The sequence below is a fragment of the Poeciliopsis prolifica genome, unplaced genomic scaffold (genome assembly GCF_027474105.1).
Source record: "Poeciliopsis prolifica strain line A6 unplaced genomic scaffold, Auburn_PproV2 SCAFFOLD142, whole genome shotgun sequence".
Classification (NCBI taxonomy): domain Eukaryota; kingdom Metazoa; phylum Chordata; class Actinopteri; order Cyprinodontiformes; family Poeciliidae; genus Poeciliopsis; species Poeciliopsis prolifica.
Window position 1 is genome coordinate 167,268 of NW_026562517.1, and position 72,089 is coordinate 239,356.

At 39.2% G+C, this 72,089-nt stretch overlaps 2 protein-coding genes and 1 long non-coding RNA gene across 4 annotated transcripts; 2 read left to right on the forward strand and 1 right to left on the reverse strand.

The window, feature by feature from the left end:
* The first annotated feature begins 8,776 nt into the window (after positions 1–8,776).
* On the forward strand, positions 8,777–48,169 carry LOC129355707 (POU domain class 2-associating factor 1). Of its 2 annotated transcripts, none has more exons than XM_055025306.1 (5): positions 8,777–8,846; positions 27,832–27,959; positions 41,535–41,574; positions 41,695–41,987; positions 47,195–48,169. In XM_055025306.1, exons 1-5 carry the CDS (start codon positions 8,831–8,833, stop codon positions 47,627–47,629), a joined length of 912 nt encoding a protein of 303 aa, XP_054881281.1. In that variant the 5' UTR covers positions 8,777–8,830; the 3' UTR covers positions 47,630–48,169. The 2 variants fall into 2 exon arrangements, with proteins under 2 accessions (XP_054881281.1, XP_054881282.1); XM_055025307.1 differs by having other exon boundaries at positions 41,710–41,987.
* Positions 48,170–63,227: 15,058 nt separating this feature from the next.
* On the reverse strand, positions 63,228–68,768 carry linc.pou2af1 (lnc RNA pou2af1). The gene is made up of 5 exons (XM_055025316.1): positions 68,713–68,768; positions 68,561–68,675; positions 68,157–68,199; positions 67,402–67,700; positions 63,228–64,296 (listed from the first exon to the last, which is right to left on the reverse strand). The coding sequence occupies exons 1-5, from the start codon at positions 68,766–68,768 to the stop codon at positions 63,949–63,951; spliced, it is 861 nt and encodes a 286-aa protein (XP_054881291.1). The 3' UTR covers positions 63,228–63,948.
* Positions 68,769–68,880: 112 nt separating this feature from the next.
* LOC129355715 (uncharacterized) lies at positions 68,881–70,572 on the forward strand. The gene is made up of 2 exons (XR_008605306.1): positions 68,881–69,134; positions 70,300–70,572. It is a non-coding gene; the product is annotated as an uncharacterized LOC129355715 (long non-coding RNA).
* The last annotated feature ends 1,517 nt before the right edge of the window (positions 70,573–72,089 follow it).

Sequence of the window (72,089 nt, forward strand, 5' to 3'; positions counted from 1 at the left end):
GGGTCCTGAAAGTTGAGGAATATTTGCTGTAAAAGGAGAAGAGTCCTGTTCATGGGAGATATTGAGGATGTATGAATAAACACACCCAGAAAATTCTAACCTAACAATAGTTTCACATGCAATGGATGGGCAAACATTCATCAGACTAGACAGTGGTGGACGACATGAGGATGTCAACAAGATGAAGCTATTTTTGTCATCCAAAAATTCTGTATGAGCAACTAGAACTGTCGAAATCGGTACTCATTGTCACAGCTGCGAGCCCTTGTGTGATGAAAATTGTATAATTTTGTTAAATCTCTCTTCCCTCTTCTACTATATTGCCAGGGGGACAAAACTTTTGCCCACTCCTCACAGGCTTTATTGGCTCTGGTGTCATAATTTCATGTTTAACACACAAGTTAACGCTCATAGGAGACAGAAGCAATATTCAGAAATTTTTATTAAAATGATGAGATGAGTGAGGAGATGAGCTCAGGAGGTTCTTCAGATTCAGCGGTGGGGAAACAAAACAATTTGGAGAACAGAAGCAGACAGGTGAGATGTGGAGCTTGACGAAGAGAATGAATTAGTAAAAGGTTATTCTAATGTAGAGCAGCCTGGCCATTGCTTTTTGTTCAATTCAGCTTGGAAAAAAAATGTTTTGCTTCCAGCACAATCTGGGCTCCTCTTGACTTGGATTTTTTTGGATAATCTTTCTACCAAGCCAGTCAGCAAAAAGAAGTAGAAGTAGTGAACAATGATGTCAATTTTCTGCTCTGTTTCAGAATTGTAGTCTGAAACAGAGCAGTTTTAGCAATGGCAGTGGAGGAAGTGAAAAAAGTTAAGTCTGTGTTGGTCATAATTTCACACATCAAATTTAATATTAACAGTTACATCGTTTGGATCGGCACGTCTCTTCACAGTACAGGATGGTTGTTCACAGCAAAGGCAATCTCTGGTAACCATCTTGGTGTCGGCGTTACATATGTCACTGTCATGAAACGGTGTGGTGGTGGTGAGGTATCAATCAATCAAATTTTATTTGTATAGCACATTTCAGCAGCAAGGCATTTCAAAGTGCTTTACATCTGTTGAGAATATAAGTTTGGTTAGCATAACTTAAGAGACAGTTAACCTTTGTGCATATGAAATATTAGATGGAGCATGAACATTTTGAGTAGATTCTAAGTTAGGTAAACTTAGATAAAGATCCAAACTAAAAAAACTGCTGACTCTCTAACTTACATAAATCAGACGGGGGTTGTACTCCCTTTGGCACAGAGAGTCTGTCTCTTATCAGGATCAGTAAATTATTTGGTGTTTGTTTAGGAGTTCAGTTAATCACTAAAACCTTTAAAACAAGTCTTCTACAAGTATAATCAAATGTATTAAGATAGTTCCTTTAAGCATTAACAGTATGTTCTGAATTAGTTAGTCTCTAACCATACTATTTGCAGGCATTTTATATTATTAAAATACAATAGGATTAGGAAACTATTTTACTTCTAAAATATTTCAGGTATTCTAAAAGAGCTTTTCTAAAAGTAGACAACTCTGCATTTTTTAGATCCAAACTCATAGTTATTATTTGGCATTAGATTTTTGTGCCAGTTTGTTGAAAACCACCAGTTCTAGTCGCAGGTTATAAATTCTGGTCTGGGATGTTTAAGGGAGGAGACTGGTACGGGAAGACCCAGTTGAGAATGACCCTTGTTCTCTCTATATATTTGCCTTTGGATTTTAACAGGTCTCAAGCAAGGTAATAAAATTAACATTAAACAGCCCTACAAGGGGAGGACACACCTTCTAATGCATATATTTAAATTAAGGGAATACATATCCTTATAGAAAGGTCTGTTTTACAGCAGAAGATCGAATTGCTTTGTTTGCACCCGAGTGAGCAATTCCCAAAAATGCATTTTTGTCTTTTCCTTTCTCTTGATAATCTGGGTGTAATGCTAATGTAACATTTTGTATGCATTTAATTATCTACATAAAGCGCTAGATATAGCTGAAGTGTAGAATGATTGTTTCTTTATGATTTTCCCTGTGCATGCAGAGTCTATGGATCTGGGAAACTAGAGGAAAATTAACAAGCCAAGTGAAGTTTATTCCTCTAAGTCAATCAAATTTTATTTGTAGAGCACATTTCAGCAACAAGGCATTTCAAAGTGCTTTACATCAGAAACACAAAAACACAAAGTCATGCATCGTAGAATAAACAATACGTTGTTACATATTACATTTCAAATACAATTCTAAACAGGTGTGTTTTTAGTTGAGATTTAAAGGAAGTCAGGGTTTCTGCTGTTTTACAGTTTTCTGGAAGTTTGTTCCAAATTTTTGGTGCATAGTTGCTGAAAGGTGTTTCTCCTCTCTTGGTTCTGGTTCTGGGGATGCAGAGCAGAACCAGAACCAGAATCTGAGAGTCTGGAAGGTTGATACAACAACAGCAGATCTTTGATGTATTGTGATGCTAAACCGTTCAGTGATTTATAAACTAACAACAGTATTTTAAAATCTATTCTTTGAGCTACAGGGAGCCAGTGGAGGGACTTTAAAACTGCTGTTATGTCTCTATCTTCCTTTAGTCTTCTATAGGTTCTCACAGGAGCTTTCATCGCAGCTGGATCAGCTGGAGGATTGATTTGTTGGACAGGCCTGTGAAGACGCTGTTACAATAATCAATGCGACTAAAGATAAACGCATGGATGAGTTTCTCTAGATCTGGCTGAGACATTAGTCCTCTAATCCTGGAGACGTTCTTCAGGTGATAGAAGGCTGATTTTGTAAACTATCTTTATGTGGCTCGCAAGGTTCACGTCAGAGGTCATCACTACTCCCAGGTTTCGGGCTGATCTCTAGGTTTTAGTTGTAATAAATGAAGCTGTGCATTGACTCTAGATCTATAACTATAGATCTATAACTCTAGATCTATAGCTCTAGATCGTTCATCTTTAGGTCCAAAAATAATGACTTCAGTTTTGTTTCTGTTCAGCTGGAGAAAGTTTTGGCACATCCACACATTGATCTGTTCTAAACATTTATTCAGTGATTGGATGGGGTCAAAGGTCACCTGGTGACATCGTAGTGTAGAGCTGAGTATCATCTGCATAGTTGTGGTAGCTAATATTATTTCCTGTTACAACCTGAGCTAGTGGGAGAATATAAATATTGAATAAGAGGGGTCCTAGGATTGAACCTTGGGCTACCCCACATGTGACTTTTGACCTCTTTGATGAGAAGTTTCCAATTGAAAGAAAGAAATCCCTGTTCTTTATGTATGATTCAAACCAGTCGAGCACCGAACCGGAGAGTCCAACCCAACTCTCCAGTCGATTCAGTAAAATGTCAAAAGCTGCACTGAGGTCCAACAGAACCAGCACTGTGGTTCTCCCACAGTCCGTATTTATATGGATATCATTGAATACTTTGACTAGGCCAGTCTCTGTGCTGTGGTGAGCACGAAAACCAGATTAGAAAGAGTCAAAGCAGTTGGTCATCATGAGGAAACTATTTAATTGTTTACACAGTTTTTTCAATAACTTTGCTGATGAATAGGAGGTCAGAGGTCAGAGGTCGGCCTGTAATTCTGCAATAGTGATTTGTCCAGATTGTTCTTTTTTAGCAGTGGTTTGATAACTGCTGTTTTCAAAGCCTGGGGGAAAACACCTGATGTAAGCGTTGAGTTACTATTTGGATCAGATCAGTAACAATAACAGGCAGGACTTTCTTAAAGAAATGTGTGGATAGGACATCCAGACAGCAGGAGCTTGAACTTAACTGACTTATAATTTCTTCTAGGGTTTTATAATGAAGTAGTTGAAAATGGGTCATTTTTCCTGTATTTGTTCTGTTTGGGTACCGCAGTGGTTCTGGCTTTAGAGTTGATGTGCAGATTAATCCTCTGATTCTTTGAATTTTCTCTGAAAAGAAGCTGGAAAAACTTGTTCCATCAGCATTAGATTGAGTTCATGTGGTAACGTCATAGGAGGGTTTGTGAGCCTGTCAACTGTTGCAAATAAAACTCCAGCATTTTGTTTATAACATCTGCAAAGAAAGCCTCCCTTGCATGTTTTAGTGTTGAGTGATAGTTACGTAGTCTTTCTTTATAGATGTCATTATGAACGTGAAGTTGAGTTTTACTCCATTTTGGTTCTGCTCTGAGACAGAGTTCTCTTGCAGATCAAACTGTTTGTGCTTTTCTCCATGGAGATTTCTTCCTACCAGACACAACCTTTACTTTAATTGGGGCAATAGATTCAATGATATATGAAACTTTAGACGCTTGGAGACCCAGGATGAGGTGAAGAGGAGGTTTATTGGTGTCAATGATCCAATAACACAATACACAGTTGGTCCATGACCAGGTAGCACGGTTGAGCGGAAGCATGGGCTCAACACCGGTAGCACTGTCCACACGAGTGGACAAGACAACAGGCAAGAGCAGTGACGAAAATTAGACGAGAAACAAAGGACACAGGAGGGATTAAATGCACAGAGGGTAATCACGAAGACGAGACACACCTGGGAGTAATCAAGGGGAAGACAGGACAATGAGGAGACTCAGAGACACAGAAAATTCAAACTAAATACACAGAAAAACACGGAACAGCAAAACGTTAACAATTGGGTCAAATTTAAAACCTCAACAAAGTCCATCCCGAAAGGAAACAATTGTTTCTCAACAGCCGAGAGCCCAGAGCTTGTGGACGAAGCAAAGCATATCTAAAGAGAAGAATGACATAGATATCGGGGAGTTGGTGGGAATAACTGTCTTGATTGCTTCTGTGATTCATGCTCTCTTTGCCTGGCCTTTCAGTTTATCTTGATGCCTGTGTATTGGTAGGTTTACACTTATTTCACCATCTTTTCATCTTTAGAAGGCAGAATGAACAGAGCTCTGTGAGATTAAATGGGAATTTTTTTTACTGAAATTGATATTGGAGTGTATAACTGCATATAGCTGGATTCTACTGACTAAATGTGAGGAGTGTGGAAGCTAAATAATTACATGTGATTTGAAGGGGAATTGGTGTAGAGGGGGCTTGATACAAAACAAGAACAGCACATTTTTTAGAGGTCTATGTTTTCTGTTGTGTTTATTTGAGTTTTCTGTGTCCTGAGTCTCCTGGTTGTCCTGTCTTCCCCTTGATTGTTCCCAGGTGTGTCTTGTTCCCCTGATTACCCTCAGTGTATTTAGTCCCTCCTGTGTTCTTTGTTCCTCGTCGGGTCCTTGTCATGTTTTGGCGTCGCTCCATGTCGTAGTTTGCGTTTGACCAGTTTCTACCGGTGTGAGCCCTGGCTTCCGCTCAGCCGTGCTGCTTGGCCGCGGACTTGTTTTGTTGATTGTGTTTGCTGGACTATTTTCGTATTAAACCTACACTATTCACCTTACCTGGGCCTCCAGCATCTGCCTCACCGCCTCCACCACACCATTTCATGACAGCCTATTAATAAAAAAAAAAAATAAATCCATCTCTGTGCCCACAACTCCAGTCTGATGAAGCTGAAGTTGACAAAGACTCTCTATACTTTCTCTGCCCTACCTTGTGTTGGGCTGATGCATTAAATCTAAATAAAACACACTGTGAACAAGCCTTATGACTGGGAGTGACTGTGCAAGGCAGATATAATGAAAAATGTAGTGGAAGAAGAGAAAAAATAAATCTCACTCACCCACACCTACTCCAATTCTCCTTTGATGAATCATTACATTATAATCACAGAAAACATATAAGAAGTTAAGTTACATTTGTCTCTGACTCACAAAGCTTTTAGTCTGGTGTAAAGCTTTCATATTGGAATAATCAGTGAGACATTGGTGATGGCTCAATAAAGCGTCCTTTAAGTTTGTATCTTAAGGACAGAGACATCCTGAGACAGATCGGTCTTCTAATCATCTTATGCTCCATAAACACCACGTTCACGTTTACTCAGCACTGCATTTCTAGAAAAGGTCATTAAAGGTTATTATTTCTTATCAGGAACTTCTTACATACTACACAAACACTGCAAGCTGGGCCAATTTACTGCTGTCATGCCTAAACAGGATCAGATGCCTGAGTCTGATGATGAAGCCAGAAAGATCCGGCTCTTACAACTTACCATCACTTTTTTTGGTTTGCTCCTCCCTAAAAGTGAAAACAGGGATGAAGGATTCATTTCAAAATTATGCTGAAACTGATTCCTCGACAAGCCCTGACATATCTAAGCAGGTTGTTTCTCTTTGTTTAGTATCAGAAATGCCAGTTTCTTCTCTTGGGATGTGAAACTACATGGTTGTGAAACACAAGTACTGCAGAACATCTCCAAACATGATCCCTGATAAAGCCAAACATAAAACACCTCACCTCCTTAAGCAGAGATTATTATGTCATGCTTGCTGAAATGTTGGATAAAAGTAAAAAATGGAGCAAGGAGAGGAATGATCTCAATTTTTCTAAAGTATATTCCGATTCACCAAATATGTGAATCTGAAGCTCTTCTGAGTTTCCTTATGAGGTATTCAGCAGCATGTTTACTTAGCTTGTCAGTATGAGTGATGGGGCATCTCTGTTAGGGGTGTCCAAAGTGTGGTCCAGGGGCCATTTATGGCCCCTAACTGCAGCTCTAGAAAGATACAAATTGGTTTATTAAACCTTTTTTGTAAAAGTAGGGTCAAATTTTTATTGACATAATTTTCTTACAATAGATGATGTTTAATGCAACACTTTTTACAACAAAAGTTTTATAACAAGTGGAAACTCATACTGCATATCCAGACAACTACTGAAAAAATAACTCTGCTTCACCAAATTTTATTTAATTTATTAAACTTGAATAGATATATCAACTGTTTTGAAAGAAACTGACCCAGTCCTGCTTTTACAACGGAAATAAATTTGTTCAAACATCCTAAAAAAATCTGAAAAATAGATACCTTTCCTTTAATACAGCCAATGCACAAATGTTGATCTAAAATTAATAACATTCGTCTTCTATATTTTCTTTTTTTTCTTGGCATGTGAATACTTCTGAAGGTAACATTTTGGTGCACATGACAATAGGTTTTTTCTTATTTTACCCCTGGTTTGTATGTTGTGGAGTTGTACTGAATATTCATAAAGCTTCTCCAGGAAAGTATTGCATGTTTATTTTTGGAGTGGCAGCAGACTACACCCAATTCTTAGAAGAGTCCATGTTTTTGATATTCACTCCCGAGATGTTCACCAGTGTCTATGAGGTGGGTCTGCATTCACCACTAGCTCTTTGGATCCACCACTGTTGTTGGTGCCAGTCCAGAATGTCCTGAGCCCACTATCTGTCTCCTGAGTCATTAGTCACCTCATGAGGTGAAGAACTCCATCAATTCCCACCAGCTTTTATCTGAGCACTAATGACAGCATCCTGGCTCATACTTCACATCTTGGGACTGCAACAAAAGTTTTTCTGACAGAAATACTGCAAACTTTGGTAGGAAAGGCATAGAGAGTCCTCACACCTTTGGTGAACAAAATACTAATCATATATTAACATTTTAAGCAGATTTATTACACTTAGTCTTTTATATGTAGATTCACCACATACCTCTAAAACCACCCAATGTTGACTACACATCTTAGATAAAGTGTCTGACTCTGCTCATAGCTGTGTGTCCATTACAAATGTAAGCACAACTTGTCAAAAATATTAAATTTTGCAATTGTGGTGTTTTTATTAAATAAGAAACACAATTAAAATAACACATGAATATGTGTGGTCTAGCGATAATTAACTTAAAACATTCTGCACCATCATCCTCCCACCACTTCCTGTCTTCTTCTTCTTCTTTGTGTTTTCCACCAGTAGTAACATTCGGTTGTTGATCACAACTCATGTAATGCGAAAAACTGTTTCCATTGCAGTTTTGTGAAATGAAGTATTTTCGGTACAACCAGAAAACCCCCTCATCCCAGTAAAAACCTTTTTTTTTATTTTTTAATCAAATGTTGAAATTGGCATGTTTCCATTAAACAAATTTATTTTTGTAATTACAATTTCCGCATTTATTATGTCTGTCCATCTCTGTCCTTGGACAGGGCACAAGACAGCTGGTGGTAATCAGATGTCCTGGTGGTGCCAAGGAAAGGCAGTCTCTCCTTTGTTACACTGTTGCCGCTATCCAGTATATCAGCATATTAGTGTGTGTGTGTGTGTGTGTGTGTGCGTGTGTGTGAATGAATGGGCAAATAACTGAATCTTGTGTGAAGCTCTTTGGGATCCTATGGACTTGATAATGCACTATACAAGTACAATCCATTTTCCATTTTGCTATTGAGAATTTTATGGTCAATAGGCAATGATGACTCTTTTTTTTTCTCTGCTGACTAATACAGACATTACTCAGTCATAACAACTGGAACAGTGTTCTGTTTGCATTAATTAACACCTTTAATTTTTCATTTCTTTTTTTTTCTTTTGCTGTTTTCAAAAGCCCATCTTGGGGAAACTGAAATCCTGCCAACTTGCCAAGATTAGACAACTAGTGGAAGGATGTACATAAAAGAATATTTGTATAAAGTCTGTTTCATTAAATTATTCATTCACTGTCACATTATTTTTTTTTTACATTTTTAAGCCATGCATCTTCTTACCAGTGTTGATGGCTCTGTTTCTCCATTAACATTTTTGATCTGTAGTTTTTGTTTCACCAGCTTGAACTGCATGAAGACTGAAACTTGGTACAAGGGGGAGACCTGTGGTTAGAGAAGCTACAAAGTCCCTGGGGGTTGTTAGCCAGATATAGTCTGTTATAAAGCACGTCAGTCATCCCGCCACTTTGATTTTCTTCAGTTTAACTGTTTGATATTTTGGCCAGATAAACAGTATGCATTGGGAAAACTGTAAGTACACCTATCTGTTTCTTCTTCGCCTTTGTAATGTACACTAATTTGTCATAGCCACGTCTTCATTGACAGCTGAGCAGAGTAGAATCTTTTTGTTGTACTTCTTTAAAAATGTTGAACTTTGTGTACTCATACAATGAGAGAATAAGAGTGTCAAAGAAAGTGTAAATCTTCTAATATCATTCATTCAAAAGTTTGCAGATTTTAGTCATTTTTGAGATATTGTTTAAGTTACAAGGTACCTTGCTGAGCAACGCAGAAGCATTTTTTTTGTTTGTGGTTTCAATATTTCTAACCCATATTCTTCTGACTGGGTTCATCTGTTAGACATTGACGTTAGTGTCAAACCACAATTCAGAGTTTTGGTGTTTGGATCAGAGAAATGTTATGATTATGACCCATGTTTTCTTATCACTACAAATGGTTCATATTTGAAAGGCATCTCCAAGCCATCTTGCAGGTGGAAACCATCCGAAGTGTTGTACCACATTCACACACAAACATATATATGCACAATGCTTGTGATTGTGATGGGGGGAAAAAAGAAAGGCATCTTTTCCTGTTGTGGAACTGTGTTGGGACCGGTGCCTAAGCTGTTGCGTGCCACCCTTTTGGAAAGAGGAAGGGTATCTTTTTAAAGCTGGCTGTGTGTTGCCATTGAGTTGTAATCTTGATATGCAAAATGCAATGTGAGGCCCCCTACGCAGTAAAAGGCTGCACATCTGGAGAGCTTCCTCTTTTGTGTTGATTGACTCAGTGTGCATGTACAGCGATGATTGTTTGCCGGTGTGTGCTCAAGTGTAGTTGTCTGAAACAGACAACACTGTCTGCTCAAAGCACTTATAACCTCCTGGAAGCTTTCTTGCCTTGGAGCTTTTTGCATATTTCAGTCAATTTTTTAAATATGTGAATCAAAAGTGTCAGTGGAAGGAATTAGTTTTCTTGATTTTAATCATATCTTTGTAATAATACTAGTTTTACTGGTGTGAAACATTTAGCTCAGTAAGCACCATACCCTTTTTTAAGCCCACTCCTTTAGAGCTTTGCCAGGAATTCTTACAGTTTCTCTGTGCATATTGGCTGCTGGACAACCTCAGAGTTCTTCAGAAATGTATTTTGTGTTTGGGGATAATTACATGTCAACAGAAACCAGAGATGTGTTTTATTTAAAGAGACAAAAATAAACATTTAGTGATTAAGTTCAAAAACTGTTTTATTCATGTAGTCAAGATTTAGATCAGATGTAATAAAACTGAGCTCAATGCTTTTAACAAGATTTCCTAATAAGATCATTTTAAGCGTCCATAACTTTCAAAATAAAAATACCAAATCTCATTCTTGAGATTTGGTAAGGTTTGTGTATGGGGGAATTTTACTGCCATAAGTTGAGAGCACACATTTTCAGACATTTTCAGTCTGAAAGCAGAACTCCATGTCTTTGTTCTCAAAACCTGTAATGTTTGTAATCAAAACTTCTGCTCTCTTTCAAATATTCTCTGTGTTCTCTCAAACCTTTCACCTTGTGCTCAAAACTTCTCTCTGGTCCTAAACCTCTCTGCTCACTTGCAAATTCTTTTCTGCTCTTTCTCAAACAAAAAGTACCATCACCTGGAGCCTCTCAGTCAGCAGAACATACTGGGTGTGTTTCTTTCCTTCTAGTGGATGTGCCTTGCCTGTGTAGCCTGTGTTGCCTGTGTCAATTGTAGTTGAATCCATATGGTAGCATCTGCTTTCTGTGCCCCCCACTTGATGTAGGAAGAATCAATGTCAGCTTTCAGCTTTCTATCAGTGATTGGCAAAAGGCTATTACAAACTTTAAATATATCCAACTGCAGCGAGTTACCGCGTTCACCATGTTTAACACTTTCTGCTCTGATGTCATCCACATCATTCTGTGTAAACTGCAGGCTGGTTCCAAAGTAATACAATACATTTGCAGCAAAAAAGTGTTTGTGTACATACATAAATCTTTTTCCAATAGCATTTGATTAGAAAATGGAGGACTTCCTATGAAGGCCTTCTTCAATAATTAATGGAAAAATATGTAATGGTAATGCAGCAATCAAATGCCTTTTATAATGTTTCTACAGGTATTTTGATGATTAGTCTTTGGTGAAGAGCTCCACGTTTTTGAGATTGTAAACCTCCTTTGTTGTCATCCTAATCTTTAGCTCCCTCCACAGCTTCTCAGACAGGAATTTGGTTGAACCCCTCTAAAACATTAACAGTGCTTCTAGCCTGAATGAACATTAAGGTGATTTAAAAAACAAAAAAACCTTGAACTTAAATCTGTTTTGCGCATAAATAATTATTATTTTGTTTTGTTTTTTAGCTTAACTAAATAAAACACTGACAGAAATGGCAGTTTAAAAGTGATAAATTATGGGTGGAAGGACTTCACCAGGGAATGAAGTTGGTCAAGTTTCATTTGGTGAAATGATTTTAATACCAGCTCCCTCTTTTCTGGTCTGCAAACACAGAGCTGGGAGCCTCTGTCACACTATAGCAACACTGAAGCCCATCCAGCTTTACTACTGGATTACTTACAAATAAGACAATTTTGTGTCACAGCAGGTCTCCTGAATTTTTATCATGAGTGAATAGTTATGTATTAGATGACTTAAAACACTTTTATACATGTTTTCATTCAGGTGATTTCCCTGACATCACATTGCCAGGGAAAACAGAACTCTGAGGTTGTCCAGCAGCCAACAAGCACAGAGAAACTGTAAGAATTCCTGGCAAAGCAGTAAAGGAGTGGGCTTAAAAAAGGTTATGTAACAGTTGATCAATTAGGTAAACGTGAAGCTAAATCAGCTGTAACTATTTTCCCACCTATGCTGCAGTATTCAAAGCACACGTTAAGGGGTCTAGCCACAAGGAAATGCAGGGGTTTTTAAGGAACATCACATTCTGTCATGTTTTTGAAGCATCCTGCTTTTCATGTATGCATTTTGCTCTGAATAGCGCATGTATTCTGGGATAAATGGTGTCAAATTCACAGTGTTCTTTATCAGGACTGGATATGTTGATCTTCTGTTAAATATTAATGAATCAACATTCCATCTTGAATTGAAGCTTTAGTTGTTTAAGTAAATTAAAAAAGTCATTTGCAACTTCTGGTTATGGTGGCCATGTGAGAGAACGTGTCTTCACCGCTCTGCTGTTCCTGTCAAAGAATTGACCTAAAACCCTTCCTTTCAAAACAAACTAAATGACCAGTGAGCATGGGTGTTCGGAGTAATGCCTAAAGCAACAAAAGCATCCCAAGAATTAAGTGAAAAGGCAAAACAGCATAAGCTAATTGATTACCATCTTCGAGGTGAAATGCAGAAAGCTAATGCTAGCTTATGCTCAGCTCCAATAGCTGCTGCAGATAGAGAAGAGAACCCAAAGTCTCAAAGCTGCAAGATGGACGAAATACTATCTGTTGTTAACTCGATCCAGAAGGATTTCTCCTCTAGATCTGACGAAGTTCTGGGCTCCAGCACAGCATCAGAAAAGACATAAATGACTGTATCCAGCGAATCACAGAAACCGAAACACGCATTTCTGATGCAGAGAGATAAAAATTCTACGAGCTAAGGTGGATACACTGGAGTCCAAGAAGAAAGACTTGGAAGATAAAGTTATGGATCTGGAGACCAGGTCGAGACAAAACAGCCTGAGGCTTATCAGCCTGCCGGAGGGAGCTGAAGGGCAGAAGCCATGTGAGTTCCTAGGAAGTGGCTGCTGGAGACCCTCGGTGTTGGAGCAGTGGCCGTGGAAAGAGCGCATCAAATTGGACCCTGGAAGGACAGCAGCACCATAGCAGCTTGCACCTTAATAATGTGCTTTCTCAGCTACAAAGATAAACAGGTTATTGCTCTGGCATCAAGGGCGAATACTGACATTCATTACCAGAATCATCAAGTCCGGTTCTACCCAGATACCGCGGCGGGTCTTCTTCAGCTTCAGAAGCAGTTTGACCCGATACGCACGGAGCTGTGCAAACTGGGATTGCACCACATAGAGCGCACCCAGCCAAGCTGCTGGTGACCTATCAAGACTGGACTCATGCTTTCAAAACAGCGGAGGCTGCACGTGAGTTTCTAAAGAAGATCCAGAAGAGGTAGCAATAGGCTAAACACCCATACGGTTAACAATTTGTGGCTTCTTATCACCTTGCTGCTGTCTTTATCGGCCTGTTGTGTTGGTGATGGAACAGCAGTAGACTATTATGAATACATTTAGTTCTGCTTAGGTATGGCAAGACCACATACCGTTTGATGTGGTGTGCATATTAATAAGTTAAAACTCGTTTGCAAACATGTGGTAGGTTAAATTACTGTTATATATAGTGAACAGCATTGGTAGTAAAACTTTTGTTTTGGTTATTGAATGGTTAGACTAATCCTCAATGCGTTGTGGGTTGGTCACACGTGATAACGGGAAGTGTACAGAGGGGGGAGGGAGTCCCTCAAAAGTCGGACGTGGTGGGGGGGTTCAGGTTTAGGGGATAAGTTGAGAGTTTTGTTGTGTTGTTTAAGCTTCTCAAATGTTCATGTTTCTGTGGGGTAAACTTTGTTTTTTTCTCCATTTCTGGTAATTTGGTTGGTCTTACATGTCGCAAGCCTTAAATCTTAAAATTGTTACATGGAACTGCAGGGGCCTACAACGTCTAAAGAAGGTCAAATAAGTCATTAATAAACTGCATGATTTGGATTCCAGAATAGTATTTCTACAGGAGACGCATCTTATGGAAGAGGATGAGGGGTGGGTCAGGAGTAGGTGGCAGGGTGATATATTCACTTCAGCATTTTCTTCTCAAGCAAGAGGAGTTATGACTCTTGTCCATGAATCTGTCCCATTTGTAAACAATGTTATCAAGGATAAGAAGGGGAGATATTTGATAGTTCAAGTCTCTTTGCTATCGGAAAAAATTAACCTGATCAACGTCTATGATCCTAACACAAATGACTGGGTTTTTTCAGAACTTGTTCCTCTCACTTTCATCGTTGCAGGGGCGCTTTGTGATCACAGGAGATTTTAAATGTACTCTTAATACAAAAATGGATAGATCCACAGGGTCAGATCTGACACACAGCACCCGTAGAACAACTATACAGATGTTTATGAAAGCTCTTAGACTGGTAGACATATTTAGGGAACTTCAGCAACAAACCAGAGCCTACTCATGTTACTCAGCAACATTTCAGACTTATTCGCGAATAGATTATTTTTTAATTTCATCAGAACTAATATCCAAAATTCAAAATTGTGAGTATGATAGTGATCTCAGGTCACGCTCCATGTTGTCTGAGCTACTGTGATAAGACACTTACCAGGGATCCCCCAAGATGGTGCTTTCAGCATAAAGGGTTGCAGGATGAGGATTTTGTTAAATATATTGGACTACAAATTGATGAGTTCTTTCAGTTGAACACAAATCAAATGACAACATGCATCAGATGGGATGCCTTTAAAGCATTTATTAGAGGTCATATTATTAGCTTTACAGGCAATAAGTCCAAGGAAGCCAAGACTAAAAGACAACACCTAGAACATAAAATAAAGAACATTCAGGAGAAGATTCTTCAAACAAATGATACTGAGTAGAAAAACAGCTGCTGATCCTCAGAGCAGAATATGACAAGTCCAGTCCAGTCTTAGAGCTGCATTCAGTCTCTTAAGATTGAAACAAAATTTTTACAAACAGGGTGACAAAGCTGGAAAACTTCTAGCTTGGCAGATTAGACAGCTTTTAGCAACAATCTCGATCACATCTATTGAAACACAGGATAAAACTCTAATAGATCCAAGAGATATTAATAATGCTTTGAAAGATTATTATCAGAAATTACATGACACTCAAGGAAATTTAGACCAATTGGAATTAGATACCTTTTTGAGTGGACTACATATCCCCGACATTGCAGATGATTGTAGAGCAGACTTAAATCTAGAAATAAATAAAGCACACTTCACTTCAGCACACTGAAGTGAAGTGTGCTTCACTTCAGTGTGTTTAGGGGCAACTTATCCCCTAAACCTGAACCCCCCCACCACGTCCGACTTTTGAGGGACTCCCTCCCCCCTCTGTACACTTCCCGTTATCACGTGTGACCAACCCACACGCATTGAGGATTAGTCTAATGGAATGAAATCTGGTAAGCAGACAGGACCTGATTGTATCCCCATTGACCTTTATAAAAAATGTAAGGATAAATTGCTCTCTCTTCTTCTAGATATGTTAATGGAGACATTTAAAAATGGTACCCTGCCTCCCTCTTTGAATCAGCCTCTAATTATTCTGTTAGAAATATTGGGAGGTAAACCTCCCAATAAGTGTGAAAATCTGAGACCCATTAACGCTGATCTCAATCTCATCTGTAAACTTTTGGCAATATGGTTGCAAAGAATCTTACCAGACATTATAAATAAGGATCAAAATGGGTTTATAGTTGGGAGGCAAGGATATCACAATATTAGAAGGGTCATGAACATTGTTTGGTTCAAAAAGAATGCTTATAACACAGCTCTCCTATCATTGGACACGGAGAAGGCTTTTGATAGGGTCTAATGGGCCTATCTTTTTAACATATTGGAAAGGTTCAATTGTGGTAGTAACTTTATTAAATGGGTTAAAATATCACATAATAATCCAACTGCAGAAATAGTATCAAATAAAATATTTTCAAGGGCGATTCAAATCAGGAAAGGTTGTTGCCAGGGATGCCCTCTCTCTCCCTTACTATTCACACTAGCAATTGAGCCCTTGGCACCAGCAATTCACCTCCATCCATGAATCTCTGGGATCACAGCAGGTCCCACAGAACACAAAATTTCTTTATTTGCTGACAATGTTATTTTATTTCTAACAGATCTGAAAAACTCAATTCCGGCAGTGATGGAAGTGATCCAGAAATTTGGAAAAGTCTCAGGCTACAAACTAAATAATGCAAAATCTTCTATTCTGGTATTAAATGGAGGTGAAAGGATTTATCCCATCAGTGAGATTAAGAAATTTAAAGTAGTGGAACATTTTGAATATTTGGGTGTTCAGGTTTTCCCAGAACTACAACATATAGTCAAATCCAATTACGAACACATAATGAAAACAATAGCTGACTCAATTGACAACTGGACATTACTGCCTATATCCATACTGGGAAGAGTTAATGTGCTGAAAATGAATATACTTCCAAAGCTATTATACCTCTTTCAAAGCATTCTCCTGCCGCCTCCATCTGAATTATTCAATTGGCTGAAGAAAAACATTTTAGGCTTTGTGTGGAACAATGGAAGGTCTAGGCTACGCCTCTCGTTGCTTTATTTACCATTTGATAGAGGGGGGTTAAAGTGCCCCAACTTTAAATTTTACTATTGGCCCACTCAATTAAGGACTATTATGTTTTATTTTACAGATAAAGGTGATAATGGAGTCCCATAATTTAGGTGTAGCTCTGCCATTATTCATATACTCTGACACATCGAAGAAGTAACAGAAATACAGTACAAATCCCATTTTGAAAAACATGATTAAAATCTGGCAGAATGTTAGAAAATACCTTGCGGAGCCAAGCTTCATATCCCAATTTAGTCCAATATGGGGCAATCAGTTGTTTGCTCCAGGTAGGGCAGATGGAACCTTTAAGCTTTGGGCATTACAAGGCTTAAAAAGTATTGGTGACCTTTACCCATCAAATTCGGATATATTTTTGTCATTTGGAGAGCTACAAACCAAATTCAAGCTGAATAAAAAGCATTATTTCAAATTCCTTCAGATAAGAAGCTTTGTTAAAGCAAATTACAGCAATCTTAACAAACCTCCCCTTATGTTACTTGAAAAATTAATGACTCGGAATAAATCAAGAAAGAGCATCGTTTCAGACTTTTATAATGTGCTGATCTCTAGCTCATTAGAGAACTCAAATAATAAGCTTATAAACTGGAATTTGGGCCTATCATCAAATATCAGTGAACAGGATTGGAAAAAGGCTTGCATTAAAACTCATACAATGTCCATAAACAGCCGTCTTAATTTAAATGGCTAATGCATATATCTATGTTACGCCTGTGCATTTTTGTGTAAAGTGCAACTCTAAAGGGACTCTAATACATTGCATGTGGGAATGCAGACAAATCAAAGCGTTCTGGACTGAGGTGAAAAATATAATTGAAAAAAATTATCTTAAATGAAATTTCACTGGATCCTAAATTGTTCCTGTTTGCTTGATACCCTGAGAAACATACTGTAACTTTATGAAATCAGAATGTACTTTTATAGATATGAGCTCATTAGCTGCAAAAAACATGTATTGCTTTGGCTTGGAAAAATATCAGTAGACTCAGTGCCACACAGTGGTTAAAGCAGATGTTGTCTAATTTGCCGCTAGAAAGAATAACATATTTTAGGAAATCCAAACAGTATCTCTTTGAGAGGATTTGGGGCCTTTCATTAATTTTATTAAGGACTTAGACTTGTCAGAGGGTTTGTTTGAGTTCTGATTTGCCGGAACCTGTGGTGTGCCATGCTGTATAGGTGTGTACATTTATACTCTATCTAACCAATTTGTAATCTGCTTGAATACCCCCGTTTTTGAGAAACTGTTTTTTTTTTCTCTTTCTTTTTCTTTCTTTGGTTTTTGATTCTCCGAGTTGAGTGAGAATAATTACCATCATGTAATGACTACAAAGAGAACCTGTTCAGATATTTACATGATTGTATTTCCAGAGTGGAAAATCTCAATAAAATATTTTGGTAAAAAAAAAAAAAAAAGTCATTTGCTACAAAAAAAAGGATGTCTCAATGCAGTGTCCTTATTTCATGTCTGACTTTATTAAATCAAGACTGTATGTAGCGTGTAAGTAGATAGCTTAAAAAAAGAAGCAGTAAAAAGTTGTGTGTTTTGACCTTCACCAATTAGATTACTTGTACAAAAGTGAAAGTGTATGCTTGCATCTTGGTGGTGTGTATTTGCAGAGCAAGTGCGAAATTGAAAACAAAATTAGAAGTAATAAAACTATCAGGACCATGAGTGAAAAAAGGCAGGTTACCTTAGCTCCTGAATGGCAGGAAAAGGCTTCTTCCTCGCTGAGTGGCATTTCAGCCCATCTCGATGCAGGGCCGTTTAACTGGATAATGCTCTTTCCAGTTTCAGTCAGCTTAGGTTCTGGAATCCCAAAATATTTAGTTCAAGTCATACAGTTCAAAACGCTGACCAATATATGTTAATGTTAAAAAAATCTAAATAATGTTCTTACCAAATTTTCTGGCATATAAGAAATAGAAATAATATTGAGAATTCTAACTAAGCTGAAACAAGAAAAGTTTGGTCTGATTTAACTTCCGACGCTTAGAAAGTATGTGTTTCCACATACACATTTAGTAGTACATGCAGTAAGGGTATTCCTCTACTACATATGGTATTAACTTACCAATACCACATGTCACATATAATTTGATTTAATTCTACAGTTTTGTTTTTACTCTATAATAGAGCAGGTTTTCATTTAATATAGTTCAGTTTTCTGTTTATTCTTTTTGACTTTTCTGAAATATGACATTAATATATTTCTCAACAGTTTTCAGAGCAGAGAAAATTGATTGACACTGATTAGTTGTCAGGGCAGGTACCAATATGCCAGATTGCGGATGGTTTCTACCTGAAGAAATCAAGTGTGACACTACCTGTTTCCAATACCTTTCCTACAGATAAATTAACTAAGTTGAGATTATGGTTATGTAAAAGTATGTTTGTACTGTTATCTGTCTGTAGTCAATCAGAACCTAGTGATGGGCTCTCTGAAGCCAGGCTTCCAGGTGTGAACAGAGTAAAAAGTGGACGTGTCAGATGACACCTCAAGCTTCGATGCTTGTGTCGTCTTGCTGAAAACCACGTGAATGACAACAAATGATGCCTCGCATTGCACAGGACTCGTGACTGCTTCATTTTATGTCAGTTTTCAAAATAAAAGCGTGATGAGTTATGCTGCTTCATGGGTTATTGTATTTGATCGCATCAGAGGACTATTTATCTTCAGCAGTGGCCAAAATAAAAGGAACCTTTTATAGTTCATGTGTATTAAGGATTTTGATGATGGCACTCATCAAAATGTAATGTTTGTTTGCGGTTTTCTCAATGGTTGATTGTGGTATATTTTGTGACTTTGTATATTTTTTATCATGTAAAGCACTTTGAAACTGCATTGTAGCTGAAATATGCTACACAAATAAACTTGATTGAAATGGAGCCAGCAAGAAGAAAAGATCTCACATCTGGAAATATTTTGAGATGATTAATCACAAGATTCTGAAATAAAAATAATGAACCCCATCACTTCCAAAATTCTCACCTTCTTGAAATTTCTACTATTTCTTTGTTCTGCAAAGTTATATAAGTCATGCACAGGAAAAACAAAACAGACCTAAAGGCGTTGGAAGAGTAAAATTCTGGCTTGATTAATAAAATAACAAGGGATCAGATAAGAGAGCCAATCCAAGTAAAAGAGAATTTTTGAAGAACTTACACCAAAACAAATGCCTATTGTCAAATCAGTCGATGACAAAAGAAAACAGCCACTCACAGTCAACATATACTAGGATCAGCTACAAATAATTTTAATAACTAAAAAACATTAAATAGGATTTAATTGACTCTCCTGTTACTAAACTTGACAAAAAAACTTTGTGACAATATTGCATTTACTAATTTTTTTAAGTATGTCTATCTGAGTGACAAGGCTGCCACAGTTTCACTAGTGAGAAATGAATGAACCTCCGAACGATGAATGTTTGGGCAAAGCAATGGGCCGGGAAGCTTCATTTGGCCATCACTATCAGAACCCACTTAGTCCCTGATTGTTCCATGATAAAGACTGCCTCAGTAAAGGCAACAGAAATGGGTTTATATATATATATATATATATATATACAGTTGGATGTTTTAATGGGTTTCTACAATAGAAGAAAAAAATATTACTCTGAGTTTCAATGCAAACTTATAATCAGCTAAATGATAAAACTGTAACCATATATCTCCACGTCTGACAGCCACTAAAGGTAAATAAGGTTGGGCACATCTATTGGTCGGTATTCATAATGTTACAACGAGGTACCACATACTTGTCTATACATGGCACAGTATCACATGCTATATTTATTTAAAGAAGAAAGCTTCTGCCCATGGAGGCAACTTGCACATGGAATCTGTCAGAAGACCTTAGGCTGTCTTGACAGAGGTCAAGAAGAGAGGACACAGACCACAAGACTCCTTCCTCTGTCACAAGGGGAAAGTATACAGTCATTTTCTGATGGCATATTAAGGTAATTGTAGACAGTTAAAAATTCTGCCCAAAAAATCTCAGAAATTTTCTTGGGGAAAAGAACTAGAAAATTTCTGAGTTTCAAGTCAAAAATGATCAACTTTTGTAACTAAAAAATTTTCATCTTATCTAGAACATTTCTGAGATTAATCTCAAAATATCAGTTTTTTTTTTTGTTTTTTTTTGTTTTTGTTCTTTATATGACAGTAGGCTGACAGGAAAGAGGGCAAGACATGTGGCAAATATTGTCGGGTCCAGAAATTGAACCCACGACAACCATCTTAACATTTGGAAACTCCAGGGGTTGTGCTAAACGTGGGTTGTGCTACCTTCTACACCACCACAGCGTACCCCAAAACATCTGTTTTTGCATCTTTTCAAATTTAGAAATCTCAAAGTTTTGGCAGTGGTTTTTGGCAGAAATTTACTCCAAAGAACTGGGTGCTTTGTTGTACATTTGCATATGGTAACTGTTTAAGTTGTTCCAGTTTTTGCAGGAAAAATTTAATAAAAGTATTGCCACTTTGGAGGATTCTTTACATTTAAATGAATGATGGTAAGTTAAACATTTTTTGTTGTTTTCTCATTAAATAGATGTAAACCAATAGCCACACTTGAACTTTTTTTTTTAATCCAAAGTATCAATAAAATTCACATCACAAGCTAATGTTATGTAGTTCTGGTTTTTCACATTGTCAGCAGAAAAGTGCAGCCCGTCAGAGAGCTGACCAGCTGGTCCGTTTCTCTTGTTATTCTTCTTCTTAATGACCTCTTAGCAGAGGTAAATTAAGATCATTCCACTGCATAACTTACTGCATGTGTTCCAGGCGCTAATCGTGTTTACTTTCATAGCTGCTCCTCCATACTGAGCAACTCTGATAGCAGATGCCATGTCCACGGTCCAGAGCAAAACTTTAGTGTTGTTTTGGAGTTGTCAGTGACTTAAATCATGTGTCAATCAGCAAAAGAAGTCACCTGTCAATCAAATTGCTTTGGTGCTGCACTTGGATTGATCCTGCTAGTTCTACCCCAGAAGCAGGTACTGAAAGTGTGAGATCAGCCAGGCTGAGTCGCTCTGGATTTGCTAATGGAAAATTACTCTGGTCGAGATGGACTGAGACCGTACTGGTTCAAGGTGGGCTAGTGGAAAAGTGTCATCATCTCGTAAGGAGGCATCCTTACTAGCCATCTCATTTGGCTCCTCTCGACGTGAAGAAGAGCGGCTCTACTCTAAGTCCCTCCTGGATGACGGGGCTTCTCACCCTGTCTCTAAAGGAGAACCCAGACTCTTTGGCCATTTGTATCCACAACCTCGTTCTTTCAGTCAGTGACTTGCCATGACGTGGTAGTGAGCTGGAAATATTCAGTAATCCTGCAGTTCAAAATTGGCGTTGGTGGAGGACATTACTTGTCCATATTTCATATTTTTGTTACATTTTTTTTAAATGTTCCAAATATTTGACAGGCAATGTTTTCTCTCTTCTCTCCTTTTATATGCCAACTTGGACCTCAATTTCAAACGTGCTAAATATAGAGGCAAAAACAGCACCAGCAATCTGGTTCAGGCTTCATAAAGCACATTCCTGGCGGTAAATCATTATGTTCATAAGGTAAAGTGGAACACAGAGAGGGAATTAAGATCATGACAAAAGACCAGAGAAAGATCTTTAGGAGTGCTAATTGCTAACTTTTATTAATTTATTAGCAATTATTGGGGGCATTGCAGCACTCAGTTTTCCTTTGCATAATGAACGACTGGTATCCAGTTTCAGACTTCTAGGATTGTTGGGGGAGCAGTGGTTCAATGAAGAAACGTGTGTAGCTTTATCAATGTCTGACCTATATGGCCCCATTCATCTGGCTTCACCCTCTTCTCAGCACAGATTTTATAGCTTTATAACAACCTTTCTCTCATGGATCCTTTGCTTTTTTTATAGCACTACTTCTAAAGCTCACATTGCCACAGAGCAGAAGAGTCAGTGCAGGTCAGTACTTTTGCTCTATGACTGAGGCTTTAGGCTGTACTGCCTTGTGTTTTTTTTCCTAAGCTTTTATAGTTAAGAATTTGAAATCAAGACATTTTTTTTCTGCATTTATGTTTGGACAAAACATTGGTACTAGATTTAGAGTGGATGTGTAGATTAACCATCTAATTTTTTACATTTTGTTTACAAAGAGGTAGCCCATGTTAGAGTGGAGTTCAGTGGGATAGTCACAGGAGAGTTTCTGAGCCTGTCACATATGACAAAATGTTCTTGCAGATCTGTTTGTGCATATCTCCTTGGAGTCTTGTTGTTCCTTAGTTTAAAGGTTCAGGTGCATTTGTTACATCAGCCTCAAGAACTACATTATGGGATTCATAAAGTTGATCTCCCCCTTGTTGACATTCAACTTTTTCACAGCCCCCTAGAAAGTTCTGTCAGAAAGGAAGTAAACCATGTCAGTGCAGTGCTACAGATACCAACAATGTGTTTCGATGGTCCACCTTGTCAAAGGCTGAACCAGAACCACATGGCATTTACTGTCAGATATAGTAATGTTATGTATTTTTAGTAAGATGGTCTCAGTTTTGTGTCTCAATCTGAAACCTGATTGGAATTTTCCATAAATGCTGTTTGACTCCAAGACATTAAAAATTTTTTTTTCAAACATTTTGGAAAGAAAAAGTAAATAAGAAATACGTCTAAAAATAGATACAATTGAGAGTCAAACTGGGGCTTTTTAAAACTAGCATATTTAAAAGTACTTGGGGCAGTTCTTATACTGTCAGAGATGGACTGTTTGCTGGAAATTTCCACTCTAAGAAGCTCTCTATTGGGTTCAGGTCAGGTGGAGGCCATGCCAAATGTTTTTCATCTTTGAAGTCTTTTAACATCATTCAGAGAAGTTCTTGGATGCATGTGATGGATTATTGTCCTGCATAGAAATCAGTCTTTTTGACTGAACCACAGTTTGAAGGAAACTCAAAAAACTGACAGAAGGTTTGAAAGATGATTATGAGCACATCTTCAATGCGAAAGGTTCAACCAGCTCATGTTTAACAATAACTGCCAGAGGTTACATTAACGGAATATTTTCCGTATTTGGCCAGTTATTTTTTTGAATAATGGACAAATTTAAAGGCTGTCAGTCATTTGGCAGGTTATCATTAACACCCCTGACTGCCGCACATGGACAGACATAGACTTCAGGCAGAGGCCACTAAAATCAATTAATAAAAGAATTGTTCCCGGTCCGAAAGACTAAATGGGTCTTTCTGACCGGGAGCTGACAGTGTGTTGAAGAGTTTTGGACCGGACGGTTTGGAGTGTTTGGTTCATAAGCGCATTGCAAACCTTTGGTTGAAATGGCATGTTTAATTCAAGTCTCCATTACATACAACAGAGAAAACTAAAGAGAGAAAGTTGAGCTAATCCATTAAACAGAGGAGCCGGCAGTTTGTCTTGAGGACATAAATAAATGAAGGCGCAGAAGTTAATTAGAATATAACGTATGCAATGCGCTGCACAATTAATGTGTACTGTGGAGAATTAAACTTGACTCACCCTGCGGTTTTAACAAATGGAGCTGGAAGATGTTACCCTTCCAAGCCCAGAAGGACAGCGGCACTTTTGAGGAGTGCAGCAGATGTAATATCTGTCCGTTTTGGAGAAGCAAAACCACACAAAAGAATTCTCATGAAAGCGCACAGGGAGAAAAAAAATTCACTTGACCGTGTTTGAATCAAACAGATCCAGTTGACTGATGAACTAGGGCAGATTTCTCTGCAGTTGCGGACAGGAGGAATTTGTGAGGCTATGCGTTCAGCAGGTGAAATGCTTGTAATTTAAGTGAAATTGTTTAATTTAATTTGTTATAAGTTATTGGGGCCTCAGTCAGAGATTTTTGTCACTACGGAGAAAAAGTTAGATGCATTTATCTGCTCTATGTGTGATGGGATCTGGATTCACAGTTCAACTAGGTCAGGGGTCGGCAACATGCAGCTCTGAAGCCGCATGTGGCCCTTTAGCGCTGCCCTAGTGGCTCTCTGGAACTTTTTCAAAAATGTTTGAAAATGGAAAAAGGTGGGGGTGGGAAATATATTTTTTGTTTTAATATGGTTTCTGTAGGAGGACAAACATGACACAGTCATTCTTAATGTTTCCCTATGCTGTAGAAATTTGTAGAATAAATATTAAATTTCAACGAAGATTTGCGTCATAGCCTGTGACACGTTTCTTTAGCTGGGCGGGGTGCCAGGCAGGTGGCTGTTGTAAACACACCGATGGGTGTGTGGTGAGCCATGGAGACCAAAGGGGAAAAGAGAAAAATAGCTGAGGGGAGATTCTACAGTTCTTGTACTGAATCATTTGCATTCATTGCCAATGTGGCAAGGTGCCTACCTCATACCTCATTAAGATGCGTAACATGCCGGCTCAGACATCACCTGGCCAAACAAGGTCTGCGTAAGGTGCTGGGGAACCAGGGGCTGACAAATGGGCTACTGGAACAAGACGGAAATGGGCGAGAGGTGGAATGCTACTACTCAGGTAACCCTAGTCAGAGAGGTTACATGCAAAGACTGGGGATGTTACTTCGACATCCCCAGTCAACACTAAGTGCTAAACAACTAGTAGCTCAGTGTTCCAGCATTGAGAACAGTCCCTATCAACACCATAACAGAAACCAATGAGCTGATCTACAACTCAGTATCAGTGATTCTTGAGATGCTTGGCCATAAGAGCAACCATGAGACCCAATACCCACCATGGAAAAGACGATTAGAGGCTAAAATCAAGGTAACAAGGAGGGAAGTGAGCTGCTACAAAGTGGGACTCACCCTGAATGCTTAACTGTAGGGCGGAAGGATCCATCAAAGAGTCCAGTCCCACCCAACTACCGACCAATAACCTGCCTCTCCACAACCTGGAAGCTCATGTCAGGCATCATAGCGGCCATGATAAGCAAACACATGGATAAACACATGAGCACGGCACAGAAGGGTATCTGTGTAAATAGTAGAGGAGCCAAACACCAACTGCTCGTAGACCGCACAGTTGCCCGAGACTGCAAAACCCGACACACCAACCAGGGCGGTGGCTTGGATCGATTATAAGAAAGCCTATGACTCAATGCCTCATACTTGGATCATTGAATGCTTAGAGATGTATAACATCAACAGGACTCTGAGAGCCTTCATTGCAAACTCTATGAAGTTGTGGAAAACCACCCTTGAAGCCAACTGCAAACCACTTGCACAAGTGTCCATCAAATGTGGCATATACCAAGGAGATGATCTGTCCCCGCTACTGTTCTGCATAGGCCTGAACCCCCTCAGCCAAATTATCAACAAGACTGGCTACGGATACCGACTCAAAAATGGGACCAACATCAGTCACCGTCTCTACATGGATGACATCAAGCTGTACGCCAAGAGTGAGCGAGACATCGACTCACTGATCCACACCACCAGGATCTACAGCACGGACATTGGGATGTCATTCGGACTGGAGAAGTGTGGTCGGCTGATCACAAAGAGGGGGAAGGTCATCCACACAGAAGGGGTCTCACTCCCACAAGGAACAATAGCAGACATAGAGGACAGTTACAAGTACCTAGGTATACCACAAGCAAATGGCAACCTCGATGAGGCCACAAGGAAAGGAGCCACAGCTAAATACCTCCAACGAATAAGGCAAGTCCTGAGAAGCCAGCTCAATGGCTAGAACAAAATCCGTGCGATAAACAGCTATGCCCTGCCAGTAATCAGATACCCTGCTGGAATAATTAGCTGGCCAAAGAAGGAGATAAAAAACACAGATATTGAGACTCAAAAACTACTAACCATGCATGGAGGGTTCCACCCCAAATCCAGCACCCTGAGACTGTACACGAGCCGCAAGGAAGGAGGGAGAGGACTAGTGAGTGTGAGAACCACTGTCCAGGATGAAACATCTAAGATTCAGGGACAAAGCCTCAACAGACAATGTGCTCAGTGAATGTCTCAGACAACAGGGAACAGAGGTTGAGGTGCCAGAGATACCATCATGGGAGGACAAGCCCCTACATGGGATGTACCACCAGCAAATAACCCAAGTGGCTGATATCAGCAAATCCTACCAATCCTACAGAGGCCCTCATCCTGGCTGCACAGGAACAGGCCCTGAACACCAGAGGCCTGTTCCCAGATCTACCACACCAGACAAGACCCAAGGTGTAGGTTGAGACAGTCCAGCACATCACAGCAGGGTGCAAGATACTGGCAGGGAAAGCATACATGGAACGACATAACCAAGTGGCAGGCATAGTGTACAGAAACATCTGTGCAGAATATGGACTGGAAACCCCGAGATCAAAGTGGGAAACACCCCCAAAGGTGGTGGAGAACACCAGAGCTAAGATCCTGTGGGACTTCCAGATCCAGACAGACAGAATGGTAATGGTGAACCAACCAGACATTGTCGTAGTGGATAAACAACAGAGGAAAGCCGTTGTGGTAGATGTAGCAATACCGAGCGATTGCAACATCAGGAAAAAGGAGCACGAGAAACTGGAGAAATACCAGGGCCTCAGGGAAGAACTGGAGAGGGCCTGGAAGGTGAAGACCACAGTGGTGCCTGTGGTCATCGGGGCCCTCGGGCAGTAACCCCCAAACTGGAGCAGTGGCTACAACAGATCCCAGGAACAACATCAGACATCTCAGTCCAGAAATGTGCAGTCCTTGGCACAGCCTAGATACTGCAGGACCCTCAAGCTCCCAGGCCTCTGGTAGAGGACCCGAGCTCAGAGGATAAGAACCACCTGCGGTGGGTGAGAAGGAAATTTATATATATATATATATATATATATATATATATATATATATATATATATATATATACATATTTATGTGTATATATATATATATATATATATATATATATACATATTTATATATACATAAATATGTATATCCCTAAAAGTATATATATATATATATATATATATATATATATATATATATATATATATATATATATATATATATATATATATAAGTTGCATGGTTCAAACCATGGGGAAAAAGTAGCAGCTTATAGTCCAAAAAGTACGGTAATGTGGAAAGACATTTCCAGGGAAGGTATGTTACATTAGTTGCTGCATCAAGATTCAAGTTGCATTTTACATGCTTGATGTGGAGAAGTTGTCCAGTGATGTTCGCAAACAGAAGCCTTTAATTTTTTGTGACTCCAGACAGATTTCTTTTTTTCTTTTTCCTTTGGTCTAATATGGCTTTTTCAACATTTTGTGTTGCCATTACCTGAACTAGGTGAATAAAAATAAATAATAAAAAGGTGGCTGAATAGCCTATGTAGATATGATTATAATTTAACTGGTAAAAATAGAACATGACCGATTGTTTTTAAAAAGTGTCGGTCAAAATCGGTCAGCCCATACATTGCTGGCATCTGACATGAAGTGGAGCAGTGTGCCCATTATTGATTCACCAATAGGACCGACAGTCTAGTCTGTGAAGAGTCACTCTCATTTCATTCTTCAGAGCTTTATAAAATCTGAAAATCTGTCTTTAAATATTTCTTGGCCTTACTGGTAATTGCTTCGACTTGTCCAATTTGTTCAAGTCACTCAAACAAGCTTAGAATCATTTAGAGGGAAAAGCACCTTGATGTTTGTGGTGTGATTCTGGTCTTTCCAGCACAGCCATCTGCCCAGGGAAGGTCCCGGCCGTACCAGGGAGTTCGTGTCCGAGATCCAGTTAAGGAGCTGCTGAGGAGAAAGAGGAGCCTGGAGCATCACAGCACCAAGACGACGCATTTCACAGCTGTGAGGGCACCATCACACATGAAACTGACAGTCGTAAATTGGAATGGTGTTCCAAGTCAGTCCTCAACAGCCGGTGTTCTGAATATTTCAAACATTTTCCTGGTTCAGAACACATGAATCAGATTGATGACAAAAAGTATTTCACACATAGTAAATGTGTGCAAAACCTATTAACATCTTTTAACATCGAAAACACAAGTTCTCATTTGTGCTGTTTCCATGAAATAGGAAATGCAATTAAAATCACACATGAATAAGTTTGTTCATAGGACAAGTAATTAAAAAGCTCGCAGTGCCATCATCGTCCTACCACTTCCTGTCGACTGCTTTGTCTTTTCCACCAGTGGCAATATCCAGACGTTGGTCACCTGGATGTTGCCACTAAAATGTTTCCATTGCAGTTTTTCAGAACACACTGTCATCCTAGCACAGAAACTTTTTATTGAAAAACATTTTTTTATATAAATTGGCATGCTTACATTCAGGACAGTTTATTTTCATAATTACAATTGGGCAGTTTTAAAGTCACTAGAAAACCAGTTGCACACAGTCTGTAATCAACCAAAGAAGAGGACAACAGGAACTCGTTGAAACCTGCAGAACTCTGGGGCTTAAGAACTAGTGCTGTACACTCCAGGCGTCACACATTCTGCATTCCTCCACCTTCGTTTTTGTGACATTTGTTGAGTTATACATATCATTTATTATAAAGGTTTCCTAGAAGGTTTTACTCCTACTGCAAAAGAAACAGTATCTCAAGATTTCAGCTTTCACTTAGATTTGAAGTATGACATTTATTGCCGCTACAAAAATCAACTCTGTGGTGCTGTTACACAACTGAAACTTAATCCTGGGAGATTTTCTGCATGGATTCAGTAGAACACTTAAAATAACATATCATTCTTATTTAAATTCACATCCATACTCCAACATATCCACTGGCATATTGTTTAGGAGATGTATTTTTCTTAATGCTGCTTTTTAATCACACATTTGTGACACCACTTTTATCCTCATGATGGATGGCATTAAGTATTTTCACAAGCTCTGCACTATGAAGGCCAACAAAGATATCAAAGTCTCCTGACTCTAAGCAGAAAAGAACAATTTGCCATATGGTTCTGTATGAGCAGTATTTAGCTGTCTTTTGACAAATTATGTGTGGCATTTGAAACGTGAAAGAAGGAACCCCTGTGGGCTGATATGGTTGTGAGTAGTCAGAGGGGGATTTTATCTTTATATGTTCCAGGTGTTTTTCCATGACAGTTACAGCCATTCTCTGCATGGCTCCAGGGCTGGGCATGCAGCCCTATGCAAAATAACTCATACAATTGCCAAAGAGCCCTCCTACTGAGCTTTTTTTTAACACTTATCACACTTACAAACACACGGCAACACACACACAGAAAGAGTTGTTAGGCAGATATGGCTTGACAGTGTGAACCAACTGACTAGGTGAGGTACAGTTCTAACTCTGAATTTTACATCAATTCATCATTCACCAAGTTATTAAAAAGTCTAATATTTAAATGTTTTTCCCAATGGTTTTTTTTCATTCATGTTGCATCGAGGTTAAAGTGTATCCATATGCAGAGAGACTGAGGCATGAAGTTGATATTGAAGTTTTTAATGAAAGAAATGATGAAAACATGGTTTAACAAGATGTAACAGGAAGAGCCAAAGGAGGAATGAGAGAGAGGTGATTCAATACTGGGATTGTGAATGCTGGGACACTAGACCGGGATCATTGTCTGACAGGTTGCAGGTGTGAGGGGAGAGAAAGAGAGAAAATGGCAAAGGGGGTGAGGGAGAGTACATAGCAGGGGTACTAGGAAAATGAAACTAATACTAAAAAGAAACTAGACCTATGAAACTAGACTAACAAAGACTAACTTGCCAGACACAAGAAATAAACATAATAAACTAGAATCACTAAGGAAAGACTGAACTTAAGTTAAACAGAAAGAAGATTGATCTAATCAAAGAAACTTCATCACTTAATCACTCGAGACACCATGATGGATGTCAGAAATGAGTGATGGGAGTATTAAGAAGAGCAACTGTAATTGTCTTACCAAGCTGTTGGTGCCAATATATTCAGGAATTCTACTTGTTCGTTCCTGACATGTTGATCAAATTACCGACTCTGCCTGAATTCACGCCCCATGATCTAAATTATTATGTCATCAACAGTGTTTCCCCCTTACTCCAGAACATGCTGTGTCTACACTAACCAGGTTTTTTCATATGTGTTAGGCTACATGATAGTGGGGCATTTTCTCTATGGTTACCAAAGGCATGGTTACCTAGGCTCATACCTTCTTCATAATGCAATATTTGATATCTTTCTAAGTTACTTCTAAATTACATGAACGTTAATGTTCTTACATTATATAAAGTGCTTCCTGCAAATCTACGATTACACTGAGGGCTGATATGTTGACTGCTTTTGATTGATAGCGGCTTTCCGTCACTGCTGTATCTTTCCTCATTAAAAGTTAAACGATAAAATTACAGGTTTTATGCAGCAGTCTCCCCATAACTATTTTTTAAAGTGAAGTCAAATAAATAAAAGCAATATTAGGTGACTAGATGTCTGTTTTTGACAACCTCTTGACATAGGATGTTTTGATGTTCTTAATGGCGGAGTGGTCAGAGTTAGGAGATGTCTCCTATCAATACAGACCTCCTATCAATACAGACCCCCAAAAAAGCTATTTACTGAAATAGCAACACAGACAGGGAAGTTATTAAGCCAAAATTGTATACAAATATACATTTTGCCTTCAAGATAAAAACAAACCCTTCTTTCTCTGTAAATGTGTTCTACCCAGAACTGCTCAAGTGGCAGTTTTAGCTTCACTTGATTCAAATTTTGTTAAAAAAGAAAATCTCCTATGAAGCGTATTTTGCAATACAATTATTAAATGGTTTATTTAAAAAATGATCACCAGATCTGTTGAGTCAAGCAGAAATGACTGAACTTTTCTATTCACATGCTAGAAATATTTTTCATATTTGAAAATATTTTTCAGCTATGCAGCTGAAAAATATTTTCTAATATATGCAGCTGAAAAATATCCTTAGCAATAAGAAAATAAACTTTTTTTTTTACTAAATTGCATCAAAAACATTTCTTTAGTGACCATTAGATCATCTTAATTAAATAGTAACTACTGTCATGTTCTGTGTTTTTCTGTTGTGTTTATTTGAGTTTTCTGTGTCCTGAGTCTCCTGGTTGTCCTGTCTTCCCCTTGATTGTTCCCAGGTGTGTCTCGTTCCCCTGATTACCCTCAGTGTATTTAGTCCCTCCTGTGTTCTTTGTTCCTCGTCGTAAGTCGTCGCACTTTTGTTCTCTGTCTGCCGTCATTTGTTTGTTGCCGCCTGTATGACTAGATGCTACCAGTGTGAGCCCTGGCTTCCTCTCAGCCGTGCTGCCTAGCCGCGGACTACTCTGTTGACTGTATTTTTGGACTGGTTTTCATTATTAAATATTCACCATTCACCTTACCTGGGCCTCCAAGCATCTGCCTCACCACCTCACCTTACCAATCCATGACAACTATGTTATTTCTTTATTTGAATCATGTAATGTATTTATAGTTCCATATAGATTAACCATAAGTGCTTAAAGAAAAAAAAAATCTGCAGAATGTTTATCCAATTAATCAAAGAATTGTTAGAATAATCAATAAATTAACTGATTACTAAAATAATGGTTAGTTGCAGTCATAAAATAAATTCATTTACAAAAGTACATACATTATAAGTTATTAGGTATTATTCACTGGGCAGATAATCCATCAGGGTCACCATAGGGCCTTACATCTTTCAGTTTTGCCAACTAATTTTACATTTAGACTCTCAATGGGAATAATTCTAAATGTTTCTGTCATGTTCGAGGGTCGACTTCTGACCCACTTGGAGAATCGGATCCGGGAAGCAACAGTAAGTTAAGAATTTATTTACAAAATACAATCACAGCTACAGGTGTATTGCAGGTGATCCTTTGTATCGAGTCTGGGGTTTGTCTGGAAGCGAAGTCGGGTCAATGACGATGTCAATGACAAAATGTGCAAGGGGTGGACAGAGTGCCTGATTGGACAGCAAGAGAAATTAGCTTACGTCTCTTGGAAGGCTTCTCAACGGGAAGGGGAAAGGAGCAGGTTGGATCCGAGCAACCAATAGTTCAAGGCAAGTTTCTCTGACAGGAATGAACTGAGGGCTGGAGTTGGCAGGCAGGTGAGGTTCGGAGCTACAGGTTGGATTACCGATTTGGGAGTCAGGCTTATACCATGAGGGAGTAATCATCAGGCAGAGAGGTGAGGTCTGGCAGCTCCTTAAAACCTCTCCTGCTGATGATCCCTGCAGGTGCGCAGCTCTGCTGCAGGCCACTCCCAGCAGGGAGCCAATGGGGAGAGGCACTTTCATAAACCCAGATCCTGACAATTTCTGTACAAATCCAGTTTCTCAGAATACATGGGAAATCAAGCAAAAATACTAATATAAAAAAGTATGTTGTGACTTACAAATGCCTATATTCCCTATGCATGTAGAAAGGTACTCACTGCAATTAATGACTTAAAAAACATTTATTCTGTACTCTTAATTAATGCAAAACAAGCATAAACTTGCATGCATTAGCTAATTTCTTAATTTTTCTACTCTACTGGATCAAAGTCGGGGTGTGGCAACATATTTCTGCTGCCAGGTTTTAACTCCTCTGAAACCTTATTTTCTCTCTCTTTGTGCTGCTCCCAAGAGAAAATTTAGTATCTGCAGTGGTTGTTCTGTGATAAAGGTAAATAATTTTATAAATTATGTATTTTCCAAGCACATAATGCCATTTAATAGCATAATCAATCAGTCAATCAATCAAATTTTATTTGTATAGCACATTTCAGCAACAAGGCATTTCAAAGTGCTTTACATCATAAACACAAAAACACAAAGTCATGCAACATGGAATAAACAATACATTGTTACATATCACATCTGAAATAAAACTCTAATCAGGTGTGCTTTTAGTTGAGATTTATAGGAAGTCAGGGTTTCTGCTGTTTTACAGTTTTCTGGAAGTTTGTTCCAAATTTTTGGTGCATAGTTTCTGAAAGCTGATTCTCCTCTCTTGGTTCTGGTTCTGGGGATGCAGAGCAGAACCAGAACCAGAACCTGAGAGTCTGGAAGGTTGATACAACAACAGCAGATCTTTAATGTATTGTGGTGCTAAACCGTTCAGTGATTTATAAACTAACAACAGTATTTTAAAATCTATTCTTTGAGCTACAGGGAGCCAGTGGAGGGACTTTAAAACTGCTGTTATGTCTCTATCTTCCTGGTTTTAGTGAGAACAGGAGCAGCAGCTTCTGGATCAGCTGCAGCTGGAGGATTGATTTGTTGGACATGCCTGTGAAGACGCTGTTACAATAATCAATGTGACAGATCTCTGACTGAGACATTAGTCCTCTAATCCTGGAGATGTTCTTCAGGTGATAGAAGGCCGACTTTGTAATTGTCTTTATGTGTCTCGCAAGGTTCAAGTCAGAGTCCATCACTACTCCTGATCGCTAGTTTTTAATCAAGTAACTATATTATCTTCAGTTACAAAAATGCAGTATATATCAAAAATAGCTTTAAAAGTTTTCACTTTGCAATTTGATGCCTTGAAACTGGGTCTCTGTCACTTTAAGAAGCTCTTGCTCTGTCTGACATGCTGCTTTCAGCATGCATTAAAGAATCAAAGCATCATTCCAGGTGTTTTTATAAGGGTTTAGACCAAAGAACAGACTATTCATGACCCAGTCAAAGTCCAAACCTAAATCAAAATGAGGATCTATAACATGTGTTAGAAATTGCACTCCCCCACACTTCATTAGTTTCAATCACACATGAAAAATTAGTTGTCTTGTAATTCAATTCCAGCTTCCCAGATCACATGTTGAGATGCCCTTTCAGGCCTTGGTTGCCTAAATATTAGTGTGCTGCAATATAAAGGCATGACATTAAAGCATTGCTGGATGAGTGAGATTCTAGACTGTAGAAGCTGTTTGAGTGATTATGTGTTAGAATATAAATACTATTACAGTGAATGAATGTTTTTATTGCGCAAGTACAACAGAATTGAAAATGTAGAACTCAAGGTGTATCGAGACATAAGACAGATGAAGAAAAACAGCAACAATTTACTAAAACATCTAACACAGGAATCCAGTCAATATGCGGTATATTGTTAAAGAGCTCATTGAGATTTTAGTGTGTGTATGACTATGGAGTATGAACTGTTTAAATGACCACTTTTTGTCTATGAAAATTAATTTAGACAAAGGATGTAAAGCTCTGTTGCGCGTATTAAAAGCTTACAACTAATAAAGTAGGTTAAAGTGTGCTTTAGGGATATTGGGACAATCTGCCACAGGTTTTGCAGGTATTCTGTCTGTCATTGGCAGCCTCTGAGCTAACTTTCTCAGTCCTCATAAAATTTCCTTCTAAAGAGACCTTATTGTGTTCTCTACTGAGGTCAAGAAGAGGGGTCAAGTATTCACTATCAGCAGAAAGAATGGTTTAGGCATTGTGTTTCCAATCAGAGAGGCTAGTAAAGCCACTGCTGCTCTGTATCAAAGGTATTGATTAAAGATAATTTAACCTTCCAAATAAGAAAACTCCCTCTATACCTCACAACAGTTTCTTTAGCAACATATTTCTATCATAAACTTGCAAAGATGAGCAACCTCCATTCTCCCACTAGACATTCATAAATCACAAGAGGTGACAGAGGTGTCCCACACAGCTGTGAACTGGTCAATTGATGCAACCCTGAAGTCAGAACTACACACAAAAATTTCCCCATAGCATACTTTTCACAATAATAATGGTGGTCAAAGTCATTAGGTTATTAGTTGTATTTTCATTAACTATAAACTAATGACCTAATCTTTGACATTTGACATTTCTAAAATTAATTTGCCTCATGAAAAAAGGCCAATTTCTCTTGTTTTCATTAAACGGTTTCAGTGAAGTGGCTTTTGATTGTATTAAAATGAGTTAATTTTGCAAAACGGAAATGGAAATACTTTCTTTGCATTACACAAGTCACATGATCAACACATAGAATAGAATAGAATAGAATAGAATAGAATAGAATAGCATTTATTGTCATTGAACAGGATTCAACGAAATTTCTATTGCAACTCCCGTGCAAAAAGTCAAAATATACAATATTAAATAAACAAACACACAATAATATAATATATACAACTAAAATTAATTAAAGGCACTCAACCACACCAAGAAGAAGCAGCAGGTCCAATTATGGTAAAGTGCAGATGATGTGACAGTGCAAGTGCAGAACAATATGGCTGTGTGGGGGCAGGGGGGTGTATGTGTGGTTATGATATGTGTGGGAGGGGCGGCAGGGAGTAATGGCTCTGATGGCTGTGGGGAAGAAACTGTTTCTCAGTCTGTTTGTTGTAGTCCGTATATTCCTGAACCGCTGGCCTGATGGCAGCGGCACAAACAGTCTGTGGCTGGAATCCACGGCTATGGATCCAGTTCTCTTCTTGACCCGGCATATGTAAATAGAGTCCAGGTCTGGGAGGGGGCATCCCACAGTGCCTTGTGCTGTTCTCACCACCCGTGTCAGTTGTTTCCTCTCCAGTGCTGTGCAGCCACCATACCACACAGTCACGTTGAGGCAGAGGACGCTCTCGATCGTCGCCCTGTAAAAGTTCACGAGCAGCCGTGAGGAAAGTCCAGCACGTCTCAGTTTCCTGAGGAAGAAGAGCCTTTGTTGTGCTTTCTTCACCAGGTGGGAGCTGTTGGTATTCCAGGAGAGGTCAGATGTGATGTGGAGGCCCACGAACTTGATGTTGTCCACAGGCTCCACCTCTTCTCCATCTATGAGAAGGGGAGTGTGATCCGTCCTCCTGGACCTTCTGTAGTCCACAATGACCTCCTTGGTCTTCCCTGTGTTCAGCACCAAGTTATTGGCTGAACACCACTGAGTGAGCTGCTGAATTTCCTCTCTGTAGTGGGTCTCGTTGTTGTCTAAAATGAGACCCACTACTGTTGTGTCGTCCGCAAACTTGATGACTGTGTTGGTGGGGTGGATGGCAACGCAGTCGTGTGTAAACAGGGTGAAGAGAGTTGGGCTGAGCACACAGCCCTGCGGTGTGCCTGTGTTGAGGACCAGTGGGGACGATGTTGAGCCACCTATTCTCACCACCTGAGGCCTGTTAGTGAGGAAGTCTCTGATCCAGTGGCACAGTGAAGCAGGCAGCCCCACCTTGAGTAGCTTCAGCACCAGCTTGTCTGGGATGACGGTGTTAAATGCTGAGCTGAAGTCTACAAATAGCATCCTGACGTAAGTGTTGGGATGCTGCAGATGGGTCAGGGCTGTGTGCAGAGTGATGGAGACAGCATCCTCTGTTGACCGGTTCGCTCTGTAGGCGAACTGGAGGCTGTCCAGGTCTGCAGGGATGAAGTGTCTGATGTACCTCAGAAGAATCCTCTCAAAGCACTTCATGATCACCGGGGTCAGAGCAATGGGCCGGTAATCGTTCAGGCTGGTGATGGTCGTCTTCTTCGGTACAGGGATGATGGTGGAAGACTTGAGACACTCAGGAACCATGGTGAACTGCAGGGACAGATTGAAAATGTCCAGAAACACTCCTGCCAGCTGGTCGGCGCATGTTTTCAGCGTCTGGCCTGACACCTTGTCCGGTCCTGTAGCTTTGCGGGTGTTGATTAAGTGTCCTGCACTGAACCTATCATTCAGACTTGGTATCTAAATGTGTCCTGAGTGACCACATAGACTTGGATCTTACTAGCTGTTAGAGAAGACAGCTAGAAGTCTTTATTACAGAGGTCTTCTTCTGACATATTTGAATACATGTAATCATCATAAAAGAGCCGAGTGTGTTATGACTGTCTCTGAGGCATGCAGAGAGGGGGAGGGAGATGAAGGAGCGAGTGAGAGGGAGATAACATAACCCTGTTTATCATTAATTAGCCAAATAATAATTAACTTTGAGGGGAATTTTGAAAAAGGAAGTATCGCAGAAAAAAAAAACACCTTAACAATAATCTGGACAAGAAGAAATAAGAAATTTATTAAAAACCTTGCATGGTGAGAAGAAAAATACAGAGTCAACGGAGTCTCTCAAATCTCCAGCAATGGATCTGGCTTCCTTTTATATGGTTCTGGTCAGAGAAGAGTGGGATGATTGGAATATAGGTGTGAATCCTTAATTCACACCTATGTACCAGGAATTCTGTGGAGCTCAACGCAGATGGTCTTGCCATTTGTCTATTGCTAAGGATAGGGGATTTGTTCTTTAATGTTAAAGAGGGCAGCTTTATTGCTGATAAGATCTGGGTTGGGGAAGTAACACTTAGTCTCAAGCATCAAGAACCTCTCGTGACATTGTAGAGGTCTATATATGAGCAGCTTGACCTATCCCATGATAAGACTGAAACGAACCAAAAGCACATAGAAAAACAAAAACTTATTATATGTATACCTTATAAATTTTTGTTAAAACAAGAAACCCAGTTAATCCCAATTTTTTTCCTGCAAAATAAGTGCATGCATTTCAATCCTTGGACCTCCCTAACACATTATATTTATGAATATGTTATGTTATGTTAGTGAAAATGCAGGTTTTATACTTAGCAACAATTGTTGCCGGTGGGAAACTGCACAGTCCAAATCACACAAATATGACCTATTTACACATAGAAAAACAAAAAGAAAAATCATGACATGCATAACTTATTATAACAAAGAATGGTTACAAGAGTGCTCAGAAATATTTTAGATATATACAGATTCAATGCTACATCCTGCAGATGTCATAGTCTCAATGTGCCAAGTGACCTTTAATCTCATTTGGTTATTTCATCAATGAGGAAAAGTCAGGTGAAAATGTTAGTATGAGCAAATATGCATCTTTGAAGAAATTCTCCCTGTTCCACCAGACCAATCACAGCACCTTGATCCCCCCCCACCTCCATGCCTTTGAGAGGCGTGGAGGTGGGGGGGATCAACTGTAGGAATGACTGATGTAAAAGACATCATTTTGAGGTTCCTTCAGGTCTAGAAGATCTAAAATATGTGATAGTTTTAACCTGTGCGGGCACACCACGCCATATAAAATAAACAGGCAACCCATTGACACATAGCACAGTGCTGTTTATGTATTATGCTAGTGGCAACAATTGTTGCCATGCTTATATTCACTCTTATCATTAAAAGATGAATGAAGGGATACTATTTTCTTTATGTGACGGTTCCGGTGTGATTCAAAAGAACTGTATTTAAGATAAAATTGTAATAATTCTTCCCAAAAAGTTACCTTTAAGGCACACAGGCCCGCTACAGATGAGGCTTGAGACAATCTCACCAAATTCAATAATTTTATTTATTACCCCATTTCATTCTAATCAATAAAATATACTATGTTAAGACCACTCACACATTTAAATAACAGTGATGGCTCAAGTACAGGATGGCAGTGCAGTTCAGGGTAGTGACCTAAATAAAAGAAACACAGCAAACAAAGCAGCAAAACTAAAGAAAATTGTGCAACAAATCAAAAAGTACCACCACCCGGAAAGTCCACCACCAACACCACGAACTGGCCTTTCCTGTCAAGATAAAACAGATATTCAAATTACATGGGTCATTTCATATTTATTGATCAGTCCACAACCAATCAAGCAGCAATCGTTCAATTAAGGATCCGTCCTGGGATGCCACGCCGCAGCGGACACCACCCAGAGTGGCACCAGCAGAATCCGTCCAAGCTGGTCACCAGTCCGAACCAGCCACACTGGACAAGGGGCAGGCGTCAGGTTCACGCTGACCACGACGGCTGGCAGAAAGCCAGCAACCAGGGCGACAGGTGGGCGCGAGCTCCATGTGTAGTGCCTCTGGCTGGGAGGAGGATCAGGCAGTTTGCACAGACCGCCAGGAGAAAGCGATCAGCGTGCATCAGTCAAGCGCACATTGGTGTGTGGCTGGTGCTGCACAGCAAACAGAGGTCTAAACCGGTGAGGTGAGGGAGGGCAGCTCCAGATGGTTAGTTATGTTAGAGAAGAGTCGTCTTTTTTACTGAGATAATACGGATCATATCCTAAATGTAAGAGTATTTTCTTGACATGCCTCGTCTGTTTCAGCCCATTTAGGGCATTAACTACTCATTGTGATTTATTTTGCTTTGTTTTGAACTGGAGAAATCCATTTCCAGACCACCATCTGAATTTCACGTGTCATTTGGGTCATGTGTCTGAAACCCAGCAATATCAGTAGTAGACACTTGAAATAACATACGTTCAAAATATTTTACTTATATAAGTTCATTTAAATAATTTAAAATAAATATTTACAAATATTCAAATATTTTAAATATCCTCTTGTACAGGTTGTGACAGACATTTACCTCCAGCGTAACAGGCTGGAGGTAAAGAGGTCTGTTCATGTGAAGCCTTCACACTATAGACATGAAACTGATATTGCTTAGAGCAGATACACTTCCAGAAGTTAGAAAAAAATGTCTGCCAACAATTGTTGCCGGTGGGATTAAATGACTTTTACAGAAGAATTACAACTGTGAAAATAAAATACACAGTAAGTTGGTGATTATTTCTTCATTGTAAAAATCTGTCATCCTCGCCTGTTGTATCCCTGGCTTTATTTTCTTGACAGTATATTGTCCACTCATTAGATCTGGTGGATCTCGGAGTTGTCATGACCAGAGCTGGAGATCAACTCTGGCTTCTCCACATGTTCTCAACAGCACCACAGCCTCACAGTGCTGTGGTCACTTCTAGGCAGGGCTTGATGTCATTTTGCTGCCTGAAGTTGGCCAAGTTGGGTCAGACAACCCAAGTTGGGAAAACTTCTGAAGCACCAAGTTGATCACTTGTAAATAATAGATATTCCCAGAAATATATTTTTGCGATGTTCCCAAAAGGTGGTAAGCCAATACATATATAGTTTAAACTCACAATTTTCCAGCTACACCAGCTCAGACCATCCTGTTTCAATGTTCAGTTCTTTGAAAAATTCTGCCTCATAAATAGATTTTTAAAAAATTTTTATTTATGTATTTATTTATTGTGGGCTCTAGTGTCCTTTACATGAAAGTATGCTGACAGGAAGGGGCTAAGAAGAGGGGGGAGAAATGCAGCAAATATCGGTGGGTCTGGGAATCGGACCCCCGACTGCCGCGTCGAGGACCCAAGGCCTCCAAACGTGGGTCTCGCTATCCCTTATACTCATATATAAATTTTTAATCTTTCCTGAGACCAAACCAATTTCTCCTTCCCTGTCAGCCAATGTGGGCTTAAAATACAAACAAATTCACATGTATGAATGTGAACAGTGCAATTTACTGAGGATGTGGAACTGATGTGCTCTGCTTTTATATATACATTGCCTGTAAAGGGATCCATTCCTTTGATTTTAGTGTTCTGCTGTGTAATGACGGGGAACATTATTTTTGCCTTGACATGACCGTTTTGCTCACACGGCCTGTGCCTTTCTATGCAAATCTGCTCAATTTCTCTCATTGAGCTCAATTCCTCAAGATACAGAACAGAAGTTATGAACAATGAAGTTAAATTTCTGTTGTTTTTGAATTGCAGTCTGCCTTGGTTGTAGTTTCTGCTGTTGAGTAGTGGAGGCCACATGAAATTCAGACCAATAACACAATATAGTTTTGCTTTCAGAGGGGGGAGGTAAAGTTAACCTAGAGGCTGTGAAAAGAAGGGCCAGACAACAAGAGACTTGAAACACAATTATGTGATTTTCATCATACAATAATGAGAATTGATTTCGGCACTTGGACATGCATGCACAGCCCTCCACTGCACCCCACTTCTGCTGCAGTTGTGCATTGCAAGAAAGACAGCTTTTCAAGTGTCTGTCTGAAAAGCTGAACCTCTTTTGGTTTCAAGAGGGAACCATAATAAGAAGTTAGAAGTCAAGGTTTAGAAATGTTATAGGTTAGTGAGTTTAATCTTTCAATCAGCTGATAAGTAGCCCATTTGAGTTTGAACACACTTTTCAGACATTTCCATACTCTGTTTGTTCTGTTCTTGTTTGTCTTTTTAACATTTTGAAGCCTTGCATTAGGGTTATGGCTCTATTCCCTACGTAGTTTCTCATCGTTCTTAAGATTTTCTTCAGGACTGCATGATGAAGCCAAGGCTAATAGTTTATAATAAAGGTCAGTTTGTTTTGGAACAGGATAGAATTGTGTTATACTTGTTAGCCTGTTTTGAATTTTGCTGGGATTTTATGTATAAATGAGAAAACTCAGATATAGTTAATAGTGGGTAAATGAATGAAAACAACAGATATGGTAAATCTCTCTGTTACTGTTTCTGCATGCATTCGCTTAACTATGTGTTGCAAAGAAACTCCTGCAGTGTAATTAATACCTCCTCCAGCTGCAGCTCCCACCTGGATTTGATGTTTATATATCAACATGACATGCATGGTTGCTGTTCTGTTGCTGTAACAATTCCAGATAAAAAACAATTCTTTTGTGATATTATTTGCTTTTTTTTTAGGATGTGGTGGGTTTCAGCAATCAGTCATCGTTTACACAAGGTACGTGCTTCACCTGCATAAGACTCCATTACACATTAACCAAAATGAAGAACACTGTATGTTAAAAAAAAAAAAAAAAGAGAGAAAGTATTTAATCTCGGACTGATCTCTGACGTCCAGGTAGTTTTTGTTCAGATGTTACCAGTGCTTCCCCTGCTGAGCAGTCTCCTGGGGCAGCAGACCGAGGGCTACAGGGTTCCGGGTGGAAACCTGCTCCCCCCATCACCACCGCTGGACTGCAGCCTGCTGCGATGCCGTGGTCTTCATCTGACTACAACCCACAGGACTCCACAGCTCAGACTCTGGCCTACCCAGCTGCCTCTGCCCTCACTGCTGATGTATACATGCAGACTCTGTGTCCCAGCTACACCATGCTGACCTATACACACACACCGCTGCTAACTAACTTTGGCGTGAGTAAGAAATCACAGTGCAAACTTCAAACCAGCTTCAGTATATATACCAAGGTGCTGAACTCTTTAGTAGATAATAAAAAATGAAGGAGATGGAAACACAACTGGATTGGTAGCCTGACAGACTTAGTGCTAGTTTGCATAAAAACTAAACAATCCAACCTTCTTTTTAACATTAAAGTCACCTTTACCTTTATCTGTGGGATAATCTTTGATCTCAAACACTCTCTGTTTGAGAAAGAATGCCAGTTTGGTTGATTTTAGAATCCAGCAGCATAGTTCACAAGGTTCAGTGAATATCAGCTTGATGCAACTGTGCTACAGTGCATAAAATTACTTTTTATGCATTGTAGCAAATTACTGAAAACAAAAAGTCCATTAATCCTTTGCTAATATGGGACTGATTTCATATATATCCACAAGTCCACCTATCTTATAGGTGGACTTGTCATGTGACAACCAAAGCAATGGCTGAGCTGCAACCAAAGACATGGCATGCTTTAGACCAGGGGTGCTCAAGTCCAGTCCTGGAGAGCTGCCGTCCTGCAACTTTTAGTTGCAGCCTTACTCCAGTAGATCAGGCTCAGCTATGAACAGGCCTGGTAACGAGTCATTCATTTGATTCAGGTGTGTTGGAGCAGGGATGCATCTGATAGTTGCAGGGTGGTAGCTCTCCAGGACTGGACTTGAGCACCCCTGCTTTAGGCAATCAGAAAAAAATGTTAGGCATACATTCTTACCTCTGTATTTAACATTGCTATGCAATCTGAAGGCCATACACACACAATTAAAAAATTACTGATAATATTGATTAAACCTTTTAAATATATAATTATAGTATGAACAGTAGAAGTATGTGAAGCCAAAGGTGTCAAAACTTTTGAAATCAACAAAACCTTGTGTAAACAGGAGCTACTGTATATGGTGAAGTTTTCAGCAATGAATTCTTTATTTTCTGTGAAAAATTATTGGAATTTTGTTGTTTTGTTTTTAAAATTGTGTTTGCAACATTAAGACACAGCCAATTATAGTTCACTTAGCCAGATGGCTGCATTCCATTCAAGCAGTGAATATTGTCAATATTGCAATCAATATTGAGAGCAATATTGATTGCTCTCAAAGGTGCAAAGCAATTTCAATGCTTGGGCTCAGTTATTATAGTGTTGTTGGTTACTTATTTTTAAATTAAGTAACCAACATATATTCATGTCTGACAATGACATGAATATATGTTGGCACCAGGGGTTGCATTAACCCAGTGTTTGGCAACTTTTTTTGGGACTATGCCCCCCTATCCAGCTCCTTCAAGCTGTTTTTACTGTTCAGCGTGACTCAGCATCAGATTCTATTCCCTGATTCACATCTACTTTGTTGTCATGTCTAAGTTGCTGCTTTGACACAAGTGAACCACAGCAAGGACGTTAGCCGGTGTAATGCTGAACTGAAGTGATGAAGCTACCAGTATCAGGAGTGCAGAACTGCACCAAGAAGCAATCAGAAACACCAAAGAGAAGAAGCGCTACCATCGATATAATTGCAGCCATTCATGTTTTAAAGTTACAGACCAAAGTTTTTAGCAAGTTGGTCAGTGTCATGGTTTGAGTTTTTCTGTGTTTATTTTAGGTTTCTGTGTTTTCTGAGTCTCCATGTTGTCCTGTCTCCCCCTTGATTATTCCCAGGTGTGTCTCGTTCCCTGATTACCTCCTGCGTATTTAATGTCACCTGTTTCTCAGCATTTCTGTCGGGTCCTAGTTGTTCGTCATACCAGTCTGTATTTCCACCGTGCTGTCCATTCGTATCCCCTGTTGATACCAGTGTTGAGCCTTAGCTTCCACTCAGCTGTGCTGCCTGGGCTTGTTGGACTGTGTTGTTGGACTATTTACATCATTAAAATCATAATTTCTCTCACACCAGCCTGAGTCCTCAACGTCTGCCCACCACCTCACACCACATTTCTTGACACATAGTTTAAACTGATGTTGTTGTGCATATAAGGTGTAATGTTAACCTTTGAGAAAACGACCCCAGAGGAATCACAGCATCCCCTTTTGTAAAATTTTCTGCCAGCGCAGAAAGAGAAAGAGCCGTTGAGAAACGCTACATCAATGGAATATTCTGTATTTGACTGTTTTTTTTTTTTGTTTTGTTTTAAACAACAGAAAAATTTGTTTCAAAACACTTTGATTTGATTGAAAAAAATGAACAATTTGTTCAATTTAAAGTAAAAAAAAAAATCAAATTGTCAGTAAAACAAAAAAAAGATAAACCCTTTTGGAAATGTAATGGTTTTTGATTTTACAAAAAATGTTTGTTAAAGTTTTTATTAAAATCATAAATTTTTATCTCAATACGTAAAGGTTATTTGCAAAATATAAACTTTTACAGCTTCTATACATTAAAATTCTTCACAATTATACAGTTAAAAACTGTTTCTTAGCCAGGTGGTCTTTCTCTGGATGCTCCAAAGCCTCCTGCCTGAGGGAAAGGGCTAAAACAGTCTGTGCACAGGATGGGTGGAGTCCTTCATAATGACCAGAGCCCTGCTCCTACATCGTGATAGAGGTCTGAGGTGGTAGGAAGGCTGCTTCCCACAGTTGTCTGTGCAGCCTTAACCAGAGCGATCCTCTCAGCAGCAGTGCATCTATCATGCCACATGGTGATGAAGGTGCAGAGAACACTCAGTAACCACAGAGCAATTGAAGCTCCTAATGACTGAGCTCCCAAGTCCAGCTCTCTGCAGCTTCCAGAGGAAGTAGAAACGCTACAAGAATATCCTTGTCCCTTCTGAAATCCACCTCCCTGTTCTATTTCACATTGATGCAGACTTTACTTTCTTTGTACCACTGCATCAGGCGATCCACCTCCTCTCTGTATTTGGACTCCTCACTGTTGATTATATACATATGTATGACCTGGAAGGGTGTGATTGGGAGGAACAGCTCCCAACTCAACAAAACTCGATTGGTGTTCTGTTGGACTTCTGTGCTCATCATGCATTGTCCATAACAAACACCATGTTCAAGCATAAGGGTGTCCATATGTCCTCTTGTTAACAGGACACGCTAAGCCATGATTCAGTGATCGACTTTGTCATCTGTGACCACCTGTTTTGGACACTCGGGTAGTGGTCAGAGCTGTCCTCTGACCACTTTCTGGTGGTAAGTTGGCTCAAGTGTTAGAGGAAGATGCTGGTCAGAGCTGGCAGGCCCAGATGTGGTGTGAGGGTCTCCTGGGAAGGTCTGGTAGAGCCTCTCAAGAGCCATCTCCAGGAGAACTTTGAACACATTCCTGGGGAGGTGGGGAACATTGATTCTGAGTCAACCATGTTCCGTCCCTCCATTGTGAAGGAGGCTTATCGGAGATGTGACCGCAGGGTGGCCTATGCCTGTTGTGGCGGCAACCTTGAAATTCGTGGGTGGACACCATTGGTGAGAGATACTGTTAATCTGAAGAAGGAGTGCTGTTGGGCCTTTTTGGCCTGTGGGACCCCAGAAGCACCTCCGATCTCTGGGGATGGGGTCAAAGTGGTGGTTAATGAACCCGCAAGTGGATGAGAGTCGCTCTGAGTTTCTTAAGGCTTTGGATGTTGTGTGTTGGTTGATGCGACTCTGCAATATTGCAGTTCCCCGAGATTGGCATACAAGGGTGGTAATCACCTTATTCAACAAGGGGGGCCAGAGACTGTGCTCCAATTACAGAGGGGGTCACATTCTTAATCCTCCCTCGTAAGGTCTATTCAGAGGTCCTGGACAGCAGGGTCCTTCAGATAGTCAAACCTCAGTTTCAGGCAGAGCACAGTGGTTTTCATCTGGGTCGTGGAACACTGGATCAGCTCTACACTCTCAGATGGACTTGGAGAAGGCGTTCGACTCTGTCTCACAGAGAGACCTGTGGCACGTTCTCCAGAAGCATGGGGTACCGGGCCCATTGATGTGGGCTTTTTGGTCCCTGTATGACTATTCTCAGAGTCTGCTTCACATTGCCGGCAGTAAGTCGGGCTCATTTCCAGTGAGAGTTGGACTCCACCAAGTCTCCCTTTTGTCACCAATTCTGTTAATTGCTTTTATGGACAGAATTTTAAGGCGTAGCCCACATGTGTCAAACTCAAGGCCCGGGGATCAAATCCGGCCCGCCGTAGCTTTTTATCTGGCCCTCCACAGACTACACTAAACACTAAGTGTGATTAAATATTATATTGTCAATCATATCAGTGCAGTTTTTATCTGTTTACTGCCAATTTGTATCAATCAATCCCTCCAGTTTCTTGAGAATTTACTTGATGTATGATTATAGTCCATGATTTATACAGCGAGTAAATAAACAGTTGCATTTATTATTAGTTCCTGAAGGGACTGAAAAGATCATAGAATAGAATAGAATAGATAGTATTTATTGTCATTGAACAGGATTCAACGAAATTTCTATTGCAACTCCCGTGCAAAAAGTCAAAATATATCAATAATATTATGTAATTCATTGACATATTAACAGTTTGTGAACATATTTTATCGACACATTCTGGCACAACCAGCCCTTTAAGAGCCTTTATGTTCTTGATTTGGCCCAAAACGAAAATGAGTTTGTCACACCTGTCCTAAACTTTCAGACATCAACGCAAGGCTACGATGCATTACTGCACTCAGCTGTTTGACCCCCTAAGGAGAGTCGAAAAGCGCAGGTCCAGTCCTCCAAACCATTAGCATGTACTGCAAAGGGTTAGGGTGAGGGTCCGTGCCAGCTATAGAAATGAATGAAAAATAAGAAAATCTTCTAAAAGACTATTTGCTAATCAGATTTATGGACTGGGAGATGTTACACAGGTGGACTGCAGAAAACAGTAACTCATTTGTTAAAAAATAGACAGCGATGCTGAAGGCAAAAAAGATAAAAATCGATTATTAATGTTTAACCATGCCAGCAGAAGTGAAAAGAGTACAACCTTCCAAAAATGTTGGAAGGTTTAAATGAGCTTAACCCTCTCTGGCTCAAATTACTTGAAAGTTGGTTCTGGTTTTCAAATATGAACACAAGCTGGTTGGTCCTATTCACAGATCAGCAGGTCAACCCAAATCCACTCTTTCATTTGGTAAACTTATATTACCAAATGGTAATCTCTCTACGTTTGTAATCTATTACTTCAAAATTTTTAAGAGTCAGTGCCGATCAGCGCATTTAAAATACATCTTGGAATGTGTTTCTTCTTTCAGACCATCCCAGTGGCTCCAAGTCAAAGCTCCCTCACCCCGATGGAGCTCCCAGACTCCGGGCTGGCCTACCCCTTGTGGGCACAGCCTCTTACCACCATATCTGCTGTGCCCAGTCCAGGTCTTCAGTTTGCCTCAGGTTCTGCAGCTCTGCCTGGACCCCCTTTGGTTCATATGCCTTTACCCATGTCTTTGACCGCCATGATTCCTCAACCAGATTCCGAGTCGGTGAACCCTCACCCTCAGGTTCTGGACACCCAACAGCACTCGGAGAAGGAGCTGGACCAAGAACCACAAGATCATTCTCTGGCAGAAAATCCTGACGAAGAGCCAGTATCCCCTAATCTACTGGATGAACTTCTGGAAGATCAGAAAGAGCATGATGATGAACAAGACAAGAATTCATATTCCAGCTCCATGTTCTTATCTAATGTCTGAAGTCACAACTGTTCATTCCATTGAAACAGATTTTTTTCCTTTTACTTTTCTGTCATGAGATTGCAGAAAATTTTGGCATACTCATTAACTCAATTCTTACCTTAGTTCATGGACAATCTACCTTCCAATCAGACAGAGCTGGAAATGTTTAGCAAATAAGTATGGGTGAAAATTGCAGCCACTAAATGCACAGAACTGATAATTGATTTCACAAATTTTCACAATTCATTTCTTTGTGAAATTAAATTCTGACATTGCAGTAAAATTTGATTCTACTTATTATTGGTACTGGGGAATGAACAGAGATGCATGACAAATCCCATACTTCAGAAATTTGCAGAAATCTGTCCCCCCAAAAAATCCCAAATTCATCTGTATTTGTGTGAAAATGTGAAAAAATGTCAACGATTAAGGCAAAGCATTTCCCTATGCAAACTTGGGTGTAGATTCACACAATTTGTTCTTTCCGAGTAGATCTTTCCTGTCTTTCACCTATGTTGTAGGCCTAGAGCACTCTTCACATTCTCTCTGGAAAATAAAGAAGCCTCACTCAACTAAAGTCTTCAGTTGTCTTCAGTTGAAAAATAAGAAAGAATGCTCTGTTTATAAATTATTGGTTTTATTGGTGTAACATGATGGTGGCAAAATATTGTCATCATCAGTAATTAATTCTCACTTCACAGGTTAGTTATTTCCATTGCTGACTGTGCAGCAGTGGGATGGGGTGGAGGTTGTGAAAAGGTGGTGATCTTAGGACAGTGATATGGCAAAACCTAAGTATATTTGTATTGGAACATTTTATGTTTCAATCATCCATCTATCCATCCATTTTCTGTTCACCCTTATCCCTACTGAGGTCGGGAGGTGCTGGTGCCCATCTGCATGATATACAATGGCAAGATGAGCAACTCTAGTCTCGCACCAGCAAAACTAAGAGAACCCTTCTTGAAGCTTCATGGAGATGGGGAAAAGTAAAAAACGTATTTTGTGGATTCAACACAACAAAAAACAAATTACAAATTTAAAAAATAAAGTAATTAAAAAATATTAAATTCTTTTAAAAATCCAAATTTACTTTTAATTGGTCAAATAAAACAAAAAAAAATATATATATATAAATCCTTCTCACCCACCACAGGTGGGTGAGAAGGGAATAACACCTTTACTTGGGTCCTCTACCAGAGGCCTGGGAGCTTGAGGGTCCTGCAGTATCTTGGCTGTGCCAAGGACTGCTGCACATTTCTGGACTGAGATGTCTGATGTTGTTCCTGGGATCAAAAGCAGTACTAAATCTTGAATTAAAATCAAAGTTTGGGAGTGACTGCTTGTGGTCAGGGATATAAATAACTTTGTATAGCACTGTACACAATCACACACAAGGAGTATTTATATTAGTAAAAATGTTTCATGAGTTTTTAATTTCTGATTTGATTCAGAAACTAAATCTTGCACCTTGTACAAGATATAAATACATGTTGTGAAGATGGATGTGCTCGCTGCACGCTGGCTTATATAGAACCGTCTCTGCTGCCAGGTGTGTGAAATAATATACCTTGTGTTCTTCTGACTCATCTTCTGCTCCTCCCGAGTCCATCGTTGAGAGTTGTTTGTTTGGTACATGTGCCACAGACAAAATAGAAATCCTAAAACTACTAAAACTCCACGCAGCTCCATTTTTGTTTATAGAACAGGTATTTATACTCAGTGTGTTCTTCAGAGGATTTTGTGTTGAATTCCTTCAGTAGTTCTTGGTGCAGGCGACGGGGGGGCCAAAGGGGATGGGGGGACAAGTTTTTTAGTTAGTTAGGGTTTGACACAGTGCAGTGTGAATGCAAATTTCACACTGCACTGCATTCACACTGCAGTCCTGAATATGTAACAAATGTTGCAATTTTGGTCCCCAGATAGTTCGAGTGCACCAGACTATCCATGCACCCTTAGTCACCTCATTTATCAGAGAATATTGCAAAATAGATTCCATTTACAGACTCAGATATTCTAAAAAAAGGAATTGTGCTCACGAGAAGTTAATAAGGGAATAATTTTTAAAACTTCCTGCTATGTTGTTTTATGTGGTAGTTAGTGATTAATAACACCTTTACTTGTCTAAAGTCATTAAATATTTTATCATAATCAAAATCAAGTAAATGAAGACAAGTCATCAAATTATTCAATAAAAATGACATTTAAAGAAAAAAGAATTCTTATCAGAATTGGTAACAGTGATACAACTCCTGTATTTAATTGGTATCATATTGATACTGAAATGTATTGCGAACCCCAACTTTACAACACTGCAAAGAAGAAAAAAAAGATGAATGGAACTTGTTGCTCCTCTAAGAGTGTTAACAGAACAAAACTATCCAAAATCAGGCTGGTTCAGCCTTTGCTTGAACTGTTTGACATGTAAATAGAACTTTCCTGTCACTTACTGCGACACACTGCAGTGTGTGAACCACTTGATAAGCTGCTCTTTTTGTCATCAGTCTTGGGTGTTGAAAATAGCACAGCGTATAAACAACCCCTGATTTACTCAATGAAGCAACACTTTGGGTTATGATAATACACACCTATCAGTGTTGAACCTATCAGTTGGAATTCCCAGTGTCCTAATATGTTCACTTCTAAACAAAGAGCTATTGTGAGGTTGTAATAAAAGCTTCATATCCAATAACTGGAACTGTAGAAGGAGGGGGAATTCAGAGACATGTTGATGTTCTTGTTTAAAAATTAACAAGTTCAAAAAGTGTTTGCTTCTAGACTCAAAGGACATAGCTTCATAAATCTGATAATGAACTTCAAAGAAAAGTCATAAATTTGTGTCCATAAGCCTTGTGTGCTTTCTTATCATTGCCGTTTTTTACAGTGTATGCTTCAAAGAAACCTACTGTACAACAGCTGCAATAAACAGTTCTAGTCTTGAAAGGATCCATGACTAGTGGAACATGTTGGCCTAAATATGTTGCAGTTTTCCTACTACCTAAAAAAATACTGTTTATATGCCAAAACTCATAATTACCTCAAAAATTTATATCTTTTGTCATTTTTCACTCATGGAGGTTGTCACTTTTTCACAGATGAATTGATGATGTATAATGGTCCTTTCTGTACTGGAGTCTACAGAGTAAACACCAGAAGGCTAACTTTTTCCAAGTAGATTGCGTTTGACTGGTGTCATTTTAGATAATGCCACACTGTGTCACTATCAGCTGTGATAAAAAAAAAAATGAATAAAAATAAAAATTGAGGCAAATCTGAATAATTTCCCAAATAAAAGAAAGGAGACCGCAGTGTGAGAATTGGAGTTGAACACAACTTCCATAGGACCTAAAATCTGGAACATGGACATTTCTCCAGAACACTTTGAGTCATTTATACCAGCAGAACCAACAAAGGCTGATCACTACTTTAACTAGCTAAAAATAAATGCTGTGCTGCTGAGAGCCGGACGCTCTTTCAGATGCTAACAGGAGCTATACTGCCTGGGTACTGACGACTCTGATCGACCGGTCTTGTGTGAAATTCTGTTCGCCTGTGTCGGGAGCGCGCTTCGCAGTCAGAGGGGCAGATCTAGTGGCTCTGACCATTTTCACAGTGCTTCTGATCGATTTCTTGGTAAAACAACTCATAATCATCTCAAAGTTGTGACATTCCGTTTAATCAGCAGCTGCTGTTTAAAAAAGAAACAATAACAAAATCATAAAATAAATAAATAGACAAGGTCTTGTGTGGAGGTCTTCTTACGTTGTTTTGTGTTGTTTTTTTTTATCACCAGGAGAATCTGTCTTTTTTCCAGTACTGTCACTTAAACCTGACAAAAGAGTCAGTGGACAAACACAGTTTTCCAACACATTGTGTGAATTGATAATTTTTCATTGCTAATATAAGATGATGGAAGCTCGCTGATAGCAGGACATGAAGATTCAACTTTCTGAAAAGATGAGAGGGTAGACTTTCTAGAAAATCCCCTTTTAATGTAAAATATGACAGATTACTGGATGAAAGAAATTTCTAGTTACTAATTTTTAGTGGTTCAAAGATACTATCACATATAATCATTGAGAATTTGGAAACGGTTGCTCTTTATTTGCCAAAGCAATGAGGCCGGGGTGATATTACAGCTGCCTGAAATAATCTGTTCCACACTCCCCCCATCCCATAGGAACAAATTAATTTACCAGCAAGTCTTTAACTGTGTTTATTCTTCTCAATATCAACAACAAATCCTGGATATATGCTAATTTTTGCTCTTTATTTGACAAAGTTATGAGAGGGGAACCATATATTTTAGCCACCTGAAATAATGTAGTCCCCTCCATAAAATGGGGACAAATTAATTTACCAGCAAGTCTTTGACTGTGCTTATTCTTCTCTTCTTCAACAATAAATCCTGCGGATTTGGTGACGTTTGATCATTTTTTGCCAAAGTTATGAGGGGGGAGCCATATATTTTATCTGCCTGACATAATCCGTTCCCCCTCTATAACATTTGAACAAATAAATTTACCAACAAGCCTTTAATTGTATTTATACCTCTCTTGATGAATAATGAATCCTGCAAGTTTGAAAATATTTGCTCAATTTTTGGCAAAATTATGAGAAGGTAATCGTATATTTTAATTGCTTGAAATAATCCGTTCCCCCTCCATTTCATAGGAACAAATTAAATTACCAGCAAGTCTTTAATTGTGCTTATTTTGACATAGTCAACAACAAATAATGTGATCTTGGTAACATTTACTTCTTAGTTGCCAAAGTTATGGAGGGACAATATTTTAGTTATTTTAGCTGCCTAAAATAATCTGTTCCCCCTCAATTTCATAGGAACAAATCAATTTACCTGCAAGTCTTGAACTGTTTATTTCTCTCATTATCAGCAACAAATCCTGTGATTTTAGAAACTGTTGTTCATTATTTGCCAAAGTTGAAGGGGGGAATCATATATTTTAGCCACCTGAAATAATCTCTTCCCCCCTTTAACATGGGAGCTAAGTAAATTGCCAGCAATTCTTTAACTGTTTATTCCTCTAATAATCAACAATAAATTTTGCAAGTTTGAAAACATTTGTTCAATTTTTACCAAAGTTATGAAGAGGGAACCACATATTTTAGCTGCCTGAAATAACATAATCTTTGTAGGGGGAACAGAATATTTCAGGTGGCTAAAAGATTTTTCCCCTTTCATAACAGGCAAATAAATAGCAAATTTTACAAAAATAACAGGACTTATTTTTGATGAAGACAGGATAAGAATGGCTAAAATTTTGCTGGTGATATAATTATCTTCCATGTTGACTGGGGGGAACAAATTATTTCAGGTAGATAAAATATATGATTCTCCCCTCATGACTTTGACAAAAATTTAGCAAATATTTTCAAACTTGTAGTATTTATTATTCATCAAGAGAGGAATAAATACAGGTAAAGATGTACTGGTAAGTTAATTTGTTCCCATGTTATACAGGAGGAATGCATTATTTCATCAAGCTAAAATAGATGGTTTCCCCCTCATAAGTTTGGCAAATAGAGTACATATTACCATATTTACAGGATTTGTTGATAATGAAGAGAAGATTAAACACAGGACTTGCAGGTAAATTATTTTTTTTTCCATGTAATAGGGGACAGCGACAGATTATTTCAGATGGCTAAAATATATGGTTGCCCCCAAGTCACTCCGGCAAATAAATAGTAAATATAACCAGATTCACAGGATTTGTTGACGATGAAGAGAGGAATCATCAGGTTCAAAAAACCTAAAATATTTAAACACCACACAAAAAAGGAGAAGGCCATGAGTTTAGATTTACTTGCAAGGAGAAATGGACAGAAATGTGCTTCAGTTACTATTTCTTCTTTCTCTGAAGCACGTTCTGCCATACCTTTTCTTTTTATTTCCCTCCTGTTTATCTAACGTTTGCTCTAATTCTACTATCACTTAACAGTCACTTTGTTTTAGGATCTTCAACTGCAAGATCATATGTAAGAGCTCAAACATTGTTACACTCAGAGAAAAGATACTAATTGAACACATGTAATAATTTACAAGTCAGGATAAATTTCAGACAAGCAAATGTTCTCCACAGTGACATCATCATCATCAGTGTCAGTGTCAGAAGAAGGTTGTGGTCCTAACATGAGGTACATTTGCTCTAATTCATCTGTTTACCGAAGAATGCAAGTATGGCATACAACAACATCCACATAAAGTAAGAACAGCAGGAAATACTACATGGAAACCAAGACAGAGGAGATGAGAATGTGATATTTCCGAAAGGCATCCACCCATGAGTCCCACATAGACGTGCCCACCCCTGTGGACACGTCTATGGTCTTTCATTTTCCCAATCAGGGTGTGAAGCCCCTCAGGTGCCTTTGTGAGGCTGCCATCTGCAGCTGTGTTGTTTGGGATAAATGCGTAGCACTGCTTTCCAAACAGCACACACCTTAGCCAACAGCAAGGGCAATTCTGTTCTGGAATGCCAGCAAGTTGGTCATGCACAGCCTCAAATCCTGCCTGTCTTCAGTTTCCTTATTTCTGTGGATATTATTACATTTTTATTTATATTACACCACCAAGAAATGGAGGACTTAAAAGCTGTAGCCACCTTGTCCACAAGCTTCATCTGTTTCCCATTGGTTGTTAAACTGAGGTTTTCTTGATGGTCTCCCAAAGAAAGTTTGAAAAGGAGTTTGAGGTACTTGTAATGCTAATGTATAGCTTAACCAAATCAAGACATTTTGTCCATGGCCTTCCTGTATCCTCAATACTTTTCTTGAGCCTGCGTTTTATAGTTCCATTCTTGGATTAATGGAGAGCCACTAATCCAACACTATAAGAGTGGTGGACACAATGGTTCTTCAAATCCATATGAAACATAATTGTTATGTGTTTTACTAGTTGGTGAAAAAATGTACTCATTATCACTATAAATTTGTCAGGTATACCATATATGGGAATTACATCTTTGCAAAGTGCTTTCGCCACCGTCAGAGCATCTGGATGTTTAGTGGGGAACAACTCTATCCATTTAGAATAGGCATCTATTATGACCAGACAATACTTTTTCCTGCACTTTGATTTAGTTTTATGAAATCCATGTGTATTATTTGGAATGGATATTGTGGTCAAATTTTCTTGTGGACAATGTTTAGGACAGATCAGACACGTTCTGCAAAAAAAATATTCATAAGAGATAAATCCATAGGCAGTGTAATATTGGTGTATCTGCTCCACCATCCTTCCTGTTGAGTCATGTAAAACACCATGTCTCAATATAGCTGCCAATTTACATAGGTTTTTTTTGGTAGGATCGGTTTATTCTCTGGTCATTTTATACGTATCATTTTTTAGTTTTGCCCCATTCTTTTCCCACATCTGTTTTTCTAATTCAGGGCTTTGCTGTTGCATGTCTAAGTATATTTTTGTCCATAATAGTTTGTTCTTCTTTTGCTAACACTTTTATGTCTGCTACTGCTGCTTTTGCTATTTGATCAACTAACCTGTTTCCATTAGGGACCGCATTGGTACCTGTTGTGTGTGCTGCACACTTACAAACTGCTAGTTTAGCTGGCAGCTGTATTGTTTGTAGGAGATCTGTTAGCAAAGAGGCATTTTGATACAGGTTTGTTATAGCAACAGATGCAATATATGTATTGCGCCATGTTTAGGTAATCTGTCCTGTCTAAGCAATCTGTCAATAGTTTTCTAATACAATATACGGCCCGACGCCGTCAAAAATAATAATGAAATATTTTCTGAAGAAACTTTAACATTACTCTACAACTTCGCTTCACTTACTATCCCGGGTTTGTTTGTGTTAGCATTATGTTGCGGATTCCATCTATTTATATGTTGAGGTTAAAATGATTATTTCTGGATTATTTGTTAAATTTGTTTATTTTGTTTCAAAGTATATTCATGGTATTTGGTTTCTTTTTTATTCACCATTGTTTGTCCCTTGTAGATCTGCAGCAGGGCAGGAGAATGGGCCCAGTGTTTCCTTCTCAAATGTCTGGATGATGTCATTAATTACCTTGCTGGGTTCAACCAATTAGAGGGTTTTCTTTGAAGGATTGCTTTGTCTTTTCTTTGAAGTAACTTTTTGAGTTATGTTCTACTACATGGTTTATTTTCCAGACTATTTCATTTTGTAGATGAGTTTGTAAATGAGATTAATAATGTTCTTGTTTTTCTGTTTAGATTTTGTTTTTTTTTTCCTTGTTTACTTGTGGCTTGGTTCACTCAGCTTGCAGGTGTGTTGCCAATTGGCCATAAAAACACTGAATTATTGGAAGCTCAGGATGGATGTCTGAAGCAAATGTGTCAATAAAAGTTATCTGAAGAATCTGAAACCGGTGGTTGGTGCTATTTGTTTGTTCACCTTTAAGACCCGTGACCATACTATTTTACAAAGAGTAGTTTACTTTTCAGATTCTCAATGAGTCAAAACATACATCCATTTCAGCTAAAGAATAATTTCTTAAGAGGAAAAGAGAAAGTTTGGAGAGTAGGCAAAATGATCACCTTTGAAAATGGTGAGAGAAACCTGATCATAAATCGGTTATTTAAAAGGGGTATTATGATCACAGTAGACATAACAAAATAATTATTATAATTATTTTATGAATGATCGTTATAAAAAATGATCATAACATGAATATTTTCAAAGATCAAGCTGGCTCAACTTGAACTTTGAATCAAGTTGAATGAAGACTCCCAACAAAGACTTTGGATGCTGAAACTGAATTAAGGGTGCTTCAACAAACAATTAGTTTGTGGTATGAAAACTTCTTCAGCCAAGCTAATGCCCTTTATATTGTTCCATATTTCCTTCCTACATTTATTTTATTCAGCTTAATTGCACTGGATAAATGACAGATTACTTTTAAAAGACAAACAAATGATCAGACGAAGTGAACCAAAGGCAGAAAAAATTTGACATTAAGAAAAAAAAATCCATAATGTATTTTTGAAGATGTGGGAAAACCCACAAAAGATTTTTTGGAAATATATTCTTCAGAAAAGTGGTGAATTTGTTTCTTTTCAAATGAGTGTCAGCAGTTCATTTGAGCTCATTTGACAGCTCCGGTGCTGGCCGAAACAAACTTTTCATTCACCTTTTCCGCTTTGACCCATTTTTCTAATCTAAGTCCTTTGAATGATTAACAGCAATATATCCTGCAGATCAGTAACTAAGGGAACAATGCTCTGTGGTACAATTGCCTGTAAAATGAATTTATGATTTTTTTTATGGAGGGTTTTGTATGAGAAAAAGGTCATATAAACTTTTTTTATTGAGGTCAGCATGCTGAAATATCACAACCAGGAAATAAAAGCTAACAGAGTTGCTTTCTTGGCTGTCAGCGTGGGCGTTTTTTCACCCTGAGGCAGCAGTCCTGAGCCTCCAGTGGGGGATTTCCACAAGTTTCGGCTCAGCAGGAACAGACAAGATGATTGCCGATAGGATTTGTGGAACACATTCTGAACACACTCACTTATGCGCCCTGAGAACTTTGTTCTCTGACACTGAGTTTAGTTGCAGAGCTTGGAAAAAGGCATAAAATGCTGCCATAACCAACCAAACCCTGATATTTTACACTCACTAAAGATTTTTCAGTGTGTTAAAGGCTTCAGGTTTTTAAACTTGATGAAGCTTGCCATTTTAATGAAGAGAGATGTTTCCCATCAGACATTTGCTGTTGCTAGTCATCTGTTGGGAATTAGCTGAAAGGAGACATGGCACAGTCTGAGAGGATTTCTTTTTCTTTTCAGAACTGCACAGGTGTTTTTGTTTAGTTAAAATAATTTGCAAAGTAAAGTTAAACAGTTAAACAAGAGAAACACAACTAAAGTTATCTGTCTGTCTTCCTATCTATCTATCTATCTATCTATCTATCTATCTATCTATCTATCTATCTATCTATCTATCTATCTATCTATCTATCTATCTATCTATCTATCTATCTATCTATCTATCTATCTATCTATCTATCTATCTATCTATCTATCTATCTATTTATCTGTCTGTAAGTGATTGGAATTATGTTGTACAAAGTCATAGTTAACAAACTTGACTTTTGGATTCTTGTTAATAGTAACCCTAACAGTAATGTCAAAATGTTTTCATTATGTTTGTGTTAGCTTTTGTTAATGGATGCCTTTGTTGGTGATCTAACCCTAACCCTATGTCTCCTCTTATTTCAAGACATGCCCCTGGCCACGCCCAGTCTCTCTACAGACTAATCTGTTTGCTCTGCTGTTCCAGCTGCTTTTTTCCCATTTGTAAAAATGGTTGTTTCCCTCCAGACCGGCACATGGCAAAAAACCGCTGCCACCATTTTGTCAGTACTACTGTCATATAGTGAAGCGAGATGAAGCTTCACTGAGGCTTTCCATCAAACTGTTTGACATATGACCTGACACACCATGGTGCTTCATATGCTCTACTGCAACATCAAAAAGTGAAAATTCCATTTGTTTAAAGCTTTAAATCGAAGAATACATGACTTTTGTGAAGCCAACAAATAAATCCTGAATATTTTCTGGTTTTATGATACAAAGGCTGGACCAGACGGAAAACTGAAAACAAATTGAGGAGCTTGTTACTTTGTAACAATTGTTATGTCACAAGAGACAACATATAATTGCAATTAACATTTATTTTTATGCTTAAAAAGATATATTTTTTGCCATATTATTTAACTGTGGTATCTTGTCTTCTATATAAATGCCTCCACCCAGATTAGCTTCTTTCATTGCATTAAAGTTCATTTGAACTTTGCCTTTTAAAACATCATAAAGTAGGTAAAACAAATTAGACCAATAGGTCCACTGTGTTGATTTTTTTAAAATCATCATATAAAGTAAATTAGGAGATATCAAAATGTTGCCAGACATGACAAATTGTGATCCATTGCAAAAATGGTGCTGAAATAAACTGCAAACATGCACATAATAAAGGCAAGAAAATGTCATGGGGTATATTTTGATTTATTAGCAAACTGACAAACCAGTTCCTTACTGCCTGACTGAAAAGCTTCAAACGTAACTGCCTGTACCATCAACCACCAGAATAGTTCAGGTCTGGACTGAGGAGGCCTCCTCTGCACTTCAGGACTGCTTTGAGCACACAGACTGGAGTGTGTTCAGGGACGGAGCAGACTTGGAGGAATACTCATCGTCCGTTCTGTCCTATATTCAGTTCTGCACTGATGCTGTCCTACCTGCTAAGACCATAAAAGTGTTTCCAAACCAGAAACCATGGCTGGACAGCACAGTACGGGCCCTGCTGAAATCCCGGGATGCTGCCTACAGATCTGGAGACAGTTTGGCTTATAGCAGGGCCCGGTCGGAACTGAAAAAAGGAATTAAGCAGGCCAAGCTCCAGTACAAACAGCGGATTGAGGAACACTTCATCAATAACAACCCCAGTAGCATGTGGAGAGGCACCAGGACCATGACAGACTACAAACACAGCACTCAGCTGACCAGCCGCGACCCCACCCTGCCTGACACCTTAAACAGCTTCTTTGCCCGCTTTGACACAGTGGGCAGCAGAGAAGCTGTACATCTACCCCGACTGGAAGAGCAGTACCAGCCTCTCGTCCTGCAGCAGCACCAGGTGACGTCCACCCTGAGGAGGATCAACACCCGCAAAGCTACAGGACCGGACAAGGTGTCAGGCCAGGCGCTGAAAACGTGCGCCGACCAGCTGGCAGGAGTGTTTCTGGACATTTTCAATCTGTCCCTGCAGTTCACCATGGTTCCTGAGTGTCTCAAGTCTTCCACCATCATCCCTGTACCGAAGAAGACGACCATCACCAGCCTGAACGATTACCGGCCCGTCGCTCTGACCCCGGTGATCATGAAGTGCTTTGAGAGGATTCTTCTGAGGTACATCAGACACTTCATCCCTGCAGACCTGGACAGCCTCCAGTTCGCCTACAGAGCGAACCGGTCAACAGAGGATGCTGTCTCCATCACTCTGCACACAGCCCTGACCCATCTGCAGCATCCCAACACCTACGTCAGGATGCTATTTGTAGACTTCAGCTCAGCATTTAACACCGTCATCCAGACAAGCTGGTGCTGAAGCTACTCAAGGTGGGGCTGCCTGCTTCACTGTGCCACTGGATCAGAGACTTCCTCACTAACAGGCCTCAGGTGGTGAGAATAGGGTGGCTCAACATCGTCCCCACTGGTCCTCAACACAGGCACGCCACAGGGCTGTGTGCTCAGCCCAGCTCTCTTCACCCTGTTTACACACGACTGCGTTGCCATCCACCCCACCAACACAGTCGTCAAGTTTGCGGACGACACAACAGTAGTGGGTCATTTCAGACAACAACGAGACCCACTACAGAGAGGAAATTCAGCAGCTCACTCAGTGGTGTTCAGCCAATAACTTGGTGCTGAACACAGGGAAGACCAAGGAGGTCATTGTGGACTACAGAAGGTCCAGGAGGACGGATCACACTCCCCTTCTCATAGATGGAGAAGAGGTGGAGCCTGTGGACAACATCAAGTTCGTGGGCCTCCACATCACATCTGACCTCTCCTGGAATACCAACACCTCCCACCTGGTGAAGAAGCACAACAAAGGCTCTTCTTCCTCAGGAAACTGAGACGTGCTGGACTTTCCTCACGGCTGCTCGTGAACTTTTACAGGGCAACGATCGAGAGCATCCTCTGCCTCAACGTGACTGTGTGGTATGGTGGCTGCACAGCACTGGAGAGGAAACAACTGACACGGGTGGTGAGAACAGCACAAGGCATTGTGGGATGCCCCCTCCCGGACCTGGACTCTATTTACATAGGCCGGGTCAAGAAGAGAGCTGGATCCATAGCCATGGATTCCAGCCACCCGGGCCACAGTCTGTTTGTGCCGCTGCCATCAGGCAAGCGGTACAGGAATACGGACTACAACAAACAGACTGAGAAACAGTTTCTTCCCCACAGCCGTCAGAGCCATTACTCCCTGCCGCCCCCTCCCACACATATCATAACCTCACATACACCCCCCTGCCCCACACAGCCATATTGTTCTGCACTTGCACTGTCACATCATCTGCACTTTACCATAATTGGACCTGCTGCTTCTTCTTTGGTGTGGTTGAGTGCCTTTAGTTAATTTAGTTGTATATATTATTATTATTGTGTGTTTGTTTATTTAATATTGTATTTGACTTTTTGCACGGGAGTTGCAATAGAAATTTCGTTGAATCCTGTTCAATGACAATAATGCTATTCTATTTATCTATTCTATGGTACAGGCAGTTACCATATGTTGATTAACTTGTATAAAAATACACCTGGATTACTTGACGCATGTCTTGAAGCCTCGACAGAAGAGACATCACTAATATGGAGGCAGGATGCAGTTCTAAAACTCCTTCTGTTCTCTGGTTGGTCAGAGCATCTTGAGAAATCCATCTCAGTGGGAGAAATCCCAGACAGAGCACTGAAGGGAGATGGGAATCGTGCACAATTGTGAAGAACAGTAATGGCAGGCGAGTAACCAGAGTTAACTGTTTGGATTCAGGTGAAGTTTGACAGAGCCTTTAGACTTTTATGGTGGAATGTCTGCTGGTGTTTCCAGAGATTGGAGTGAGGGAGGGATTAATCTGATATGGACCTCTTCCTTGCAATTGATGTCAAGCCATGATCTTTTCATCTAATCTGCTCTACTCCCCCATCATTACTATCCTTGTGTTTGCTCAGTGTGTTTTTCAATGAATTTTTGTGTGTGATGTGTGAAGTTGATTTTAAAAACAAACGGTTTGCTTTTGACAGGGGCTGAACATGTGGCATCTAAATGAACCCTAAACAATGAAAAACAAAATGACAGGGAAGCAAAAATGGAGGAGGTGAAGCGGTTTGTCTCAGGTTTCTGTACGTCTGCACACAGCAGTCATACTGAATCCAACATGTCAACATAACTACCAAAGTCACATTACAGCCCACGCTCTTGAGCTTCAATGTCAATGACACTTGGTTTTCAAAAATGCTTTCTAATTTAAAACTGAAAAGTGCAGCATGCATTTATTCTGAGAGCTCTTTCTTTATCTAGTAGAATCAGTTGCACTTTAGAATTCATCGGCATGAAAAACCAAAAGCCACCTGTGAGTAAATTAATCTGTATAGCCTCAGATGTTATCTGTACATCTCAGAGATTTATTAGAGAGTGTCGGAGCAGAAATACGTTAAAGCGTTGTTTATAAGGGAAAAGATTTCTGGCGCCAGAAACGTCGATCTGACCCGATTTTATCTGGAAAGTACAAAATGTTGGACCAAAACTCGAGTTGGAAAGTACACTGTTTAGATAGATAAGAACAAATATTATTATTAATTGACTTGTTTTGCAGTTCTGAGATGGAGCAGATGTTCAGAAAAGAGGTCAGTCAGAAATTCGTGGAAACTCCAACACACACTCAGTCAATGGGCAGCCAGAGTCTTGACGCAAAACCGACGTCATTGGAAGCTATAAGAATGTCTGTAGACAAAGAACGGGAGATTTTGGGGACTTTTGATTTTGAGACTTTGAGATTTGAGAAACAATGTTTATCCGTGGTAGAATGTGTAAATAAATCTCCCGACCCGTCGTGGCTGGCAGTAAGAACTCGTCTCTGTGGTTTGTTATGTTTATCTATATATTTGAGAGTTTTTTCGTCTCACAATTCTCCAATAAGAGCAGCAAAAAACGATCATGGAGGACAAGAACAGCAGATAGCCCAAGGAATATGTTATGGCAAAGTCCAAAGAATAAATTATAAAATCATATCCTACGCTCTGTTGAATCGATCATCGATTCAATTTCCGGCCAACCGTAAGTCATACCATGTCTAGCTGTGTTTCCATTACAAATGTGCTCAAAACTTTGGCTATATTCCGCCAATGCTGAAAAAAACACAATTTAGCTATTTCTATAATGTGTCCAATCTGTCCATTTCTTGGGAGGGTGATGTACAACCTGAAAGTAACAGTGTTTTATTACCTCCAGATTTGGTGGAGCTGGAGTAACCTGGTCCACTTTGGGAGGCAGCGTTTCTTAGTGTGTCACCTTCTTGTCAGGAGAGGATGACGATGAGCTTGATCCTGGGCTGAACCTGATTTGTAGTCAAAGTAGCTGATGTTACAGTGCAGATTATTTGACTGCATTGTAGGGACAGATTTCTATGGCAGATTATTTCACTTTTGACAAGATATTATAAGCTAAATAATCTTTCAGTGCAACGAGTACATGTTTTCTTAAAACAAGACCCCATATCTTGCTGAAAAGTTACTTGTAAGTTAGTTTTGTCTTATTTCAAGTGTACTAAGATATTTTCACAAGAGAATAGACCAAAATATTTATAAGACTTTATGTTTTTGCAGCAGGCCTTGCAAAAGTATTTTGCTGCTTAAACTTTTCCACATTTTGTTACTTTTTAATATGATCCAGAGCATGGTTCTCAAACTGTTTTATTCATAGAAATCTGAATAATTTGCTATACATTTGTATCCAAGCCTCCTGAGCCAATACTTTTCAGTCTCATTTTTGTTCTTTGTTTTTTTGGGGGGGTTTCTGAAAGAAAAAAAATCCACTCCACACACCTGTTTTATTCTTCTAACCTTTTTTATTGTGAATAATAACAATCATGTGTACAAAGATAAATCAAGGTTGTAAAAAACAATTATAGAAAAATATCTGTCTGTGTATCCATTAAACAATCATCAGCCACTCCAGCGCAGCGTCCGGCGGTCAGAGAACAAACTGAAATGCAAAGCAGACCATCAAAACAAACAGTCCAGCTGAGTAGACCAGGGGAGTCACATTTACAGAGCAAGAACACAGAATCTTACCAAGTAATTTTGTTCTAGTTTCTATTGAAAATATCCTACTATCCTTGCAATAAGACAAAACCAATTTAAAATGAATTTTTCAGCAAGAAATAGGAGGAGGTGAAGCAGTTTGTCTCAGGTTTCTGTACGTTGCTTTAAGTGAATAAATTCTTAATATTAGTGAAAAATGCTAGTTTCACTGGTAGATTATTTCACTTATGGAAAAATGTCATGCTATAAGTGAAGTAATCTTCCAATGGAACTGGTACTTTTTCATCAACATTAAGAAATTATTGACTTGAAACAATCATATTTTTGCTGAAAAATTCATTTTCAGTTGGTTTTGTCTTATTGCAAGGGTACTGGGGTATTTTCAATAGAAACTAGAACAAAATTACTTGGTAAGATTTTGTCTTTTTGCAGACAAAATCCCCAAAAAGTAGTGTATACAACAATATACAGACAGGATTCAATGTAATACTGCTGGAACTCCTCATCATAGAATATTGTAACACATTTCAGAGCCCTGAGGGAAATCCTTCCTGAAGTAGCTCTCCTCCACAGGCTGGATGTAGGGGTAATCTGTGGGGGGGTAGTAGGGGGTGTACTCATCGAGGGGGGTGCTCTCCGGCTGGGCTGGCCAGCAGCCAGCCATATTGTCCTGATGGGGGCTGCAGAACTGATACGGGTAGCGTTTTGAGAGGAAGCCGTGGAAGGTGGTCTCCATCCTGGTGGGTGAATCATAGCAAGACGAGGAGGAAGAAGAAAATGAGTCCTGCGGGGAGTAGCTGTTGGGATCCAGGGGGGTGTAGAATGTCAGGGACTCTGACGAGGAGCAGGCTGCCTGGAAGAGGAGAGGAATCGACCAGCAGATGTAGAGCGTTAGTCTGAGTAGAAGTTGTCATGGAAACAGGACACAGTGAGAAAAAGTGAGAATTTAACTCTGTGGGATCCAAGTCTGATCAGAAAATGTTTGGTCACGCCACAAAATAGTGTGAAAATCACCCTGCAGTCAGTGCAGCCTTTACTTACAACTGTAAGTAAAGGCTTACAATTTACATATTGTAAATTGTGTCTATTATTGGAGATAGAATGTATACATTTAGTTTTAACAAGGTCTGAAATATGGTTAAAAGTGAAAGAGTCTAGATTTTTTCCTACATTTGCCTTCCTCACATGCACATCTCTTTTACTCTGAGTATGTTATTTTTTAAAGGTTTTTGTGGCTCTAATGATCTTTATTTGACAGTTGTCAGACAGGAAAGTGCGTCATGAGAGAAGGTGACAACATGGAAGTCATTGCACCAGGAATCGAACCTGTGGCAGCAACATCAAGGACTGAGGCGTCCGTGTAAGTCACGCATTACCTCTATATTTGGGCTGAATCTTAGTTTGACTGAAAGTAGAGGCCAAAAATATAGAAACAAAGATGTATTACCAACATATTAAAATAACAAATGGCATCCTGACCTTGTGGGGTCAGGATAGGCTGATGCCTATTTCCAGCTAGCGATCTGGGTGAGAGGCGGGATACCAGTCTGTCGCAGGGCAACACAGAGACACACAGGACCAGTCTTGTATAGTAACAAAGTAAAAATACTTCACTACTTTACTTAAGTATATTTTGGAGTACTTCATATGAAAATTTTTGATAACTTTCACTTTTACTTCATTACATTTCCAAACTTAATTTCATACTTTTACTCCGATACATTTTCAATGTGTGGTTTAGTTACTCGTTACAAAAAAGCAAGAGAGAAACGCAAATGTTTTGATCCCACCTACTGATTGACTGAAACAAAGCCTGCTTGCCTGGGCTTGTTCATCACCACCAATAGGATGCACAGGTTTCACCTCCCCACCTGCGTCAAAAAGTCCAGCAAACAGTCTGATTGGTCAGTGCTCCGTTCGTGTAGGTTTTGCCGTTAAAATGTTTGTTTGTGCAGCTTTGGTTTCCGAGATATTAAAATGATTTTTTAGGTCATCCAGAGTTCACCATCCCCGCATTTTGCTCCAAAACAAACCAAAGTGGGCTGGTTCGTTAATGCTCCGTTTGTGCAGGTTTGTGCCGTTAAAACAAACGCAGCAAAGTTGTTTTCAATTTGGATTTTGACTGTTCCAATATCCGGTGTGAGCGGCGTCTAGCTCGAGGTTGATCCGATTTATGAACGCTATTTTCGGCCAGCCGGTCTCTGGTCTCCCCCTTCCTCAAGGTGTCGGAGTTTCACTCAGGGAGAGTCAACAAATTTTACATCCAAACTCTCCAGAGAAACTAATTGAAATAGATTTCTTGCCTTGTGACCAACTGACAAGAAATTCATGCTGTTACACGAGACACACTGTTCTCTAGTGAATTTTTAGTCATACTCAATATTTTCAGTAATTGTAATCTTAAAAAGTATATATTTTGGATGGCCTAAAAAATCATTTTTAATATCTTTTTAATAACCAAAGCTGCACAAACAGAGCACTAACCAATCAGAGTATTTGCTGGATTATTTGAGTAGGTGGGTGTCAGCTTCATGGAGGTCTGTTTCGCTTCTCCCATTAAACACCAAGTTAACTAAAAGCTCTCCCTCTTCAGATGTCAAATAAGCTGCATTTCCCTCCCAATTCTTTTTTTCTTTTGCATAATGACCAGTTGTGTTCACCTATAGTTTATGAAGTAGAGGAATCGTAACGGGGTTTTTTCTTCATGTTGGCCGCATTTTCTGTACTGACTATTTATTTTTCTCATTTTCAGCACTGACCTTATTGAAAGGAAAAATGTAAGGCTTACAAAAACTTTGTATTTTCTGTCTTGGAGGGTTTACTAAGAAGCTGGTTCAGTTGTAAAGCAGGTTAAGTTAACCTAAAGCAGGTTAAGTTAACCTTGTGGTTTAGGTAAAGCACCTAATTTTCTTAACTAAATGATGCCTGCAGGTTTATCTATTAGCAGGTTTCATTTTGCCTGCACTTGGTTGTGTACATTATTTTACGTGTATTTAACAAGTTTACCAAAATATAAAATGTCATTCAACTGCATTTGACTTGTTTTACTTTTTACTTGTACTTTTAATTTAATTACTTGAGTTCATCCATTTACAGTCATTTCCATACTTAAGTACAAGACATTTCAGATACTTTAAGAGTAAAACTCAAGTAACATTTCAATCAGTGACTTTTACTTTTACCAAAGTCATATTTTGGAGCAGTACCTATACTTTTACTTGACTCTGAGATTTCAGTACTTTATACAACACTGGACAGGACAAACAACCAAGCACACACACACACACACACACACACACGCACACACACACCCAAACACACACACACACACACACACACACACACACACACAAACACACACCGACACCCATGCCGAGGGAGAATTTAGAGAGACCAGTTATGTTATGTTTTTGGACTGAGGAAGGAAGCCAGAGTACCCAGAGAGAACCCACCATGCATGAGAACATGGAAACTCCATGCAGAAAGACCCCAGGCTGGGACTCGAACCCAGGACCTTCTTGCTGCAAGAAACACTGTTGCAGTTGGCAACAGTGTTGCCAACTGCCCCACTGTGCAGCCTGCACTCTAAACTCACATAATTATAATAAGATTCTTTTATATATTTTTAATATGTTTTTTTTATTATTATTATTTTAGTTTTATGATTGATGTTAGCATCTTATTCAAGTAACTTAGCAATTTTGGTTGTTGGTTGATATCTTGTTTCTTTGTCTTTTAAGCACACTGAGTCTAAAATGTGTTTTTTATTCTGTGATTTACTGAAACTTTCTGATAACTGAACTTGGATGGTCATGTTCTCGCGTTAATTTTGCGATAAACTGACGTAAAATGTGGAGTCACACAAAAGTTGTAAATAAAAATAAGAGTGACACTTTTAACTTTGTATTTGCTACAAATAGAAGAGATGCTTTTCATGGAGGAAGACTCGGAGACTCACCATCCCTTGGCCGTAATAATCCACGTCTGAGGAGATTGCGTGACTCCAGGGCAGCGGGGAAGATGTGGGCTGAGCAGGCAGGGAGTTGTAGTCCATGGCTCCTCTGGAACTGAAACTGTAGTCGTTGCTGGGCAACATCAAGTCCCCGAAATGGTGCTGCTGGGGGTCGCTGAACGCGCTCGCATGCATGTGCAGGCTGCACGAGCTCTTAGTGACAGGGAGGGAGGGCGCGCGCAGCTGCGGGACTCGAGAGCTCATATCCGCCGGAGGGGAGGCAGGAGGAGGGTCCTCGTGACGGCCTAATGAGATCAGATTAAAAAAAAGAGAGATATTAGTGCAATTAATCCGCAATAACATGAGACAATGCGGCACGCTGGCGCAGAAGCAGCTGTCCTGTCTTCCTCTGGTCAGATCGCAGCATGCTGTCTGCGCTCCAACTCTATTTCCAGTTGCAGCAACTGACATTCTGGAGCGTTTAGGCTTAGAGGTGACAATAATTTACAGCAATTGCATTCCGACAAGCCTTGAAAGGCCGAGGCTCATCTGAGAGCTGTGCTCTGCGGGGTCAGGGCAGCTCAGGCAGGATCCTGCCTGTCAGTACCGGGGCGTGCAGCGCGCTGCCCGGGATCTGAGAGCAAGCTGCTTTTGGTATCAGTGGCAGGGCAGACGCATGACTTCAGATTTTATAGAGATAGACTGAAAAGAGTAAAATGAATGCAGCTATAAAATGTTCTGAACTTTGATATTTCACTTACTTTGGGGCACGGAGAGACAAAGTTCCTTTTGCTCGAAGTAAACCTGAAGAAACAGTCAGCCAACCACCAGGAGGATAGTTGGATCAGATGGAGAAGGAGGAAATGGACAGTTAGAGTTTTGTACAGGTTTTCCGTACATGTCGTCATCTTCCCTAAATTATTTTATGGCAAAAAGAAAATGTGGTAATTTAATTTACTTTGCAATAAATAAATACATATCAAATCAATATTTTTGCTTAAAAATTTGAATCACTTTATTCTAGAAAGGTGACAATATTACTTTTCAACATTTTCCAGATTTGCTTATTGCCGCAAGGGCAGTTAGTGATTAACTGGGTCAGGTTCCTGCAGGCAGGTGTGTGCGCGCGCGTGTGTGCGTGCATGTTTTGTGTTGTAATGTTTACCGGTTGGGGTTTTCTGCTGGCCTCCTTTGCTCTGTGCTTCTGCAGCAGCTCTTTGACCGTGGTCTTCACCCGGACGCCCTGGTACACCCGTGGCTTTTCTGCGCAAAGAGTCGGACTTGTTTACCAAACACACATCTGCACACACAACTGGCTTCTCATCAGCAGCTCCCGATGAGGGGAAGAGGAAGGCCTTTCTGAGATTAAACATCTAAACGCTCACAGCTATTAAATAAGTAAATTAAAGTTCCTGTCTTGTGTTTCATCTTTTACTCCGTTCTATAATAATAATAATAATAATAATAATAATAATAATAATGTCTGCAAGTACATTTTAAAATTGTTTGTATTTTGAAAGTTTTCTCTGCGTGAAGCCCATTTGCCTCACTCCCTGCGCTCTTGGCCACAGACTCCTTTCTGCGCTCCCGGCTGGCAGCGCATTTTCTCGGCGTTTCCTCAAACGCCCCTCTGCTGGCTGACTCTCAGACTGAGGCGCTTTTCTCATCTGTTGAATCCCTACTCCGCGCAGACCAGGTGGAAAAGAAAGGAATGTAAATCGGCACAAAATACCGCCACAGTAAGTACTTATTTCTACGAAAATCGCGCGCGGGATGGCTTAATTTAACACATTTATTACGGTTTACTACGGTTAAATGATGTTGTTAATTTGTGCAGCTGATCTTAAAAAGGCTTTGCAAACAGTTAATAAAGCGATCGGACCATGAAACCTAAAAAATACTATCAATATTTAGTCGTGCTCCTCAGAAGTTTAAAAGTGCATAAATGCACTGGGTGTGTGTCGACAAAAAATACTCAGGAATTTTCTTCAGTTTCATGATGATCAGATGTGTTGTGGAAAGAATATTTCAGCCATTTCATGTAAGGGTTGTTTACAATTCAAACTCTCAATCAACTCTTCTCCAGAATCACTTATTTTATTTAAATCCCCCCTCACCCTTTCTTTGACTGCATGACAGTATAAACAGACGACGTTTGTACAAGGGATAATTGACAGGATTTGTAAAACAAAGTAATAACGAAGCTTAGAAAGCGTTAAATAAAGCGTTAAATAAAGCGGTGCATATGCTTTCTATATGCACCGCTTTCTATGGTGCATATGCGCGCGTAATTTGGCCTCAAAAGCGCAAATTAATGGATTGTTGAAAAAATTTGTTAAGACACAAAAGACTTGGGATCAAAACCTCCTCTGATAAATATTCATATAGTTAAATGCTTCTCTTTGATTTGTTTTAAACATTGGGAAATAGTGGGCTAAAATGACACATCCCACTCAAACGCCCTGTTACGCACAAGCAGTTCGGGCAGAGCGCTGATGTCTTAAATCTTAGCTCCACCGGCAAATCACCTCGATCAAAAATGTGTGCAAAAAAACTCTCATCTACGTGTCCTAGAGTGCGTCAACGAAATGCTCAGGCTGAACTAATACGTCCTGTAAAATTGATAAAAGTCTGTTAAGCCTCAGGAGCTGAAAGTCCGCAGGATACATCCAGCTTCAGAGGCATGCAGCCAGGTGGCAATTAAATATAACACTCCCCAAATAAGGTTGGAAAAAGATGTTTCCACATTCAGAAATTATTGTAAACGTGCATAAAAGTGAACATCTAGAAAGAAAACAGCCATCCATGTTTTCTCCTCCCTCCAACATGTCCTTACTTTCACTCACAAACATCTATTTCTATAACCAACATCAGCATTTCCTTTTTTTCTATTCTTTTTAACAGGACAAAAGCCAAATAATGAGAATCTTCAAATAGAAAAATCCAACACATAACTCACCAGACATGATGGCTGAGAGGAGGAGAGGATCCCTGGAGAAGACCTTTGGATATCCACAAGTTCTGTACTGCCTCAGCAAAATGGCCAAGAATGAAATTTCTATAAAAGTCTCCAAAAATAACAAGTCTAATGTGTTCCAGTGGGATCAGAGCATTCAACAATATTGTAATAAAGCTGGGGAGATATTAGTTTGAGATTTTCTCCCTCCATGCCTACTATTTAAAACCCCTAGAACTCAATGATTTGACAATGATTTGATTGCGCGTTACTTACAATTTGAATATTCAGAAGCATCGCTCTCAAATCAATTTTTCAATAAAAATAACTACCCAAGGACTTTGTAAAAGCCCCACTTTAATGTAATATAGCTGTGTTTTATGTTTTGGTGAGGAAAAAACCACACTTTTATCAATTTTATGCTCCTTTTGGCATATCAGAGCACCACAGCCCTTATTACACACACCAGCTATAGATGATGCTTTTTGCACAGATTTAAAGGTGAATTTCATCCCAAATCTGACCTCACATATCCACTGATGGACCACGTGCACAAGAAATGTGTGAAATTTTCATTTTTAAAGGTTTTATGGGAAAGAAAAACGCACAAAAGTAGGATAGAAGGGGGCGGGGCAAATGGCAGCAGCCATCTTTGCCATGCAGGCCTTGAGCTGCTGCAGCAAGTGGTTCCAGAGTTCTGACCTGCTGCAGGGCGGGAGGCACTGAGCTGCTCTGCTGACAAAACACAGTTCAACAAAAAAGCACATTTGTGTTTTGTTTTTTTATTTACTGAAGCTTGTTAACATACCTTCTCTTTGATCACATATTAAGACATTTATCCAATAAAATCACAAAAACATAGTAAATATATGTGAAAATGTTGTCCACATATTGTTCATAAAATAACTGTTGATGTGCTTAACATTTAGCACATCTTATTATTAAAACATATTTAGTGGTTTCTAATCATTTTCTTTAATTTTCCCTGAATATGAAAGAGCCCATTTATTTCATGTAGTGTAATTATCATAACACCCACTGCATGCTCATCAATATAGTAGTTATATCTATTTTGGTTTGGTCGACGTAAAGAAATTTTATATGATAATAATATGAGAGGAAAAAAAATAATAAATATATATATATATATTCGTGTTTTTTGAATAAATAAATATTATATATATATATATATATATATATATATATATATAATATATATATATATATATATATATAGCAATAGCTGCATATATATATATAATATATATATATATATATATATATATATATATATATATATATATTTTTTTTATTATTATTTTTTTGAATTTATTTATTTAATCAGAAAGTCTCGTCCTCTGCTTCTCTCCGCCCACTTTTGCTCCTCTCGCGGCACCGTAGCGCCATCTTGCGGTGACATGCCTGAACCTTTGCCGAGTTATCACCAGAGCAGAAATGATAATAATGCGGCAAAAATGCAGGGGAGTAAATTATTTTCTACTTATACTGTATATGAAGTATCTTTACCATGTCAAACCTTCTTTAACATTTGGACTCTATAATGTTGGTTTACATGATAAAGAACCAACTATTATTCTTAAAAATTAAGAATATTTTTTATTCTTGTATATAGGGTTATATTTAACCCTAACCCTATAAATAATGGGTTAGTCTGATCCTGGTTCTTAATGCTCTTTTTTGAAGTTTGATTAGTGACTGTTGTGCTGTTTTGTAGTTA

What these genes read in the sequence shown, in the direction of transcription:
- LOC129355707 (XM_055025306.1), top strand. An exon ending in AGACGACGCATTTCACAGCT is followed by an intron (nt 27,960 to 41,534) that starts GTGAGGGCACCA and finishes CTTTTTTTTTAG; the next exon opens with GATGTGGTGGGTTTCAGCAA. An exon ending in TCAGTCATCGTTTACACAAG is followed by an intron (nt 41,575 to 41,694) that starts GTACGTGCTTCA and finishes TCTGACGTCCAG; the next exon opens with GTAGTTTTTGTTCAGATGTT.
- linc.pou2af1 (XM_055025316.1), bottom strand. Translation starts at nt 68,768, where the DNA reads ATGTTTAATCTCAGAAAGGCCTTCCTCTTCCCCTCATCGGGAGCTGCT. An exon ending in TTGTCTCTCCGTGCCCCAAA is followed by an intron (nt 67,701 to 68,156) that starts GTAAGTGAAATA and finishes TGATCTCATTAG; the next exon opens with GCCGTCACGAGGACCCTCCT. An exon ending in ATTATTACGGCCAAGGGATG is followed by an intron (nt 64,297 to 67,401) that starts GTGAGTCTCCGA and finishes CTCCTCTTCCAG; the next exon opens with GCAGCCTGCTCCTCGTCAGA.